Source organism: Ornithodoros turicata, chromosome 3 (assembly GCF_037126465.1).
Source record: "Ornithodoros turicata isolate Travis chromosome 3, ASM3712646v1, whole genome shotgun sequence".
Taxonomy (NCBI): Eukaryota; Metazoa; Arthropoda; class Arachnida; order Ixodida; family Argasidae; genus Ornithodoros; species Ornithodoros turicata.
Genome location: NC_088203.1, coordinates 73,523,118 through 73,595,206, shown reverse-complemented (window position 1 = coordinate 73,595,206; position 72,089 = coordinate 73,523,118). Strand labels below are relative to the sequence as shown.

General features: G+C 46.4%; 1 long non-coding RNA gene and 1 other non-coding gene across 2 annotated transcripts; both read right to left on the bottom strand.

The window, feature by feature from the left end:
• Positions 1-18,641: 18,641 nt before the first annotated feature.
• Positions 18,642-18,714, bottom strand: Trnas-gcu (transfer RNA serine (anticodon GCU)). The gene has a single exon. It is a non-coding gene; the product is annotated as a tRNA-Ser (tRNA).
• A 17,353-nt stretch (positions 18,715-36,067) lies between these two features.
• LOC135387329 (uncharacterized) lies at positions 36,068-37,685 on the bottom strand. Its single transcript, XR_010421052.1, has 3 exons — positions 36,766-37,685; positions 36,539-36,658; positions 36,068-36,212 (listed from the first exon to the last, which is right to left on the bottom strand). It is a non-coding gene; the product is annotated as an uncharacterized LOC135387329 (long non-coding RNA).
• Positions 37,686-72,089: the final 34,404 nt, after the last annotated feature.

Below are 72,089 nucleotides of genomic sequence, written 5' to 3'. Positions count from 1 at the left end.
CCTCGTACTTGCGCATTGTAGCAGACTTCTTCCTTAGCTCTTCGGCCAGAACATGGTGTTTTTCAGACAAGTACCTCCTGTAGGTCCCTACAAAAAGGAAAATATGCAGGTCAACTCATAGAAATCCTGAAGCATGAACACAAGAGCGGACTGAAAGTATCAATATACAATGGCAATTAAATCTGCCCCGAAAATCCCTTTGAAACGTAGATGAAAGCTATACAGTCTGCAGGATTTCAGAAATTTCTTCCTGAAGAGAGGCCAGTGCTTTACCGCTACCAAGGTCGGGGATTTACGTCGCGAGACAACTGTGATCATGAGTGACTCCACAGTGCTCGGGTCTGTGAATTAGTTTTGCCCACCTGAGGGTTCTTTAACGTGCGCCGAAACCCCGGCACACCACATTTAACGTCCATCGCGGTAGACGGCGTGTCTGAGCAACATGTACCCTTCAAGCAAGTTGACACCGTCCTCGGCCGGTTTCGAACCTGTGATCTTGGGATCGGCATGCGGATACGCTACCGATTGAGCCACACGCTTTGAGGTCGTAGGAATAGGTCTGTAGACCCTCGCCCAGGTGCACCACGAAGTCCCTAGGACAGAGGAGGATTGGCGACTCCCTCGCCGGGGGTGCACCTGGTATCCCCCTTCGAGTAGAGGGCCTTTGATTCCCTCACCAGGTGTACTTCCGAAGCTTCACAATGTGAAACAGGAATATTTGGTGACTCCCTCTCCTGTAGGTACCCAAAGTTCCGCTTCTCAGTAAAAGTGATATCGTTACCTCTGCCAAAATAACCACTGACAATGGCTTGAAAATTGACCGTACGTTGCTCACTACATAACATTACCTGAGGTGGTTACACACCCAGTGATACAACGTTATGGGCAATGAATCAAACCAGCTAGCCTTCAACAGACCAACATAATTAGTACGGCGCAGCATGGTCCTAGATATCTTTGCGCCAGAAAATTGCAAATCAAACTCAAAACCAATTGAGCCATCCAGGCCGAGCCACCGAGGTGGCGTAACGAATTGTGTTAGAACTTGTATGACAAGACTTTGTACTTGATTTAAAGTAAAAGTACAATTTGATACTTTGGACTGTACTATTTGAAGTGATAGTTGTAAGCGCAAGGTAAAAGGTGGAAAGCTGGGAGCTTGTTGGTACGCATGATATACAAGGTGTTTCAGTTAAATCCCCGGGCTAAATAACAGATCTCTACCTCAGAAACGTCATCATGACGTTGGTAGACAGGATGAAACGGAAGGGAAGGGGAGGGCTGGGCTGGCTTCCACGAATGGGCACTTTTTCTCTTGCCTCCTATTGAAAGAAAAGTAGGACCGAAGGTCGCGTCCCTTTCAAGGACCATCGTAATCCATTCAAGACTGTGGCTTTCGGATGCGACGTTGTTCGCCTCTAGCTTCCAGCGTAGTTCAACTCTACCAAATTGGTGGCGCTGTCGAACACTGGGAGACAGAGCCATTTATAGGGAGAGTTTGGCCATTCTCTGATGTTTTGCCGCTTTGTGGGTGGAGCCTATTTTGACGTCAGAGTCGTCGTTGCGCTGCCCAAAAAGCCTGAATCCAAGCAGAATCCGCTTATCAGCCATCTGATGCGCGCCATATTGATGCTGTCCGTCAGCTTTGTTGTCGCAATGAATGCAATCTACAGGAATAACCGGCTTATGACCCACAGCCGCCTCTGATAAGGGAGGGCTTTGTTGCCAAACTGAAAGAGTTCAAGGACGAAGGGCTTTCGAAGGACAATGTACGCACGTGTCTTCCCTCCTTGCACCATAAACAACGATCAGCATCAATATGGCGTCGGCGACCGACTGACAACGGGACAACAATAGAGCACGGCGAGGGAAGTGGCTTAGCCGTGACGTCGCATGATGCGCTTCAAGTTAGGCTCCTCCTAATGGCTATACTCTCAATATAAACGGCTATGTTGGGAGAGGTCTATTCGCGAACGGGTGCACCAATCGACAAACTTTCTTTCTTACAAGTATCTCTCCGATACTTCCTACAAACTTGGCACCGTGTGAATGTGTGGGAGGCGGTCATTATTTAAATAGAAATTCAAATGAGTTTCGTAAAAAAAACATAACTTCTAAAGCAGGGCGCTGTCGGCACTAAAATGGGTACTACCCCATTTGGCACCTTCATTAGGTTGGGAACTTGACAGGTATGAAGAGACCAGAATGAATGTTAAGACAGGAGGTAAAGAGACTGAGACCGTACATCCCCTGCACCACATTATGTATAACAGGAGCCAGTATGGGCTCATGAACACACCGGTGTAACATGAGCACAAATAAGACTGACAACATGTCGACAAGTTGCAAACAGCTGTTCCATCTTACAAATTTGTCGTGCACATCTAGGTATTTTTCGTAATTTTTAAACATTTCCACATCTTTCATATTCAACGTGCTGTACATATTAGTGTGCAAGCCCTGATATCGAATCAAAATGTGAGCCAGTATGGGCTCATGAACACACCGGTGTAACATGAGCACAAATAAGACTGACGACATGTCGACAAGTTGCAAACCGCTGGTCCATCTTACAAATTTGTCGTGCACATCTAGGTATTTTTTATATTTGTTAAACATTTCCACATCTTTCATATTCAACGTGCTGGACATGTGAGTGTGCAACCCCTGATATTGAGTCAAAATGTGAGCCAGTATGGGCTCATGAACACACCGGTGTAACATGAGCACAAATAAGGCAGAGGACATGAAGTTGCAAACCGCTGTTCCGCCTTACAAATTTGTCATGGACGTCTAGGTATTTTTGATATTTTTGAAAGTTTTTAAACATTTCCAAATCTTTTATATTCAACGTGCTGGACATCTTAGTGTGCAACCCCCGACACAATCAAAATCTGAGCCGGTATAGGCTCTTGAACACACCGCCATAACATTAGCAAAAATAAGGCTGTTCCATCTTGCACATTCGTAATGCACGTCTAGGTATTTTTTATATGAAATATTATAATCATCAATGATGATAAGGGCTTATTCGATGCAGAAGCATGGTCATTGATGCAGACATGTGGGATGGTCCTGAAAAGGGTTTTTCATAGGCCAGGGGTAATTGAAGACGTTGACGTAGATCAGCTCATCCTTGATTTTGTCATTTGCTCCAGGTATAATGACATGAATGGAAAGCCTTCACTTATCACGTTGACAACCTCCTGCCGCTTGCGGGAATGGATAGAGAGAGCAGCTTCCTTCAGAAGACTGTCCAAGTTGTGATACATATGACGAAAGGCCCAAGTCTGAAATTTTGCATAACGTACCATATGAAACACACATTTTTATATGCAAATAAAAAGCTGCGCAACGAAAACAAACCTTACAACACCTTTCAGGAGAATACAACACCATGTGTACGTGACGGATCGAAACAGGTTCCGGATTGTGCGCACAACACATCCTGGTATTGTCGAGCAGTGGCTACACACACAGCTGCAATGTTTGTACAATTTAGAATGGTGTCACGATCAGGCGGAACATATATACGCAAAAAAGTGCGCTTTTATGGATGAGTCTTACCCGTCAATCGATTCGAGATCATCCACTACTTCCACTGGCTAACCACGTTGTTGTCAAGGGCGTCAAGTCGTGACAGCCAGTAGTGAGCTGTTGAAATATGGCATCCGGTCGTAACAGCGCCCATTCAGATTTCCCCCCTCATTTTGAACAACAAAAGTACGAAAACAGGTGTCTTGGTTGTACTAGCTTATTTATGATCGCCGGCTAACGCAACTGGCTTGGTCAACTACCCAGTCGGTACGGTGATCTAGACTGACTGGTGTGACTGCCGGCCTACCCAATCCATGCGAGCGCTTGGTCGCGGCTGTGGCACATGGCCACGTGCGATTGTTTACATGGATGTGCTGACGCTCGCTGCGCACCTTGCTGAAGGATTTTGTGCGGATACGGGGAACTCTTCTGTTTCGAGTCGCACTCCCCTTCCCGTGAAATTCAGTGGTTCGCACCGCGCCGGCTGAGAAATAGAACAGTGCAGATGGGTGGCTTATCAGGGCGTCACGAGTTCTTGCTCAGTACAATGTCGTTGCTTGCTGCATGCATGACATTCTCTCTCTCTCTCTTGCAGTTGATAATTTGTTGCTTTATGTCGTGGGACAACAGTGATCATAAGCGATGCAACAGTGGTCGGTCTGTGAGAACCGCCGTATTCTCGCTCAATCCGGATCCCTGCGCTTCTAGGGACCCTTCCACGTAGCATTGGCAATGCATTGGCCGTTCGCTCGCTGCGCGAGCACCATCTATAAGCAACTTGTACCCTGCCTAAGAGCTGATAGCGTCATCAGCCGGAATCGAATTCACAACCTGACGCCAACGTTTGAGGGTTTTAGTGAGGGGGCTCGATAAATCACTGATTGTAAAGTACGAGTAGATTTGGTCAGGCGAAGTACAATGGCTGTTTCTTACAATATTTTTTTTTAAATTCCGTGTTAGCGCAGCGAAACAACTGTGGCTATGAGCGGCGTACAGACATGTACAGATTGAGAGGGGACAGCAGGAAGGAGTGGGGCACAGGGGGGTTAGTAGGCGTCCTGGGCCGACGTTTCTTGCAATCTAACTGTGCTTGTTTCCTCACGTCCGAAATCGGCTGTTGCATAAGGACTGCGTCCAGGCACACGTATGCCAGGATTGTGGGTCGAAGGTAAGGGAGAGGCCACTACAGGACTTCACAGTATGACCGACACAGCACGGTTTGAATAGAGGAATGACCAGCAAAAGTCGTTGGATATTACATTTTCTAATTTCACACAGTTTTCAGAAACCGTTTCTCTCAGTGACTCACAGGTTATAGCACAGGTCGGACTCGTGCGCAATGCAAGAATTATCGAACCTGACTTGGGGTGACTCAGGGTTTGTGATGCGTATTCTTTCGTATTGTATTGAACTGGGAAGTGCCCAGTAGGGAAGTGCACCGACTGTGCAGAGAAGCAGTTTTCGACGGTTTAGTCAGGGGTCAGGCCCATAAACCCTTGTTGCTTTGGACACTGGCCGTCTGACAAACGTATAGGATGGCGCAGTGCTTTACCAAAAGTACCGTGCTTTAAGGGATTTGCCACATCAAGTACGGCGATCATATGTACTAAACCGCAATCCATTTGATGCAATATCAATTACACCAAAGCACGCGGCAACAACAGATGAACCGTACGGCACCCTACGTTTCCTTGCCTTCCTATTCACCCTGTTCTGGACCCCTTAGTAGTAGTTAGTTAGTTAGTAGTAGGTCTGAACCCCTGGTGTACGTACAAGTGGAAAGAACTTCGGCGATAATGCGCCTGCAGTTCAGAGTCGCATCATAACTCCTGCTTATTGCTCGCTATTTTCAAGAAATGAGACTACATGTAAGAAGTGAAGGAAGTGGGTTTCTGAAACACACTACTTGCTTTGCTGTATGTGTACACCTCGCACTGGTTTTCTTCTACACATATCAGATCAGGGTAATAAAATTTATTCATATATATCTAGCTTGTTGAATGCCAGTACTCAATAACAAGCAATGGAAGAACGTCGCTAAAGTTGGAAGTAAGAACGACAAAATAAAATCTGCAATAAAATGAACCAGAGAGTCGAACCGAACCCGAACCCGTACCGAAAACCGTTATTAACCGTTATTTTTGACTGAACCGGAGCTGAACCGAACCGAAAGAGTCAACGCCATCTTGGAACTGAACCGGAACAAAACCGGTAAAAAAAGACAGGTTTTCGGTTCAAATAACGGTTCACACCGAATTAAGTGCGAAACATTGGATGTTGTGCATGAACACAAAAACTATTTTTCGTATTGTTTCTTCATTTATTATCTTCGTAGACATCCTCTTGCTTGCCGAAAAAGTCGTGCCCTGCAACAATGATTTGGATCTGCTCGAGTCACGAAATAGCAACAGATAGTAACTTAAAACTGCTAGGGCTACTAACGTCTAAGACATACACAAGAATATACAGGGTGTCCCAGAACACGTGTCATTGAATTATAATAAAAAAAACTACGCCACATAGAATCATGCGGTCAACGGCAATTGTTATGACGAGGCTTTTGCCATCTCCTGATGTGCATATCATGTAACCAAAGTTTAATTATGTAAATTTTTGCGAACTGTATTTTGGGTAAAAAAAGTGACCTTTACTTGGCAAGTTTCCGAGTTCACTTCGCAAAAAGTTACATAATTAAGCTTAGGTTACATGACATGCACATCAGGGGGTGGCAGAAACCTAGTATAGGAACAAATGCCGTCGACCACATGATTCTAGGTGGCGTAGTCTTTTTATTATAATTCAATGACACGTTTTGTGGGACACCCTGTATATAAGAATTAGGGATCAACAGGACATTAGGGACAGTTTTGGGACGCAGTCAATAAGTGACATATATTACAATAATATACTAATCAGAGTCAGCTATACACAGGGTGTCCACCCTAGCAGCAGAAATGATCGCTGGTACATAGAACCGTCAATGGGAAACTGACACTCCCCTATGAAGTTTGTGTCAGAAACAGGCGCTGCATTTCAAGATCAGTCCGTTTGTAACACAAACCTGTCAGTTTTTCTTCGTCAGCGCTATGTCTTCGATATCATCTCTACAGTTATCGCAGGCATCCTGTATATAAATGCGAATACGCGGACCAATCGACGTATATGTCGTCGGCTGCGACCTTCGGTCTCTCAAATATTTTCTCAGTTTTTATTTTTCTTCTTCTGTTCTCTTGTACGTAATGCATTGCGAAAGCAAACTACCTGAGCTCAGCTCTAGCACGTATTCGTGTGTAAAACGCTGCAGCATAATTCCCAACGTGTGCGCGTGTGAACTTACATAAGCCCCTTATACGCTAGCCACACTGCAAATTTAATGAAACGGAATGCCAGTAAGTTCACCTCCTCACCAACCATCATCTTGCGTGGCGTCGCTCTCTCCTGGGTTGTTGAAAAAACGGTGTCATTCGCGACGGTGGTCAGGAGGTGAAGTTACTGTCATTCCGTTTAATGCATTAAGGTTGTCGCGTGCCTAGGGTACTAGAAAGTAAAGCACCGGCCACACTCATGCTGGTCAGAATGAAAAGAACGTGTCAAGTTGGCTTTCTTTGTGGGTTTAAAATAAAAGAAGCAAAAACGACCATACTGACACAGTATCTAAAATCGCTAGTGGGTCTAAAATGAGTCGAACTCTCTGTTTGCACTTGCTTTGTCTTTGTTCCACAGACACTTCACTCTAACGGCGAGCACGGCGGCGGTCAGTGCTGACACAATAACGTGCCATTTAGACATAAAGTCCCCGAGCTCACGATCGCACATTCCAATACAACTACATGCCACGAAGCGTCGTTATCTGATTAACGTGTATTCGCGATTCTGACTGGTAACGAATAATTTCAATTACTTAAATGACTTAGGCCAAGGTAGCAGGCTTGGTTGACTGTTATTCCTGGTGAGATTCTGCAAAGAACCCGGTGGGTGAGTTAACCCTCGCTACCTGAGCTACGTGCGGGGATAGTCAACCCAAACCAGTAATTCATGGCTATGCTCCCCTTGTAACCGCTACTAATCTTGTCCTTCATGTCGCACAAACTCTTTCAAAATCCTGAACGACCACTGACGCCTTCCTGCCCACTTCAAGCAGGGTAACACACACACACGGAAGCTTGTTTTAACCTGTTTGTTGTGCTTCATTCGCACCCGTCGGGCCTGAACCGGTTCGGGAACCGAACCGTTTGGAAAGAACCGGTTTGAACCATTATAATTGCCTTCTGGAGCTGAACCGGAACCGAACCCTTATCGCCGAACCTAAACCCGAACCGGACCGTTAAACGTTTCGGTTCGACTCTCTGAAATGAACATTACAGCGTCCTTGTTCCCTAAATATTCACCAGCGGGGAACGCGTGAAAGTGCGGGTAGTCAGAAAAAAATAATGGTGCTCGAATTTCTGAAGAAGAAAAACTATAAATTATGGAACAGATTCGTTCTTAGCGGGCGCACAAAACTTTCCTTAAAGGAGCATTAAAGGGACTATGAAATTTCCCGAACCCCCACTTTTCTTTTTTTTTTTTTGCTGGAACCCGTTCTTCCCGCCGAGAAACTAATATGCCAGAAATTTTTCCGGGCGAAATCGCTCCACTCTGTGAGAAGCGCGCGCCTGAAGTGTCTCTTCCGCATTCCTCCTCTCCCGCGCGCATTCTCCTGTACGGACTGCTTTCCGATCCGCGTTATGTCATCGGCGTTGCGCAATGGCAAGTAATGCTCGCCATAGGCAGCAGAGCGCAGAGCGGCAGAGCTAGCCCGCTGCCGCTGGCTCCAGCCAGTCGCATCTAGAAGGTTACAAGGTCTTTGGTCGCGTCTGAGGGGTAAAGCATTACGTTTGTCTTGGTCGCAGGCGTTCTGACGTTTGGATAACACGCTATAATGAACAGCTTTTTGTGTGTGAATCGTTTACTGCACATGTGGCGGCAGGTATTACGTGTGAGCTACACTTTTTCATGGAATATAATCGTCTTCTGCTCGGCTGCCGTTCACATCAAGGAAGCCAAGCATCTCCGTGGCTAGGAGGTTTCTGCTGACGAGTTACGTGGCCTCTAGGGATTCACCTGCAGCGTTGGGTTGGTTGTATCGTCGTCACCAATGGAAAGTGTCTGGTGGATGCCTGGCGTTGCAATTATATTTACATCAGTTGCGGTTATATTTGCGTGTTGGCAATCTGACAACAAAGCAAGTGCGTTGTGGAGTGCGACTGTGATATTTGGAAGCTGGGTCTCCCTTTGTTGCTCGATTTGTTTGCACGACTTACCGTACAAGACTGGGTGGTCAAATGTTTTGTTTTACCTTGTTTCAACTCGTGTTCTTCATTACTATTATTATTCATAGCAGCTTCGCGCTTTCAAGCGATTCTGATTTACTCTGCATTTCGTGGTCTACAGACGGGACGGGCTGGTTGTATTTCCTTCCGTTGAAGGACTTGTTGTTTGTCTAACTTGTTGTTTGTTGTTGTTTCACGCAAGAACTTGTGTTTTATGAGGTATTCAATGTTGAGCACGTCGTAAATCTGAACAGTTAGCATTAACAACAACCATGCCTACAGAAACTCAACTGCAGCATATTCTGTAGGAGTATTCTGCACATCGTATTTATTTCCGAGAACTGTTTGTTGTTCAACAAATTTGTTGTCCAACCAGGTTTCTAATATTATTAATACGTCCATCACCCCGAGACTGAGGGACACAAACTAACTGCACCAGCTCGCCTGCTTTATTGCCACCTTATGCTATTGTGTTACATAGACTTAAAGTCACCAGCTGAGGTACCTGGAAAGAAGCAAAAAGCCCCAGTAGTCACGTAACATGCCCCATATTTTGCAATTAAAAAACAAGAAGAAATTGGTACTATTTCAAATAAACTGCCTTTTGGTCTTCTAGCAGAAATCTGCCTTCTTCGTAAAAGAACTGTTCAACTTGCCACCTGGAGTCCTCAGCTGTGCAGGCTCCACCGAGGATGTGGACCCACTTGTATATGTGTCAAGGATGAGGGCTCCAAGCTCAAACAGCTGAAATGTCGGCATTTAGTTCAAATAGTACCATAACTAATTGTGGTGAATGAGCCCGTTCACCTCGCGGTGAGCTGGCCTACACCTGGTGTGGGGAGCATAGTGGGAAACATCGAGACACAGGCACAACAGAGGGTTTCAAACGTGATTTTACTCCCTTGGAGGTATTGGCTGCCCGGGATGATGGAGAACCCTTGTACGGCGTGACAGTGAGGCGGCAGCTGGGATAGAGCGGGAAGTGCAGTGGAGGTTGTAGTCCGCCAAGGGTTTTCCAACGAAGCTCGTCTGCAGCCTCTCTCGAGCTGCACCAGCAAGGAACTGTCGCCAGGCCTCCACAGCTCCCCGCATTTGCGGCAGTAGAAAAATAAAATCACGTCACAGTCACGTGGTATTACATCGTCAGGCATCATGACGGATGCCCATTGGCCAAAGGAGGATGCGCGCTCCGGGACTGGTTGATAAAGTTTCGAAATATCTGACAGCTCACTTTTCGCGGGCAGTCGGCCAGGCGGGCAGCTCCAAGCAAGGTCTCTGCGGCTCGCCGATGTCGGTTGACCACAACGACCAAAGAGGAAGTGTACGCGCGGGTTTGTTCGTGAGCTATAGTGACTCTGGCCATGTACTGATCTCCGATAAAGTGTCAACCTACGGACATTCTTGCCGGGTCGGAACTGGAATGCTTGGTGAGCTGACGCCTGAGGAACACTTTCGAGCGCTGTCGCATTTTCAAATACAGTGACTAAGAAGAGAGTGTTCGTAACGACAAAAGTATTTCCCGTGACTGTGTGACCTACGGTGCATCGCCAGAATGAGAAGAAGATGCTCATCTGTGAAACACACGCACTCGTGGACTTCGCTCGCCTCCAGAAGTAGACTGTATGTGTGCTTTGCAAGTTCGAACTTTGTTTGGTTGCTGTCTATTCAAGGAACGAAACGTCCTGTACGCACGGTGAATATATGAGTCAAGCATTTGAGTTTATATGTTGCATCAATAAATATGTATTTCGCCTATCAAAAATGTCTTAGTTATTTTGGAATAACGGGCGCCATGTATGAAAACCAGTAGAAGTCAATGGCAGCCAGGGCCGGCCGAAAGCCGAGCCAAACTGAGAGGTAGCTGATTGGTTGGCTGCTAGGCATCACGACGCATTTTCATTGGTCGTATGTCCAGTGTTGCCTGAATTATCTCAAACTATGGGGAGCTGTGGGCGCCTGCTGTCGCCGCCGCTTCTCTTCGTCCTTCTTCCGCGCTCCCATGCACCAGCGCCACCACACTAATATGCATAAGACCTAATAACTGTAACATCTACATATCCCCTTCAGTGGCAAATTAATAAATATTTCACATAACATTCCTTATTGCACAGAATTAGCAGTTTATTTGTCATTATATAGCATTCGTCATTCAACGGTAAAAAAGTTATGTATGTAAAAAGTTTCATTGCGTCCACAGTTGTGGACATTGCCCCTCAAGGAACACATTTCGCGCCCCCATGCACCAGCGCCACCACACTAATATGCATAAGACCTAATAACTGTAACATCTACATATCCCCTTCAGTGGCAAATTAATAAATATTTCACATAAAATTCCTTATTGCACAAAATTAGCAGTTTATTTGTCATTATATAGCAATTCGTCATTCAACGGTAAAAAAGTTATGTATGTAAAAAGTTTCATTGCGTCCACCGTTGTGGACATTGCCCCTCAAGGAACACATTTCGCGCCCACTGATCCTTCAGCTTGAACTGGCTCCACTTCCTTATTATTTTTCTTTTTTCTTTTGTGCAACTCGTAGGAGCAGTCATTTTCTGCACTCAGGCAGAGGTACACGTCGCACTTTCGGCAGAGAATGCGGGACTTCGATGTGCAACCATTGTTCCAGCATCTCTCTGCAAACTTTGAGGTGACACATCGGCCAGTGCCCAAACCCATCATGTCTTGTCGAGTTGGTCGGCATAGGTTTGGCATTATGTGCCTTCCTGCCTGATGTCTGCGGGCTACTGCTGCTGCTTAATCTTCCTCTGGGCCTTGCCTGGCTTTTGTAGCTTGCAATCAAGCTCCGGGCAATGTCTCACTGAAATGCCAGAACGTCTTTGATTTCTTTCCTTGGTAGCCCTTCTACCTTTGCATCTCGCAGATACTCAATCCTGCTGTTGCATACAGCGAAGCCCACAAAATGAGAGATGACCCTCACCGGCCACTTCTTGTACACTTCTCGGTACGCGTTGAAAGGGGATACAGGGCCATTAGGAAGTCCAGTTTGTCAACCACGGCCATGAACTGGTTGTATTGTGTAACAACTTCCGGGCAGTCGATTTCAGTGTGCTGTTTGAGGGACTCACTCCATCTCTTCACTTTTGAGGCTGTTCCTACGCCCACAAGAGTTGACGCCATGTTCACCGCATTGTTGTCATGCCACAGAAGCACAACTACATCCCCTTCCTCCGTCACTTTGGAGTCATAGCTCCCACGACCTTCCTTTTTCAGTTCTTTTTCGCTTTTCAGTGGGAAGCCAAGAAATCTGTTTGCTCGGACTGTCCCAGTCGCTAAAATTCCAAGCTTTTTCAGCTCTCTAAAGAGAGGTACCGAAGTAAAATAATTGTCCATGTAGCAGGTTCCGTTATCATCACGAGGGAGGTGCTGCACTAACCTCATTACAACAGATCCACCAAGGCCCAGGTGAAGATGGTCGGCGCTACCACCTGTGCCCTTTCCTTGCTACAGTTCGAAATCGTGGGCCAAGCCATCGGAACTGCAGCGTACTAAGACTTTGATGCCCTCGAGGTTCGGCTTGTTACTCACGAATTGCTTTGCAACCACCCTCCCCGTGAAGGGTATCATTTGCTCGTCAATGCTGCTGTTACCGAGTGGATCCAGTCTTTGTAGTTCGTCACGGACGACGTTGTAGAGCGGAACGCTCAGCGAGAATGGTTTTGAACCTGGCTGTAGACGGATCACGTATTATTCTTTCATTTGTCCCAAGTCTGAAAAAGCTTGTCCGTTAGCGGTGCCCTGTCCGCAACGCTGTCGACGAACCGTACAACACCCAGTGCTTGGATAGCAGGGAACCCGAGAAGAGGAGGATCTTGCGACGGCATGACGTAGACTGTTTGTACCGTGCTATTGCCTTTCCGAGTTAATGTTGCTTGAAATGTCCCAAGAACCTTAGGCGGACAACGTCCTGGGCCCGTGAGCTCACCTTCAGGCCTCTGAAGTTTCCTTGGTACTCCCGGGAACGTACTTGTCACTACGGTTACTTCCGCTCCCGAGCCAATCTTGAAGTTCACGTTGTAGCCATTCACATCAACTCGAACAAACTTCGCCCGGCTATTTGACGAAATCGCATAGAGCTCGACAGAGTTCACCGCTTTTCTTTCGCAGACTTTCTCGAAGTGCCCTGTTCTGTGGCAGAAGTTGCACTTCGCTAGTCTTGCTGGACACCCTGTGTGGGGATGAACCTGCCTGCCGCAGTACCTGCAGTTTCTATCCGCGCCGACTGCGTGATGTGTGATCTTGCTCTTCCCAGAGTCCCGCAGCGGAGCTGAAGAATTACGCCGCTTCGTCCAGCGCTTATTGAGCCTTGCCCTTGCAATCAGCTGAACAGAGTCGCGTTCCTTCTTCAGAACATCGGCGCGAGCCTGGACAGCATCTTCGTGAATGCGAGCCTGAAGCCTGGCTTCTTCAAGGGAAAGCTTCGGGGCGCGATATAACTTGTCGACCAGGTTGGTATCCGAAAGGCCTACCACAAACTTGTCCCGAACCAGCCGCTCTTCAACTTCCGCAGAACCGTAGCTGCATTTCTTGACGAGCGACCGTAGCGCTGTAAAAGTCGTCCACCGATTCGCCTTCCGCTTGCACACGACGGTGAAAACGAACGCTTTCGTAAACCTCGTTGGCCGGGTGAATGAAGTGCCCAGTCAGCTTTTCCTTTACGGCCTCAAAGGAGTTCCAATCCTCCTTTGTCAGGTTCAGAATGTCGAGAACTCTGCGGGCTTCTTGCGATCCCATCGCGTACAATAGCGTCCTGACCTGAACGTCTCTTGACGCCTGGTATAGGCCCGAAGCGTATCGGTAATCGTCGAATTCGCATAGCCACGCTTGCCACAAGCTGGGACTCGAGAAGTCGAATTTCGGCGGGGGCCGAAGACCTGTTCCAGCGAAGCTTGGACTCGGCTTCGCATCTTCGTTGGCCATGGCGGGCTTATGGAACAGATCCCACTTCTGACACCATGTCGTGTGCGGGCCCAAGAAAAAAGAGATCCGAACGACGTGGCCTCCAGCACACAAGTGAAGTTTATTCCAACCAACCAAACCCTGCCAAGCCCCGGCACGCGCAGCGTGCGCGTACATTGCTGCCGCTGATCATCCGCATGAACAGCTGCTCAAACCGAAACCAAAACCATGTCCACTACACAGTTTACGTTTAGTTGTCTTTTCTGGCGTGATTGTTGCAGAGAGGCTTCAGTTTGTGGACCGAAACGAGAAGCCATGAACACCTCGGCAATCGTTCAAGCCGCTATGGAGCTAGTGGGTGTATGAAAAAATGTCCCCGGAAGAAACGTCTCCGGAAAAAATGTCCCCTACGTGTATTATTGCTGAGCGATCGCCAAGGCAGAAACATGTTACTGTTGATTACCGCGTTATCAAACAAAGAGGTAAATATTAGAATGGGATAACAAATATACCGTTCATATATTTCATTGCTATTTTATGTTTTCTTTCAAAAACTTACGCAATTGCCAGTCTCAGCCTGAGGTGGTGTCATTTCTGGCCTGCTCGCATAGTTCGGATTTTTGTGCGTTACTGCCGGCACGCCATGGAAAAACTAAAAAAAGGAAGTTGATGGCAAAGGAAGTAACACAAAACACAAGCAACATTTATATACAAATTGTACAACCGAAGATACACCGGGGAGCACTAAAACCGGATCGTCCGCCCGATTCCTCGGAGAAATTCCTCAATGTTCTTCTCCTGTCGAACGTGCTGACCGCAGAGATTTCGTAGCCTTTCTTGGGGGTGCACAGTGGCAAGCTTCACGCGTTTCTGAGGGCGGATCCCGACCGCTTCTTGCTCAAATATCGTAGACACCGCCGCTGATTCCTGGCGCAAGGCATCGATGAGCTTGTGCACCGAGGGATTGCTGTGACCAAGCACGCTTCCGAATCGTCGGTTTCATGCCTCGGAATAATTATTTGTTCGATGGCCATTCGTGACGGTAGCATTGTGGACGTTCCAGGTCTCTGGCGGGAACACAGCTATGTCGATGCGTAATTTTGCACTGAACAGAGGTAGAGTAAAAGCACTGAAATAATTTCATATCACAGAAAGTGGCTTACCTGTAGCTTCAGGCTTGGAGATGTTTGCATGCACGTCTGCCGTCTACACCTTGAACAGTACTGAACAACTGCGCTACAGTCGCCTTCTGTGCTTGTTTGGCAGTGGGTAATCGTTGGTCAAGTACCTTCCGGTCATTGACTTTCCAACTAACCAGTGGACGCTCTCTTCTCGCTCGCCGGGACCCCCGGTAGCCTTCCTGCTTGGAGAACCCTTCCCGGAGACCTACTTTCTGGAGGCATTCCCTCTGGGGACCTACTTTCCGGGGACCTCTTTTCCGCCCGGCTCTGCCAACCTCCTGTCCCCCCGGGGACATTTTTTCCGGGGACGTTCTTTCCGGATCCCGGAGCTAGTGGACTCCGGCAGCGAAGAGTACGACGAGCTAGTGACGATGATGGCGGTAAGCCTCGTAAGAAAGGACAGGAATCGGATACCGAAGTACTATGACACTGTCGTGGGTCGCTGCTTCGGCTTCGAATTCGAGCGACTTTTTTGACTCTCCAGAGATACGTTTGAATCGCTTGTTGAATCGCTCTTATTTTCCCAACGCACCTGGAGGACGCCCGCAAATCAGCGCCGAGAAAACCTGCCTCATTCTTCTAAGTTACATCGGCAGCCAATGCAGCATGTACTCTGTTGCCGACCGTTTTGACGTTTCGGAATCATCGGTGCACATGTGCGTGTACAGAGTGCTCAACTTTTTGCAAAGCATCAGCGCAGGTGTCGTCTGCTGGCCCGACCAACAAGAACGGATTAAGGCTGGCTTTCTGGCGAACAGTATGGGCAAAGGGCCACGGAAAATTGTAGGATGTGTGGACGGATGTCATATTGAAATTAACAAGCCGGCAGAAGCCTCACAGTCCTACTACAATCGTAAGAAGTGGCCCTCACTCCTTCTAAAAGGTGTGTGCGACGACAGGAAGTAATTTATTGACGTTTTCATTGGGTTCCCGGGTTCGGCACATGATGCCAGAGTGCTTCGTGAAAGCCCACTCTTTGAAAATGCTCCAGTAAAATGCAGCCATGGCTACCTCTTAGGTGACTCAGCATACCTACTCCAGCCGTGGCTGCTGACACCGTATCGTGACAATGAAGGTAGCTTCCCCATCTGGAAGAAGCGGTTTAACAAGTACCATTCACAGCAGCGAGGGGCCATAGAGAACACGTATGGCCTGTTGAAGCAACGCTTCAGGAGGTTGTATCTTGTTTACGCTGCCAGCATAAAGCGGTGCTGTTTGACCATCATGGGTGCATGTGTGTTTTGCACAACATCTGTAATCAGGAACGCGGCTTGTTTGATGAACTAGAAGTGTCCCAACACGAAGAAGTTGGAAATGACGAGGAAACCAACATCCAAGTTGATGGTGCTGTGTTGAAGTATTGTGAGAGCCTGCGCAAGTGAATAGCACAGAACCAGTGCTAGAACATACAGGAGACTCAAATCCTAATTCTGACATTTCAGTCAGTGTTTCTGTTCTACAGGGTGTCTCAGTTAAATCCACGGGCTTGAAATACAAAGATAGCACCAAGAGAAAAAACGAGCAGCACTTTTCGCTACTTTAGTAAGAAGCAGGTACAACGTCATAAGTAGAGCCCGTTTCTTACTTAAGTAACAAAAAGTGGCACTCATTTTTTCTTTCATCGCTTTCTTTGCATTTCAAGCCCGGGGATTTTACCGAGACACCCTGTATACAGGGTGTCCCAGCTAAAGTGGACCAGCGCGGTTCACAAACACAGCGACAAAAGAAAACTGGAGGCTGTATTTACAATACTTGAGTAAGAAAGAGGTACTAATTATGTAGCACCTGTTGCTTACTCCCGTAGCATAATAAGGTAGCCTCCAGTTTTCTTTCGTTGCTCACTTTGTCAAGCGCGCTGGTCTGCTTTCGCTGGAACACACTGTATGTTCTGTGCCATTCGGCTTTTGTAACATCCAATAATTGCTTTTTGCATTGTAAATCCTGATGTTATTAACTCTGTTTCGATATGTACGTAACCTACATGAATAAGCACTAAGGTAATTGTGAATCTTCCACTGTTTTTATTCTCCTTCATTGTTATTTTCGACGGCTGAGACAAGGCGTTCCAGTAGCAGCTTTTTTGCTGTCAAAGCGTTCCTTCATTCATCTATCATTTCAGCACTCTCACTGAAAAAAGCTGCGATGAAGAATTCGCACGGTTCATAGTGGTACCGACGTGAATACTACCGCGATATGGCCAACTACTTGGCATAGCAAGAAACAATGCACAACTTACCGATATGTCTGTCCTAGGTTCCGGATTTTGTGTCGAACCTCCAACGACGAACGCTCGTATCCCGCAGACTGCAAAGCTTCTGAGATTTCGTTGTATATAACGGCATTACGTTTTTGCCGCCTGAAATCGTCTAGTCGGTCCTCCCAGATGTCGATAAGGACAGATGTTTCGCGATCCGTCCACAAATTCCGTGAAGAGGATGCAGTTCTCTTTGATGCCACCCCAAACAGATCTCTTCCGGCTCGTTAAACAAAAAACAAAAAAGACAAAGAAATGCAGAACGTCCCCGTAAACAGATCGGCGCAAGCAAACAAAAACAGCGTACGGCGGCACACATGTGGTGTCGAGGGTGGTCGAGATTATATATATATATATATATATAAAGAGGGGGGGAAAGCCATTAAAAGAATAAGTAAATGATGCTAAACGTGTTTGAAATTCAAACTTACAGATTAAGATGGCTTCTATGGCTGCACGTAGAGAAACAGATACTCATTGAACGATGCGACAGCAGCAGAGGACACGTGTTTCGCCGTGTTTGCGGCTCGTCGGCCCTGGGTAGCTGCGCATCGTTCGGGATTGGCAAACCAGGGGTCACTCACTGTGAACGTCGCTCGGGTCCTCTCGGCAAGCATTTGCCACAGTGCTCTTTTCGTCCTATTTAAACACAAATGACACCAGAAAATATCAATTTCGTGGTCAGACGATCTCCGTTCATGCGGACTGCGCAATACATGCTGCACAAACTGTACTGCCTGTTCCAATATGTGACGGATAGTACCAATTTGCCCCTACTGAGATAGTGTGATACTTACCGGAATCCACCATTTTTTTCAACTAGCTCTTTGAGTTCTTTGTAGTTTCCTATCAGAAACCGGGTCTTTGGTGCTGTCCACAGCTCTGATTCTGTTGCTCTATGGGAAGGCCCTGGCTCTTCACTACTTGGAGGTGCAGCTGCAGCCTGCACAGGTACCGTCGGAGTGGACATGTGCGCAGCCTGGTTTGTGTTCGTGAAAAGGACATTGAGGACGGTCCCATCTACAGTTAGGAATAGAGAAAACGCAGTGGCTATAGGATCACAACCAGTGGTGGGGATTTAAATCCGGATTTAGCTGCATCCAAAGGCGTGTGGATTTGATCTGGGATTTGTTTAAAAAAAAACAGGATTTGAATTTAGATTGAATCACGTTTTGACAGGGGATTTACATTTTGATTGAATCATGTTTTCGACGGAGTTGCATGGCTGTGAATGCCTTCAACCTCCTCAATAGAAAGGCTTCAATTTTGAAGCCAGCGAAATTCCAAATTGCAAAGTTAGCAGTCAGTCAGGTCTGAAGCTGATCAAGAGAGAACTCATGTTCTGAGGCTGGAACAACATAGAAAGGACAAACACATACGAAGCCTCAAATTGCATAAGAAATGAACGAAGAAAGATGAAAGTCATTGAAAAGGTTTGCCAGCTGTGGGACTCGAACCCACATCTTCTGGATTAGCGGTCCAGGGCTCTACCAATTGAGCTAAGCTAACAGGCCTTCTCAGCGACTTCCAAGGGCGCGTCATCTGAAGGGACAAACCAACCACTCTCTCACTCATCCCCCTTTCACTCTTACATTTTTCTCACTCATACACACAATCATACGACGGGATTGACGCAAGCAGCAACTGTTGAACAAGAGAGAACTGATGTTCTGAGGCTGGAACAACATAGAAAGGACAAACCGCAACAGTTGCCGCTTACGTCGATCCCGTCGTATGATTGTGTGTATGATTGAGAAAAATGTAAGAGTGAAAGAGGGATGAATGAGAGAGTGGTTGGTTTGTCCCTTCAGATGACGCGCCCTTGGAAGTGGCTGAGAAGCGTGTTAGCTTAGCTCAATTGATAGAGCCCTGGACCGGTAATCCAGAAGATGTGGGTTCGAGTCCTACAGCTGGCTAACCTTTTCAGTGACTTCCATCTTTCTCTGAAGCTGATATTAACTACGTTCTTACGCGGACACACACTTTTAGATGAATGAAATGCTTGGAGAGATTGCATTTGGAGAGAATGACTGAACTGTGCACCATACAGTCGTTGTAACTTTAAATATCTGTTCGCGTTACAGTTGTTGTAACTCTAGTTACCGTTGTTAGGAAAACACTAAACATGCGACCTACACTGGCAGCCACGTCTGTGACGTACATGGCCAAACAGCACAATGCAGAGCAAGCCACGTATCCAATGAATTGCGGTCTTCCGTCTACGGCAAAACAAAAAGCTTTTCACAAACGCGTATTCGTCTATATACGCGCACTAACTGCATTGTGCTGTATTGCGATGTCTTTCCCTTCAACGTACCTGGTGCTTTGTAGGCATAGTTGTTACCGTTGCGCAGAAAGGAGCCATCGCTGTTAATAACTGGCGTGAGCGAAGTTTGTCCGCCGCCATTTTCCAGCCCCTGCACCTGCTGCACTACCTCTCGAGAAAGTGCAACAGTTCGCTGCACCAGAGGTGAACTAGGCCTGCACTTTTTTCGAAACGAACGCGACAGTGCAGGGGGCGCCTGGGTGCACTGGCGAAACGAACGGGCGAGTGCAGCACCTCCATGAACTGGTTCAGGCAGTGCAAGTGAATCGAATGGACCTCATATTTAGGGTTTCGCGTTTCGGTTTTAATCGAAAAACATACGCCGGGTAAATCTTCCCTCATTCGGTTTTAATAAAAAAATGTGGAATACAGAGAAACATTCTAGGAACCATGACAGATAAATTGCTGCACATGCACAGCTTAAGATTCCAACATGCCAAGCAGGCTTTCCTTTATTACTCTTCTTTTCTTGGTATTTGCTATGGTTGGATGACCTGCGACCACATTGAGTGTTCCAGGGTCAATCCTTTTGTCCTGGATCAGGTGCGCTGGTCAGAATCTCATTCTTCTACCATTGTAGATGCCCAACCGCGCTTGTCAACCTTTTAGGGACGTGACGTCAAGTAGAATCTCGGTCACCGGCCTTTACTTGTTTAGCGGAGAGGTTACGACAGTACATACACCCATTTTCCACCCATGGTGGTCCTGTCTTTCCGCGGCACCCGACATGGGAAGAAAAAGGAAGAGGGCCTCGGACTAAGTTTGCGAAAATCAAGATTTTGAACACTCAGGCAAGGAAGATGTTGTCGTATGGAAGTATCAATAATAATAATAATAATGTTTTATTGGTGCCCAAGAACGGTCGTGACGACTAACGGGCGTGACAGTTAATGTGGGCTGTCGGCTGTGGAAGAGGTGGGCCCGCATATCGGAGCACGTGCAATCGCGGCACCACGTGGATCTGAAGAATCCTCGTAACGAACAATCAACGAGCGCATGTCCGACAAGAACCTCGGCAAGTATGGTTGCATTTATTACAATAAGCTTTTAAGCTTATTGTAATGAATGCAAGCATACTTGTGCTTTCGTTGGTTTCGTGAATGCGCCATCACTTCGCTGTGGAGCAAAAAAGTTTCTTTTGTGAAGTCACAAAACTGGTAATTCTCACTGGTTGTTGTTGTTAAGGCTGCGTTTGACGCGCACAGCACTGAAATCACATTGTAATTGCTAGTCGCCGATAACTGTCGAGTAAACCATGTACACGCAAGGAAAAGCATCGAAAAACTCCGATTTCACGAAAATCAATAAACATCGCACAACATACGCCGAGAGCCGTCAGGCAGTCGTCTGGCAGCGCGCTAGGATCTTGGGCACAAACGCTGAATAGCAAGAGACAAACACCTGCTTACAGATGTACACTCATTGCTACGAAACTGCTGAAGTCTCAGCGTTCTACAAGCAGTACAGATCACAACTTCCGTCCTTCGTTGTGCAAGATGCCATTTCGTACATGAATGAGAAGTTGCCATGCCCGCAGCCCTTGTGCCTGGATGTGGGCTGTGGACCGGGTCAGAGCACAGAATTGTTCTGCCCGTTTTTCGAAAGAGTGGTTGGGATAGACGTCAGTGAAACTCAAATCAAGGAGGCGGAAGCGAAGAAGCAGGCACGGAATGTGTCCTACCAGTACGTACAAGAGTTCAATCTTTGTTTGTAATGTGTGTTATTCACATAATGCATGTTTAGGGTTCTTTGTTTTTGGGATCTGCCCAATTTTTCACGATAGTTCAGAAACATGGTACGCGTAAAGAAATGTGGTGAATGCCCGTGACACTTTTTGTATTAGTGATCCCAGAGAGTTCTATAGATAAACACACTCGAAATAACTGTGGTCTGCAGTAAACCTTGCAGTGCAGTCATGCACTTAACCTTCTATTGCTGTGCTGTAGCACTCAGGCCCAGTTTCACCAACGCTGGTTCACTTTGAACTAAGTTCAAGGGCTGGTAAAACTTGAAGTTGGCACTCAAATTATTTTTTTACAGACGTTAACTACTTACGTGATGAATGTTCGAGTGACAATAACCCCCGAAATTATACCCCTGACACATGGACATGTTGGAACTCCTTTCCATTAGGGGTCCTCTAAGGGATCCAGCTGCAAAGGACACCTTCGTGGAATGAGTTCATGCCGGTGACACACAGCATGGGAGAACTCCTTTTGGTGTCTTGTATGAAAAACATGCTCAGAGATGTTGCGCTAGATATTTCAATTAGAACTAGCCTGCACGTACGACGCAGTAACAGTAAACGTAACTTCAACATTTAACTTCACCCGGCGTCGGGAACGTGGCGCCCCCATCGCCCGGCAGGTCCGACCTGTCGCAGCAGCCCGCTCTCACATTATGGTTGGGTCGCCGTGGGAGTCGAGACCCCTACGTCGAACTGTACGTAGCTCACCCGTGTCCGGGGAAATGGGAGTCCTGGCGGTTGAGCCAACCCGGAGGTTGTGTTGGACCCGTAAGGGCCCCTTTGGGAAGGCAACACACCGCTTTGGCCCCTGACTTCTCGTAGTCGGGAGGTCCTGGGAGGTCCGACCAGGACTATGCAGTTCAGTCACTGCCCCTTCTCCTCTACACTTCCCTCCCTTCCTACTCCTCTTTCCTTTCTTTCTATACCCCCTTTTCTTTCCCTCTCCAAGTCTTGGCAGTGGCAAGGACCAACCTCGAGCAGCGTTTTCACCTCTCTGAGTACACTGCTCTAGGGTATAGTACTTGCCGAAATGCTGGCGCGTTGAACGCGTCCCCCGGTTGGGCTCGGTGGTGGGCGGCATAACGTGAGTACCGAATATTTCTATTCCACTTCATGGGTTCTGAAAATCACAAAAAACAAGATCGACCCCTGAAAAGGAGTCGCACCGAGGTCACGCTAAAGGTCGACAAGAAACACGTAGAACACTCACTATCAGAGCTCTCTTTCCCGAGGTTTCTGGTGGTACATTCAGCCGACGCTGAGAGGCCAATGAGCAGAATATCTCCATTCGTGATTGCAAAAGACATCGAAAAGATTGTAGGAAAGGGCTATTCAGCCAAAAAGCTTTTTTCTGGAGATCTACAAGTTGAGGTACAGACAAAGAAACAAAGTGACGCGTTGCAAGCCACCAAGCAGATCGCTGGAACGGACGTTTGTGTTACCCCACATCGTGTACTCAACACCGTGAAAGGTGTTATCTCAGATGATGATTTACTTACAAGCTCTGAAAACGAAATTCTAGAAGGTTTGTCTTCGCAAGGGGTCACCGCGGTACAGCGTATAAAAATCCGTAGGGAAGGCAAAGAAATCCTGACAAAACACATTATACTGTCGTTCTGTTTGCATTCTCTCCCACCTACAGTTAAAGCGGGGTACCTTATTGCCAAGTACGTCCATACATCCCAAATCCACGGCGATGCTTTAAATGCCAGCGCTTTGGGCATGGTTCCCAAACTTGTCGTGGCGAAGCCATCTGCCCAAAGTGTGCGGGAAAAGACCATGTACCTGAATCTTGTACTAATGCAGTTAAATGCTTAAACTGCGCAGGCGATCACCCAGTTTTTTCAAGGTCATGCCCTCGATGGCAACAGGAGAAAGAAATTCTAAAGATTAAAACAATACAAAACATATCGTATAAAGCGGCAAAATCACAGCTTGATTTCCAAAGAGTTGGATCCTTTGCGGAGGTGGTGCGAAGGGGAATGGCCCCACCCCCGACGTGCGTTGAGACTCGGACACATTCTAAGCCGGAGTCTCAACCCAACATTCCCCAAAAGACTACGCGGAGTACGCAGAGACTGCAGCCAGTCTCCGTAGCCTGCCAAACGGAGTTCAGTGAAGAAACCTCTTCGGAGGCTGTCGCCACCCCATCTTCTGGGGGGAAGTCAATGGTGGCAGTAGAGGGAAGTCAACAACCCATGGAACTTTCGGATGCAGATGACCGTGCATCGCTGAAGTCAGTGTCGAGTACATCTAGCTTCCATGGCCGAACAGAGGCTTCAAAAGGGAAACGTTCAAAGGGCAGAGGAAGAGGCACGACAACAACTTAAATAAGTTGTTGAAATTTTAAATATAGCCTAACAAAATTACTTTGCCTTGAGAAAGGCACACTTCTAATAATGAGTATTTCCATTACACAGTGGAATTGCCGAGGCTTACGGAGCAACTTGGATGACGTATATGCCATAACTGAAAGGTACAATTCAGTGGCTATATGCCTACAAGAAACTTTTCTTCCCGGAAATAACATAAACCCATTCAAATACTTTAATCTTTTCTCTAAAGCGAGGACTAACACAGCGCGCCCCTCTGGAGGCGTGGCAATACTTACAAAGAAAAATTTACCAGCAAAAGAAATTCCTCTTGTCACAGGTTTTGAGGCAGTTGCAGTGCAGATCTGCATCGATCAAGTTTTTACTCTATGCTCCTTGTACATCCCTCCAGATTTTGACTTTGATCCCCTGGAACTAGAGCGACTTCTGTTGCAACTCCCACAACCATTTGTGGTTCTCGGTGATCTTGACGCACATAACCCCTTGTGGGGTAGCAACAGATATGACATACGTGGTAAACATATTGAAAATGTAATACATGCCCATTCTTTGTGCGTACTGAACATGGGAGCATCTACTTATTATAATGCTTTACATCATACCTTCTCGTGTTTAGATGTATCGTTCTGCACAGCATCGATATTTCAACTCTTTGAATGGTCAGTGAATGACCATCCTTATGGAAGCGATCATTTCCCGACAAACTTGAAGTATGTACAACATTGTAATTCTCTTTTAACGCGGCCGCAGAGGTGGAAACTGTCCCGCACAGATTGGGAAGCTTCCCAAAAAGTATGCTTATTGGGACCGTTATCCTCTGGTATGACTGTCGACGAGGCGAATCAAAACATTGTGGAGGCAATAATACACGCTGCTGGAAAAACTATTCCAAAAACAACAACCTCCCTACCTAAACGTCCTAAACCCTGGTGGACTGATGAATGTAAAAAGTCATTTAAGGAACAGAGGAAAGCTTGGGGAAAATTTCGTAAGTTCCCAACGCTGGAAAATCTTATAGATTTCAAGAGGAAGCGTGCTGCAGCGCGGCACACTCAACGAAAAGCCAAAAGAAAATCTTGGCACGAATTTCTTACATCTCTTAATCGCAACACCCCATCTAAAGTTATATGGGATAGGCTAAACAAAATCCGAGGTAGTTATCGAGGTTTTACGATGCCTATGATTCATGTGAATGGAGTACCTTGCAAGAACCTAGACGAACAAGCAGATGCCCTGGGTGAATATTTTCAAGAGATATCTAGTTCGTCACACTACAGTCCACGTTTTTTAAAATACAAGAGCAGAGAAGAAAATAAACGTATCGTTACTAGCACATTTGATACTGAACCCTATAACACAGATTTCACGTTTGACGAATTTGAACAGGCTTTGTGCATTGCTAAGAAAACAGCCCCCGGGATGGACTCCATACACGTTGATATGATCAAACACCTCTCAGTTGAGTCACAGGCTACACTTTTAAAAATTTTCAACCAGATATGGAGGGAAGGGAAGTTACCTTCTGGATGGAGATAAGCAGTTATCGTACCCATACTCAAACCTGGAAAGGAACCGTCATTACCTAGCAGTTACAGACCGATTGCACTGACCAGTTCGGTAGCAAAAATTATGGAACGTATGGTTAACAACCGCTTAGTGTACGTATTAGAGGATAAGGGTGTTTTTAAGAAATACCAATGCGGCTTCCGCGGGGGTCGGTCGACAATAGACCACCTAGTACGTCTGGAGACACAAATTCGGGAAGCGTTCATACGAAACCAGTATTGCATCTCAGTATTCTTCGACTTGGAGAGAGCATATGATACTGTCTGGAGATATGGAATCCTACGAGATCTTAGGTCATACGGAATCTGTGGGCGTATGATCAGGTTCCTCGAAAGCTTTCTTCAAGATCGTACGTTCGTAATACGCTTGGGAACCACATACTCTCGACGCTTTATTCAAGAGAACGGAGTCCCGCAGGGATGTGTTTTAAGTGTCACGCTCTTTATAATGAAAATTAATTCTATATCTAAGGCTATACCTCAAAACATCCCATTTTCACTTTATGTGGATGACGTCCAACTGTCGTACAGCTCGGTTAACCTCCGCGGGGCGGAGAGACAATTGCAGAGTGCTATAAACAAACTTTGCAACTGGGCGGACGAAAATGGTTTTCGTTTCTCGGCTGAGAAGTCTACATGTATGGTTTTTTCGCGCAAAAGGGGAATGCTCCTAAATCCGACCCTTAAACTAAACAAGCGTGAACTCCCAATACGAACAGAGCACAAGTTTCTTGGTGTTACCTTCGACCATAAGCTGACATTCATACCACACATCAAACACATCAAACAGAAATGTAATAGAGCTCTTAATATAATGAAGATAATATCACATAAATCATGGGGAGCGGACAAAGACACAATGGTGGAAATTTACAAATCCGCTGTACGTCCAATACTTGACTATGGAGCTGCAATTTATGGGTCAGCTAGACCATCAGCATTGAAAATTCTTGACCTCCTACAAAACCAAGCTCTTCGCCTGGCGACGGGAGCATACCGTACCACTCCAGGGGAGAGTCTTTACGCAGAGTCGGGCGTTTGCAGCCTTAGAAGGCGAAGGCAATTCCTTTCTTTCATGTACGCTGCGAAAATAAGCAGTCAACCAGAAAACCCTGCACATGGATGCATTACTGAAACCCGATACTAAAGACTCTTCGAAAATAAACCAAGAGTAATTCCTCCATTAAGTATGAGATTGGAACAAAATGCCCAACAGGTGAACTTCCTGGACTTCCAGAACCCCCTCTTTGGAGCAGTTGCCAGTACAGCTCCGTGGGAGAGAAAGAGGTTCTCATGTAACCTTGCTCTAACTAAATATGATAAGAAAGCGGTCAATCCGCAGGTCATTAAACAAGAATTTCTTGCCATAAAGGACAGTTACGGGAAGCACGATGAATTTTATACTGATGGTGCGAAAGGCAAAACTGGAGTTGCGTGTGGTTTCGTTGCTAGTACATTTAAGCGATTGACGAAATTAAATAAGCTTTGTAGCATTTTTACGGCAGAACTGTATGCGATTAACATGGCGTTAGACAGCATAAAGGAACACAGTGTTAAATCGCCTGTCATATATACGGACTCCTTGAGCTCACTTTTAGCTATAACGTCCACCAAGCAAACAAATAATTATTTGGTGAAGAATATCCAAAATAGTGTGCTCACACTTTCGATGATGGGACATGCGGTGAAATTTATGTGGGTTCCAAGTCACATAGGAATTAAAGGAAATGAACTTGCAGACCATGAGGCTGCACAGGCACTTTTAGGGAATATCACGGAACAAAGAATTCTGCTGCATGACTTCAAAAGAGCAGCGCAGAAAGCTCTGCATTGTGACTGGCAGCGAAACTGGAATGAACAAGTCAGAAACAAGCTGCACATGATAAAGCCAACATTGTCATTGACAAATGTTTCTAACAGAATGGATCGCAGAAGAGAAGTGACCTTGTGCAGGCTGCGTGCAGGTCACACCTTTCTTACCCATACATATCTTCTTAAAAGAGAGGACCCGTCTCGCTGCGAATTCTGCGATGACATCCTCACAGTACTTCATTTCTTGCTGATATGCCCTGTATATGAACGGCTACGACGAAAGCATTTTAAACAGATCTACGATATGCTCATTCCACTTCATCCTGCGCTCCTGATAGGAGATGAACCGCTTGTGGAGTTTGACTCTGTACTAAACTTCCTTAAGGACATCAAGCTCCTCCAATACATCTGACATTGTTTCAACCCAGTGATCGCCCAGTAGATAAACTTCGCTCTGAACACTGAACCCGCAGGAACAGGGACGTAGGCCCTCGCCTGAGTGTGCTCCGAAGTTCATCAGAACAGAGGAATATTGGTGACTCCCTCGCCTGGAGCACCCTTGGAATCCCTTCGGGGTAGAGGGCTGGGTGATCCCCTCGCCAGGAGAACCGCCGAAGTTTCGTACGCGAAGCAGAGGAATATTGGCAACTCCCTTGCCTGGTGTTTCTCCAAAGTTCCGCAGCTCAGTACCCTTAATATACTAAGTTCGACTATCTGCATTAAATACATCACGTAGAACTACTTGTCTATACATTGGCCACCATATATACCTATAAGGCCTTAGTAGCTAATGCGCCAGAAAAACCCAAATCAAATCATATATACCTATAAGGGATCACATCCCTGTGGTTCAATGTTATGGACAATGACGTGTGACGTTATCTGACGTGACTTGTTATCTGACATTAGTATGTGTATACATTATTAAATATTGCAGGAAAACCCCACAATATCATATTTTAGTAAAACCACAAGACATCACAGTGACTACGATACACCTACATACCATTATACGGCGCAGCTTGATCTTCGATATCCTTGCGCCAGAAAACTCCAAACTCCAAACAACATACGCCGAATCCGCCCAAAAATAAACATCGAAAACGCGGAACCCTACAGTCATATTACAGCTCAACACCCCAGGATGAATACGCGTCGTAGTCTCTCGGTCGCGTTTCTTTTGACACCGGCCTGGCTGGCACGACAAACTTATTGTAGAGGGCTTACAGCAGTTTAGTATTTCAACCTTGTGGCACAAAATAATTTCCAACGTAGGACTGTTTTGTATACATAGATGTAGGTCGCATTCCAGCTTGTATTGTTTAGGGCTTCTATTTAAAAAAAAGGGGTATCGCTTTCGCTAAAACAAAGTATCGCTAGAAAAGCTTTCAGTACCTAGCCCTTTACTGTGGATTGGTACGACAAAAAAAAAAAAAAAAAAAAATACGGAGCAAAGACTGAAGGATAACATTGAAAATGCAAGAAGAATGTCATGTCATGCCGAGGATCTCTTTGCAAACGGTATGAAACCAACAACCTATGGGGACAGAGTGGGCAGGCCCTCCTATCGTAAAGCAGAACCAAGTTTGTAGCAGCCCTGGCAAGTCTAGAAAGGAACACAAAGGCATAGTGCAATGGAAATGGTCACTTTATAACCTCCTAGGCACTTCATTATTAAAACTTTATTGTTGTTTTAGGCAGAGTTTTGTATGTCGTATGTCACTTTAACGGTGTATTAACTAATAAACGTTTCGTGAAATATTAGTCTCACTGCACTTTTGTTGGTTTATTGAGCTGCTCCAAAAACGCATTTTCTCTGCTCCAATTTCTGTTCTAAAACCGCAAAGTCAAATAACACCCCTGTCTATGGGATACCTCAATGTTTGTGGTCCTTCGGGTGCAGCCACAAGGCATAATTCCTGCGCACTGACTTGACGTCTTCCCTGTTGCGATCATCATGTTGTAAAGTCATCTGATTCAAACTGTAGCAGCGCCGATTCAGCAAGCGGTCAATCGTCGACGAGCTAATTTGGATATTTGGCACACGGTCGGTGAGCGTGCACTTCCGTCGGGTTACGGTATAGTCGGGATGATCGTCAACCAACGAGGTTAATATTTAAACGACGTCCGTGCCAAATCTTTTTGAAGACCCTCCTCTTCGCTTGGGTACGTCTCTATTGGTAGATAGAACACAATAGAGCGTGCAGTTTTGATGTTGATTCCCAACATGGCGGGCAGTGAAACGGGATCGCCACCGCACCTGTGACAATCCAGCAAGTGATCTCTGTTACGGGCTCGGGTCGCAATGAATGGAAGAAACCTACTCCCGTGATCAGTGTATAGGTTGGGACCCGGCTAGTGGAGGGACTGTGGCCAATGCGGTAATGAATGAGCCCAGACTCATTTTCAACAAACAAGGAAACTTGCACTTTTACTGAACGGTTCACGACAAACAGAAAAATGAAGATATATCGCACGCTAAATCATTCCACCTCTGCGGTCCTACAAGCTTGCCTAACGGTGCTTCTCTGGAAATAACAGTCGTTACAGAGGCACCAAACCAAATGCACAAAATATATCCCGACCTCTTAAAATCACAGTCAAAACCACTACTCAGGCTGCTCGACAAAATGCACCACGCCAGTCTCATCGAAATCACTTAGCTGTATACAGGGGTGGAGAAGCCCAAAGAAACTTCGAAGAGCCTGAGACGTCTTCTTGTCGTGGCGACGTGTCTTCTTCGTTTCCCTCGACGTCACACCGTGACACACACTCTTGCACACTTCACAAAAGTCAACTACCTCCTATGCAGCAACCTGCATTCGCTACTTCAACCGATTGTCAAACCGTACCGATAGTTGAAACCGAAGATATTACCGCCGCTACTCTTCCCAAACTTCCCCGGCGGGAAAACCGCTGCTACACCGTTAGCGTTACCTTCCCTTCCAAATCGACCACCGGACTCCCCCAATTTGTGCCAACTATATCCTTATATAACCTCGTTAAACAGGGCTTCCAAGGCTCAGTCCACGGGGTATCCCTCTTTTCTTGGGCGGGAAAAAGGGTCACTACGCCCCTGTCACACAACAGACTGGCCGCTTTACAAAAAAAGAAAAAGAAAATACACGATAATATACTTGTCACTTTCCAAATGTCAGTGACCTGAAGCAATTCCCAGATCTCGGGTGCCAAAACAAAGTTAGGTACGAAAAACATGTGGTATCGGGTTACCGTAAACAGTCCGACCGACCCAAAAATGCCATGCCTGGCCTCGCCGCAGGCGGTCGAGAGCAACCCGAAATACGCACACATAGTTGCGTCGAAGTGTCCGGTTTCTTTACTCGGAATGTCCCTCCAACGCATCTTGCAGAACATCTGGAGGCAGTAAATTTTGGAATCTCCGAGCTGTCACGGCCAGCCGAACAAGTGCCCGTTCTAACTTTTGTTTAAATTAACTCGCAAAAAAGGAGACCTGAAATATGTTTAAACACAAACTCGCACAACAACTGATTGTCCTGTGACACGACCCCATCGCTAAGAATATTATAACACATTTCAAAACCCAAAAACAGGGCAGACAAAAGTTTGGTGGATGACACCTGACACAAACTCCACACTCCACAAAAAATGCACACTCGCAATGCCACGAACACTAAGAAAAAGACCTAGGAGATGTAGTACAAAGGCATCATAATCACATGCCATCTCAACTATAGTTATACGCTTGTTTACGTACACAGCGACTAAGGGGTACAAAGTAGATGCAAACGCAAATCACTGCGCGTACCAACAACAACAAGAACACTACATTTGGTTTTTTCACAGGTGTACCCGTATATTGAAAATCAGGCAAAAGCAATACCCTACTGTAACAATCAACCCTTTACATTCGGCCCAAATAGTCTGCGCCGACATTGTCTCTTCCTCTCTCATATTCTACCATTATACCGACATACACATTTTAGCGGCAAATATTCCGACTTATACCGACTTCATGTGGGCGGGACACACATATTCACCACTGTGCCTCACATGATTTCAACTTCGCCCTCATAAACACAGTACATCTCTGTGGAATTATTACAGGCGCACACACACAAACGCAAAACTTTAATCGATTCTTCCCTTTGGCTTAGGTACACGTCCGTCGAAGAGCTCATCAGGTGTTTTGTCTTCCACTTATGCACTCCACTCAGTGCAAGAAACAATACTAAGGCACCCAGAAGTGTAAAGAAAAAGTTCTAGGCGGCGCTCATCGCATAAGAGTACCAGACTTTCACAACACTACCGTGTACAATTACAACTCTACTGTAACACATAGAGTGCCACCGCACTTTGGGGCCCATTACAGAAAACTCTTTCTCAATCAATACACTGTGCTTAAATACAGTTTGCTATGGAATTCGCCGTTTCTTGCAACCCCCTCTCTTATTACTATTGTTCCGCCCGATTTCCGAACATATACGTCGACGCCACCCTACTGCCGCTGGCTCTTTGACATCGGTACGGCTTCCGTCTCCATTCGACATTCCTCCACGGTGGTATATCTGCAGGCCTTCCCTTTTGTTCTTCTCTCCATCAAAAACCATCTCTTCGCGCCTTTTTGAAGTGGTTGGCAGGAAGCAAATGTGTCTTGCTCCCACCCCGGCTATTCTTCTGTCCAGCCGCAATTGGACGATCACTGTACAGCAATGTGCACTCTTAAAGGAGTTGTGAATCCAAATCCAAATATTACACAAAATCATGTTTGAAATGTAGATTTATGGGTGCCAAACATCTCCGTCGAAACCCTTTCACGTTGCGCTCCCGCGCCACGGAGTTATGGCGCTTTGAAAATGAGGAGATCCTTTCACTCTTGGCTCGCCTCGCCCGATCTCGGTATGACGTAGTACCGAGCGCGCCCGGGAAGTGCGGAGTTCCCGTCCCCATGACGACGCCTGTAAACAGGGACGCGGCGAGCGCTGGTAGGCGACGCGGCGAAGTGAAATGAGCGGAAGGGCTATGACGTAGAGCCATAGAGCAACTGGTCACTTCCCGCCGACTTCATGGAGCTGCACGGCACCGTTTGGCGCCACGGTCGGCGGGGGCCTCTAAAATTGGAGATTTTTAAAACTCTGTAGCATACAAAATAATAGGAGGTGGGACTTTGCGTACGGAGTGCGTGGAGTAAGGCGTACAGACTCTGCCAGAGATAAAGTTCTATCCGTGTGGTTTCTCAGCCCCTTTAAAGGGACTATGAAATTTCCCGAACCCCCATACTTTTTTTCGATGGAAACTGTTCTTCCCGCAGAGAAACTAATATGCCACAAATTTTTCCGGACGAAATCGCTCCACTCTGCGAGGAGCGCGCGCTGGAAATGTCTCTTCCGCGTTCCTCCTCTCCCGCGCATATTTCCCTGCAGGTGGTGTAACTGTACGGACCGCTCTTCGGTTCCCCGTTACGTCACCGGTGTTGCACAATGGCAAGTAATGCCGCGAGCTCGCGCTGTGGCTGCCGCCACCATGGAGGTAAGAAACTAAGGAGATGCCCTAAGCGCCTCTCCCAATGCAAGCGAGCGTGCTGTGACCCGCGCATGGCATTGTGGTTAGTTGCCCACACACGTGACCCATAAACGTCACGGCAAGACGTCATAAAACATGGCGTCCTCCATGTCCGCGGCGTATCTTACCTGAATACAGAGACGAGCTGCGGCCGAATAACTTGTTTCCGCTTTCATAACATCTTAGAAGTTATCACACCCGTTGAAACACAAGATAGATCATCTCAGTGTGGAAGCAATGGATCACAAATCGCTAGAAGACGTACGTACGTCATGGTGACATTGCCTGGCTTCTCTTCTGTTTTGCTCAACTTTTGTTGTGATTTATCACGCGGCAAATGTTGAAACAACCCATAACCTTCAAAGTATTGTGCGAATGGACTCCTTGAAGGTAAGACGTTTGCTGAAGATGAGGTTTGCTAAACTTCCAATCCTCCGAGCAGACCGCCATAACGCTGAAACATGTGGGGATCACGTGACCGGGCAACTAGATGGGCGTGGTATTGCCAGGAGCGACCGCTAGAGGGGTCCCACGGCCCTCCGATCTTATAGCCCTCTCCTTAGTTTCTTACCTCCATGGCCGCCACTGCCGAAATCTGTCGATCGCGCGAAAGCTGCTGTCATGGAGATTTCCACTCCCGATGAACGCATACGCGGGATCCTACGGCGCATGCTCCTGGCGGGATTCCTCGGCTCGGCAACACGTCACGATGACGTGTTGCTGAGCCGGCCGCGGTCGCGTCAAGTTACCCGTTGTGTCTCCGCTCGGCAGCTCGTCACGGCGCGGCGCCAGCTGTCCTCCCTTCGCCGCTCCGTTTAAATTCGCTCCCGAGAAATCCGCTCGCACGACGAAAGTAAAATTTCGGTTCTAGACTCAGAAAAATGTCTTCTTTCGAACGAAACGAAGAAAAAAATCGTTTCATAGTCCCTTTAACAATAACAGGACCTCCGTACAATCGGTGGCCCCAGTAGAAAGTGCGCACGGGTTCCCGACGATGCGAGGTGCAAACATGGAGGTCAGGTTTTGACTTACATGTTTACTACTCGCATTGGGCGAACTCTTGCACACTTTCTACTGGGGCCACCGATTGTACGGAGGTCGTGTTACTGTTAAGAGTGCACAGTGTTGTACCTCTGCTGCCTGTTCTCTGGTCCTCGTGCATTCGGGACATTCCCGATTATCAAATCGTACAGTGGTGTTTGCATGCGCTTCGCCGTGAGATGCCAAATGTAAGATGGGGTACTCACGGAACTTCTCGCCTCTGGTAAATTCCTCATGGTTCCATCTGCAAGTTGCAGAGGGCTGAACTTCCCAGTCATGCCCTCTTCTTTCACCAGTGCTCTTCTTACGATGACTGTGTCACTCCCTGTATCGCGCAAGACAGTCACATCGTGCCTTCCCAACCTCCCTGTTGCCACGGGCATGCCTTTTACCTGAAACTGTGTGTCAGGGGACACACAAGCATTCACTACCGGCACCTTTACGCCGTTCCTCAGTTCCACGTACCTGCCTTTATCACACGCTTCTGCCGGGCATTTCTCTTCACACGTTGGGGCTACAATACACGATGACTGCGATAGTGTTGGCGCCTTCTCGGGGCAATCTCTTGCCCTGTGTGCCTCCTTACGGCATGCGTAGCACGTAACGTTTACTTGTCTTCCCGGGCGCGACCGGTATTCGGGCGCAATATGTCCTATTATGTTGCATAGAAAGCACCTTTTTGGACCTCGTGCTTTTTTCCGTTCTCGTGCATGTTTCGTGACCGTTCCCCGTCGAGGTTCCTCAAGTACATCCGCATCCTCGCTCCTACCATTCCCCAGGGGGTTCTGGCACTGGGCTTCTAAAAATCGGTCTGCATGTTCGGCTAGATCTGTCAAGGAGTCCGCCTTCCTTTCCCGCAGGAACATTGCTAACTTCGGTTGGCAACCCTTCGCGAACTGCTCTATGAGCAGTGGATCTCGTAGGCTGCCATAGTCGTGCTTTATTTCGGAGAGGTCCACCCACGGGTCAAACAAACTGCTCAGGCGCGCCGCAAACTGAGTACCGGTTTCTTCGTTCATGGGTTTTCCGCTGCGGAACCTCTCCCTAAACCCTTCCGTTGTCAGACGGAACCTCTGCAGAAGCGCCTTTTTGACCTTACCGTAAACGGCTGAGTCCTCCGGAGTCGGACTCCCAACACGTCTCCACTCAAGCACACGCTAAGTGCTCTCGCCCATTGGTCTTTCTGCGAACGCTGTCCTGTTGCCAATCGCTCAAAGCGCATCAAGTACGCGTCTAAATCGTCACGCCTTTCGCCGAAGGGTGCGAGCCATCGATGAGGTGCAACAGGAAATGTGTTAGTCACTTCTCGCACGACGCTGGCGGTGGATCCGGCCGATCCCTGGTTTTGTTGCTCTTGTAACTTGTAGCGCTTCCTTTTCACGTCTCTTGTTCTCTGCCAAGCGTCTGCTCTTTTAAGAGCTCTCTTTCTCGTGCTCTGCGCTCTCTTTGCTCTACCTCTATCCACTCCTTCAAAGCACCGCCCTCAAGGCCCAACTCCTTTCCGATTGCAAGTAACTCGTGCAGATCCATTACTCTAACGTGTTTCGCACACTCGACTCGCACACACTCACCTTACAAAAAAAGTTTAGCACTTTCTGTAGAAAGTCTGTGTACCTCCTATTACACGGCAGTAGAGAATATGCACATACTTTCTATATCTTTTCTATCACCCCTGTATCCTTTCTGCAGGCAATTGGTACACATTTTTCTGTAGAAAGTCTACGCTCCACTTGTGGCCCAAGGTGACAGAAAATACACAGAATTTCTACATGAATTTGTTGTTGTGGTTACAGAAAAAAAGAGACAGACTTTCTTCAGGATAAAACGTTTTATTTTATTATTACATAAATTTCTCAGTATTATTATTTCTCACTATTGTGTTTTGCATTGATTTGCTGCAGCATTGAGCTCAAGCTCCTCTTGATAGGAGCATCCGAGCAGTTGAATTTAGCACAGGTGTGTTCTGTAAAATAGAAAACACATGTAACATAAGCAATGGCAATATATTCTCAAAGCCTCAATTTCACACATTTGCTTAACACTCAAATGTATGTGCAAAATAGCTAGTACTTCACATGACACTAAACAGCACAATAAACTCTGCAGTGAAATAACAGAAATGACATGTACTGATTTAATAGCTATCGTCTAGTAGTTCTGACCAGGGATCGGAACCGGAACTGAACCCGAACCCGGCAGCAGCCGCAGTAGCCCCCTCCTGCATTCACGGTTGGGTCGCCGCAGGAGGGAGACCCCCACGTATAGCTGTGCGTGGCTTTCCCGTGTCTGGGGAAAGGGGGATCCTGGCGGTTGAGTGGACCCGGAGGTTGTTTTGGACCCTTCGGGGCCCCTCCGGGAAAGCAACACACCGCTTTGGCCCCTGCTTCCCATAGTCGAGTAGTCCTGGAAGGCCCGGCCAGGGTTATTCAGCTAGTCGCCATCTCCCTTTTCATTACTTTTTCTTTCTCCACTCCTTCACTGTCTTCCTTCTCCTCCCTTCACCTTCTTTGGCGGCAAGGGTCAACCTTGGGCAGTCTTTTCACTCTCCAGAAGCTGCACTAGGGTATAGTGCAGAGGTAGGTGTTAGCGTGCGGGGCACGTTCCCCAAGTTGGGCTCCATGGTGGGCGACACGCCTGCTGCACTGAACAATAATATCTTCTTACATGGATAACCACCACTCTAAAAAAACTGATCGGCGCCTAAAACGGAGCCGCACCGAGAGACCTGAACCGAATCTGCTTGATCTGTCTCCAGACCCTTGGTTTCCGAAGTTCCTAATAATTCAGTCTAAGGAAGAGGGAAAGCCACTTGCTAAAATTTCTCCTTTTGTTGTGGCGAAGGAACTCGAAAAAGTAATCGGTAAATCTTACAACGCAAGAAAACTGAATGCAGGGGATATCCAGGTCGAAGTACAGAACAAACATCAAAGCACGGCACTACAGACACTGTCAAACATCGGGAACATACCTGTAAATGTTAACGTACACCGCACACTGAACATAACCAAAGGTGTAATATCAGAAGATGAACTCATCGAATGCACAGAATCTGAGATTGAAGATGGACTGAGTGAGCAGGGCGTGGTCTCTGCAAAACGGATCATTATGAGGAGGGATGGTAAGGAAATCCCAACCAAGCACATTATTCTTTCTTTTCAACTACATGCGTTACCTTCTAATATAAAGGCTGGTTACCTCAGTTGCAATGTCAGACCATACATTCCAAACCCAAGACGTTGTTTCAAGTGCCAGCATTTTGGGCACAGTTCGCTTGTCTGCCGCGGACACTCCACCTGCCCAAAGTGCTCTGGCAAAGACCATTCGCCAGAGACTTGCAGCAATGAGTACCGTTGTGCCAACTGCCAGGGCAACCACCCGGTGTACTCTCGATCGTGTCCACGTTGGAAAGAAGAAAAAGAAATCATAAAGATCAAAACCGTACAAAACATTCCTTACAGAGCTGCAAAGACACAATACGAATTTCAAATGAAAGGATCTTTCTCCGAAGTGGTGCGCAGGGGAGTGGCACCACCAAGGAAATCTGTGGAAACTCAAACCTGCTCGCAGGTCTCTGAGTTCCCACCCTACACTCCCCAACAGGAGGCTGGAGACACTCAGGTGACTCCTGCAGTTACGGAGGCCAGCCGTTCAACTGGCCACAAAGAAACAGCCATGGCCTCCTCTAAGGTCGATGGCACACAATCAGTTTGGGACGGGGTCGTAAAAACCCCTTCCCAAAGAGGCACCCAAAGTATGGAGGTCGATGATGATGACTGCATGTCGCAGAAGTCATCGTCGAGCCTCCCCAGCATTCCTTCACAACGGAAGGAAAAACGAGAAAAAGGACGAGGAAGGGGTTTCAAAGGGAATGAGCAACAGAAACAACCCCCGCGAAGGGTCCAACCCCCCTAAATGGTACAAGTCCTTTCTAGTCGTTGTCACCAAGTGCTGCGCTTTCTTTTCCTCCTTTTTAGTGTGACCGTTATGAACCACTTCCTCCAGTGGAACTGCCGTGGTTTACTTTCTAACTTAGACGACATTAACGATCTCTTCGACAAGTACAATGCAGCATGTTTCTGCCTCCAAGAAACATACTTAAACACACACACACCAAATCCAATTCGTAGACACAATGTATTTCGAAGAGATCGGACAGACGCCACTCGCGCATCTGGTGGCGTGGCTGTCGTCACACGAGGAACTGTTCCGTCCAAAGAAGTCAACTTAGTTACAGACTTGGAAGCCGTAGCCGTGCAGATGTGTCTGGACAGAATTGTCACTATCTGCACGGTCTATTTGCCACCATCAGGAAGTTTTGCACAGAGGGATATAGAACACTTAATCAGCCAACTTCCAACTCCATTTATACTCTTAGGCGACTTTAACGCCCACAATCCGCTTTGGGGCAGTGCAAGAACCGACGGCCGAGGGAAAATGTTGGAAAGGGTCTTGTTATCAACCTCCATCTGTCTTTTAAATACAGGAGCACCTACGTACGTCCACTGTTCAAGTCGGTCTTTTTCGGTCTTAGATTTATCGCTTTGCAGTCCATCTCTATATCAAAATATAGAATGGAGTGTGGAAGAAAACCCACTTGGGAGTGATCACTTTCCAGTGGTCCTGAAGTATATGTGTGCAGTCAATAGTCTGACAGCATGCCGCCCTAGATGGAAGCTCCAGCATGCTGACTGGAATGCTTTCTCTAAAAAATGTGACCTGTCGTTAATCCCTGTGGAGAGGATGACGATTGAAGAGGCCAACAATGTAATTACCAACGTCATCCTCGATGCAGCAACACAATCCATTCCCCAGACTTCCGGTCGTCTACCGAAACGACCGAAGCCATGGTGGAACAGCGAGTGCAAGGAAACTCGTAAACTTCAAAATCGTGCGTGGGGTACATTTCGGAGGTACCCCACATCACAAAATCTTCTTTTGTTTAAAAAGGCGAGAGCCAAGGCCAGATGGACGCGGAAACAAGCAAAGCGGTCATCTTGGCACAACTTCGTGTCTTCCGTATCTCACAGTACCCCATCCAAAGTGGTGTGGGACAGACTTGGCAAAATCAGAGGAGAACACCGCAGTTATACAATCCCTCTTTTAGAAGTCAATGGGCAGGTGTGCGGAAACCTACAAGAACAGGCGGATGCGCTCGGACAACATTTTGAACGCATCTCTGATTCATCCCATTACAGTCCCGAATTTCTTAGAGTAAAAACAAACGCTGAGAAACGAAAAATTCCAATGAGTGGTGGCGATGAGTACGTATACAATCAGCCGTTCACGATGGTGGAGCTTCAGCGATCTCTATTCGCTGCTAAAGCCACTGCCCCGGGCCCAGACAGAGTAACCTACTCCATGCTCTGCCACTTGTCCGATGACTCAAAAAAATTGTTGCTCCTTTTCTTTAACCGCGTTTGGGCAGAGGGAACATTACCATTATTATGGAAGACTGCGACTGTCATTCCCCTTCTCAAGCCAAGAAAGGAAGCATCGAACCCAGCCAGTTACAGACCTATCGCCCTTACGAGTTGTATTGGGAAGACATTTGAGCGAATGGTCAATAACCGGCTGGTTCATCATTTGGAAGAAAATAATTACCTTTCTGAATTTCAATGTGGTTTTCGAACGGGGTGCTCCACTATGGATCACCTTGTTCGGCTAGAAACCACAATCCGTGAAGCCTTCGTCAGAAGACAACATTGCCTATCCGTTTTCTTTGATTTAGAGAAAGCGTATGACACTGCGTGGCGACACGGTATTCTGCAGGATCTTTACTTCTTTGGCGTGGAGGGCAGACTCCTTAGATGCATTTCAAACTTCCTCCAGCACAGATCCTTTAGAGTGCGATTGGGAACCACTCTATCCCGCCCCTTCGTACAAGAGAATGGTGTCCCGCAGGGATCCGTTCTCAGTGTTGTCTTATTTATTGTGAAAATCAACTCTGTGACCAATGTCATCCCACGCTCCATATCTTTCTCTTTGTACGTGGATGACATTCAAATATCTTGTTGCTCCGCGAACCTGTCAATATGCGAACGACAGATGCAGGTAGCCATCAATAATATGGCCAAGTGGTCTTCATCAAATGGATTTAAATTTTCAGCTGAGAAAACTGTGTGTGTCCATTTCTCTAGGATTAGAGGACTCTTTTCACCACCTACACTGCAGCTTAACCGACGAGATATCCTTGTTCAACCAGAAGCCGAATTTCTTGGCATCACTTTCGACTCGAAGCTGACCTTCAAGGCTCATGTCCAAAACCTAAAGACAAAGTGTGTCAAATCATTAAACATTCTAAAAATAATCTCTCACAGATCTTGGGGTGCAGACCAGGAGACACTGCACAAAGTGTATACTGCATGCATTCGCTCGAAACTTGATTATGGGTCCTTTGTCTACGGCTCTGCTCGCGAGTCGGTGTTGAAAGCCCTGGACCCTGTCCATCACCAGGGGCTCAGGCTCGTGCTTGGCGCCTTCCGAACGTCTCCAGTACAGAGTCTATACGTTGAATCAAAGGAATGCTCCTTGAAAAGACGGCGTTCTTACCTCGGTACGTCGTACGCACTTAGAATACATAGTCAACCCCAAAATCCAGCCTCGACTTGCGTCAAGCACACACGCTTTAAACAGCTGTTTATTAACAAGCCCTCTGTGGTCCCTCCATTCTCCTTGCGAATTGCATCGGAGTTTGATTGCCATGGTTTCACGTCCTGTGACCTACGGGTTGTAGAGTGTAGCAGAAAGCTCCCACCCTGGGAACCACCTCCAAGGTCTGACACCTCTTTGTCAAAATACAGGAGGCAAGACAGTGCCTCATCAGTACTTCAACAAGAGTTTGCACACTTGAAAGGCAGCTTTGATACCCATACTGAGATTTACACAGATGGGTCCAAGTCTAGTGCAGGAGTGACTTGTGCCATGATTTGTGGCGCGCACACAAGGTCTCATCGTGTAAAAACATTTGCATCAATTTTTACTGCCGAGGTTTACGCCATTATCTTGGCTCTCAACTACATCCTTCAAGATTCCATAAAGTCCTCTGTTATATATACAGACTCCTTGAGTTCCATTCACGCAATTTGTAGTCAGCACTCAACAAAGAACTTTCTTGTGCAGCGAGCAAGATCTTTAGCCAGTTTGGTAAGGACAAAGGGGTACTCCCTTATCTTGTGCTGGGTGCCCAGCCACGTAGGCATCAAAGGCAATGAGTTAGCAGACAAAGCAGCTGCAGCTGCTCTCCCAAATGACATCACACCTTTTGAGATGTCCGTGCAAGACATGAGATCGGCACTCAAGAAATCACTGCACAGAATATGGCAAGCCTTTTGGAACACACAAACAAATAACAAGCTCCACTTAATTAAACCTCACATTCAGGATACAGGAGACCGGTTGGAAAACCGCCTGTTGTGCACTTTACGAGCAAGGTTACGTATAGGCCATACGTACCTTACACACGGTTTCTTACTTCGGGGAGAGGAGCCACCTCAGTGTGCGCACTGTGGTCAGCTCCTGTCTGTTGTACACATACTCATCACATGCACACATCATGAAATCCATCGCAAACATCACTTCAAGGAATTTTATAAATACTTCTTACCTCTTCACCCAGCCCTATTGCTTGGTGAGGAGGCTCTCGTCCCTTTTACAAGCGTCTTTGATTTCCTGAGAGACGTTGGCGTTATTAGACTTTTGTAGTCGCAGAGTAATGTTTTACACGTATACGCTCATCTTTTATTAGTCATCATGTTTACTCTTAAATAACCATAACATCACCACTGTCTCAATCATACCTCAGTTTGTGGCGCATTATGATCTTTGTTGTCAATGCGCCATTAAACTCCAATCATCATCATCATCATCATGAACCCGAACCGAAAACCGGAAAAAACCGTTATTTTCTGACGAACCCGAACCGAACGGAACCCGAACAATTTTTTTTGCTTGTCCTGAGCCGAACCGGAACTGAACCGAAAAAAATTGATACGGTTACCAGTTCGGGAATCGTTTCAGAGGTGAATTAATTGTACTAGTGATCGACCTTTTTTTTGCTCACCTGAAACGGTTATCTCACACCTTTCTCTTACAACCATGTACGGTGAGCGTAAGCTTGCTCGCATGTAGCAAAATTACTGCCCGTGGACCGGTTAAACCGAGGCCGAAAAAAGTTACTGTTCCAATCCCTGTAAATGCCCCGACCGCTGACAGATTTTTTTTGTCTGTGTATGTGCGGGGGGGGGGGGGGGGTTCTCCCTGAGCCGAACCCGAACCGAACCGATATACCTGAACCGGTTCAAGCTCATAATTTCGGTTCAGCGGAGCTAAACCCGAACCGAACCAATATGCCTGAACCCGAAACCGAACCGGATCGAAAAAAATACCGGTTCCGATCTCTGGTTCTGACTGAACTTAAACACTGCTCCGACCAGCTGAACGCAAGGAGAGCTACCCTGCTGGCGCTTGAGAGAGCCTGCATGCTAGATATTATGGAGAACCAATATAGGTGTGTGCAAACAAAATGTTGATTATCCACGATATCTCCTAGCATGCATCAGGCACAATCGCAAAACACACAGAAAGGGTTATGTTGATAATGCCATCTCACTTGCGCACTCTCTAGTGTACAACAACGGACACCTCAATGACTGGATTGGAAATGCCGAAACATGCTGAAAATTCTGAAACACCCACTCCCCCCATTTCCACTAAAAGCCAACCAAGGTAGCTAATGTTCCATTCAGGCAGTCACAGTTACATACCAAGCACTGCCTTCACGCGGGTGCTGTCAAGTGCTGGCTTTGCTTCTTTATCTTTATGGCTGTTTGCCTTTTGGCCAAACAGGGACCGATCAACCATCTCTTCGTGAAGAGAACTCGCATTAGTGATCTTGCAAATTTGCAAGGGTTCCCTTTGTAGGTCTCCACCAGACGGGCAAGGGTTGTTCGACGGATGAAGACACCCCCTCCCAGTTCCACATCATATGAAAAAAAAAAAAAAGGGATATGTAGAAAACAACAAAAAAGTAGTAAAAAATAGAGGTGTTCCTGCTAATGCAACGAGGAGTAACGCAATAGCACTCGCTGCACTTCTACAAAAATGCAGGATTAATTTGATATTGTGCATAATGGTTTGCAGACATGGATCAAATGTAGAGCTCTGTACGAGCATGAGCCCCCCCCCCCCCGACGTAGGGGTGGGCTTATTTACTGTGTACTCCAGTTCGGGACGGGGCCCAGGCTGACAAATATGTATCCATGGGCCCGACCCCACCAGGTCCAAGCAATTGCCATACAATGCAAGGCTAACAGTTCATATGATCACGTGCTTGATTGCACCTCTTATTTCCCGGTAAAATGCCGTACAAACAGTTACTTTCCACCATGCTCACTCCACCTCTCCTTTCCGGTTCCGAACAATAACTCATCTGTGCATTTCACAACACCGAATAATTAAATAATTACCTCTGAGAATAGTTAACCCTAGAACCTATCCCAGCTTGTACCGATAACATGCAGAAGTAAGCTCATACGTTCCGTACAGCCTACACACACGTCCGACGTAAAACTGCTAGTTTTACGTCGGACGGTCTTGGAGCTTGTATTTCATGTATCGGGATCGTTGGCAAAAACTATCCCAAGGTCGCATCGACACTTAGTAATTTTTCGTGTAATTAATTGGGATCAGTTTACATATCTTGCGCGGACGGTGCACCAGTGTGCTTTTTGGCTCAGCTATCCAGCTGTCAATCCCGTGTTCACCTGCCTGGTGTACGAAACGGGGTGATTGAAGGTACAGAACAGTCACAAGAGACACTTTGGTATTCCTTGTCTCCCCGAATGGGTAAACAGCCCTTGGCGGTTCTGTTGTTCCTTAAAGGGGCCAAATGAAATGATTTTCGTGAATTCCGAGTACCCTGCAGGAAACCGTTCTCATGGTCCCTCACTATCGTACACACACCGACTTTAAACTGTATTCATCACAACAGGGGCTCAGTTATCAGTCAAAAATAGCAGGGCGTGACCGCTGCATATATGCCTTGGAAGCTGCTTACGTCATCGCCATCCAATTCTCGCAGCCAACTGTGAACGACGAGGAGGACACACCCCACGGGACCATGTGGGTGCATGGTTTCGGTGTGGACAACAACGACGTCGTATATCTGCCGTCGAAATGACTTGAAATATGGCGAAAGGCAAATTATCAGCAATTGAGGAAGAGATTATGCGACACACAGCGCCCACGTATCGTTCGGTACTCAGCAGCTCGTAAAATGTCACCAACGGAGGCATGTTCTTACGAAGAAGTTCAAAGAGGAAAACGTGCTACGGTAACCATGGTGCAGTCAAAGGCTATATTACATTTCTCGTAGGATTGTGTGTCAGCGGATGTGTGTGTAGAATGTGTGACATATTTCATGGCGAAGTATGCAAGCTTGTTTGCAAATTCTGCAGTTTGCTCGCAAAAGCCAGTCCACGAATCGGCAACACGTTCTGTGTATGTTGTCACAGCCAGTTTGCCTCGGAGGCCGTAGCAGCTGCCGTTCACGCCCGTGGTTAATATAAAATATCTTCGCTATTTGAACCATTTTCAACTTCGTATTTCACAGAGTGAATGCTTTAGTACAGGGGAACAAACTAAACATGATTGCGGGCTTGTCAAATATCCTTTCATGGTGCCTTTAAGTGATTGCATTCTTTTCTCATGGACCATGACATATGCACCCCAAGCGCTAGTGAGGTAAAGAAGGGACACTGAAGCGTCTCTCCCGTCTGTTCTATATCCTCCGTAACCCACATGTTTCAACCAGGCGGATGAACACAAGAATGACAGCCGTATAGCCAAGAGGGCAACCGTGCGCTGATCCGTGCAAGAAATATGTAAACTGAAGTTAGTTCATCACTGGAAATACCACTGTGCTGAAGCAGGTTTTTCCTAGAATATTTTCGCTGAAGGTCCCGATGCGCAAAACTGAGGTTCCAAAGCATCCTAGGTTAAATTTAAAAGTGAGGAATTTCAGTTAATTATTGAGGGTACGCAAATGAGTCGCTCACAGCTCATATCATAATCGATGTCCTATGGATTTTTACGAAAAACAAAGTTCTACGATAGCTTCACCTGCTCACGAATTATTCAGCTGGAGGGCCTTCGTAACCACACGGTATACCTCAAATATATAATTAGGTCAAATTAAGCACACCCTGCCTACATACAAGAAATACTGCAGCGCAAGGGTGAGGGACAGGTACATTCGTATAATCTGTGCACGTCATGGAGAGACTTTGTCCCATCTCTGCTACTGAATATCCCCTGCACTGCAGGAAAGTCTTGTGTGTAGCTGTGAGAGAGAAGCAACCTACAGGGTTCGCCAAGATAAACTTCAAGTAGATTTGTTTTAGCTTCGTTACAAACCCCGAAGTTTATCTTGGCGAACCCTGTAAGTTGCTTCTCTCTCACAGCTACACACAAGACTTTCCTGCAGTGCAGGAGTTATTCAGTAGCAGAGATGTAGTATTAATTTCTCTGCTCGGCTCACTCTCTCTGAAAACATACATTTTGAAGATATACAGGGTTCGCCAAGATAAATAGCGTCGAATAAATAAGAACAGCGTCGGGAAGCTAAAGTAGATGTTAGAGGACGTATTATGCCCTGAAATTTTATGTCAGTAATTACGCTTGGTGTGTTTCTCTATGGTAAAATTGTGACAATTAAAAAACCGTTGCTGCCTAGTCGGCTATACCAGTGTTTCAGCTTCTTCCCGTCAGATGGCGAAACGTTTGAACGCGGCGTTGCAGAGTACGAGTCTGCATTCAGTTGCACTTGGTTTCGATGTCGTCTGCAACGCCGCGCTCGACCGTTTCGCTATCTGACGGGAAGGGTCTGAAACACAGGTACAGTCGATTAGGCAGCGGCGTTTTTTTTCTCACTATTTATCCGTAGAGAAGCACACCAAGCGGAATTATCTACATAAAATTTCGGGGCATAATACGTCCTCTAACATCCAGGGTGTCGAACCGCAAACAATACGGGTTCGGTTCGGGTACGGGTTCCCGTTGCTTTAATTTCGTTCCGGTTCAGTTCCGGTTCGGCCATGCCAAAAATCGAACCGGTTCGCAAACCGGTTCTCAACCTCGAACCGGTTCACGAACCGGTTCAACGCTTCTATTTTATATGTTCCATAAAACTGCTTTTATCAGGAAATGCGTGGCTAATAGCGTACCGCTGTTGTCTGCATTGACGTTTTTAGCGGTCAGGTACTCCCTTTAGCGAGAGAAAGGAGAAATGGATGAAGCGGTCGTAGACCTGCTACTTTCTGTTCCTAAAATCTCTTTTTTCACACGCACAGTGCCAGCAAGATACACTGAAAGGAAGCCTAATAAGATGGACAGCGTTACATAGACGACGGTACTTTCCGGCAGACTGCATTCGCAGCGTGAATCGATCTGAAACCGTACGGAAGCATCTCGAAAATAAGCCTGCCAGCCTTACTCTGTCCGAGCTCCAGCAGTGTACTAGTTAATCCACAACACAAAGGCAACAGGCGACACAACTGCACTACCAATAAGCAGAACTGCATTTACTTTTCAAACGACGACCAATCAAACAGGCACTGTTCTGCGTACGCTGCTTCTCCACTTGTCACGTTTCTAACTTGTGTAATTTTTACTTCTCACGTGTAAAGGGAAATGTTGGGAGCTTACTTAATCACATATTCGTCCTATAGAGCTATATAACTGGCCTACTCCATTCCTGTTTCATTCGTCCGCTTGGCGCCTCGTCTCTGAAGAGTAGACGCCGCAGTGCGTGCGTGGGGCGCTAGACGCGGCGCTCACAAGGACAGCTGCGCTTCAGCGTGTTAAAAAGACGCTGAGAGTATACTTACTATATGTCCTCATTTGTCTGCTAGGTGATAGTTTACGAAATTCATGATGTGGACGTGTGATGATGATACCAATGTGTCTTCGTTCTGGGATTGAGAGGAACTCTTATGCTGACTTCTTTTATGTCCGAACCGTTTTGATGCGATCCGGTTACCGCTATTATTTTTTACGGTTCTGCTCCGGTTCGGGTTCAACAGTGTCATGAAAATTTCGGTTCGGGTTCGGGTACGGTTTCGGCAAAATTAACGGTTCGGGTACGGTTTTCGGTTCGGGTTCGGTTCGACACCCTGCTAACATCTACTTTTGCTTCCCGACGCTGTTCTTATTTGTTTTATCTTCATTACAAACCCCGAGGTTTATCTTGGCGAACCCTGTATATCTTCAAAATGTATGATTTCAGAGAGCGTGAGCCGAGCAGAGAAATTAATACTACGTCATCAAGTAGATTCACACAATAACCCTGCTGTAGAAAACAATGTCAAATGAGTTGAAACCTACACTTACATTCATATTCTGTTGTTGGTTATTCTGTTGGTTAACCGGTGATTGAAGTTCCCGCAGCATAGACTTCAGACGGCGGACCATTTTTGCAGACTCTGCGCACAGTGGGCAAGAACGGTATAAAACAAATGGAAGGACTCAGTGAGAGGACTCTGCATTACCCCTTCAACAACAACAACACACACACAAACACGCTATTTCATGCTTACGGTACAAGTTCTCCTGTTCGTCCAATTTTCGCTTTAGTTCCCTGTTTTCTTTATCCAAGATTCCAGCTCTTGAACGTGGTTGCAACAAGGTGAAAGCTGCTGCTACAATAAAACAATGGGTATCTTTGTAAAGAAACTGCACACGTAAACGAGTTGTTACACTTACTGACTGTGAACAGTCAAGGTTCGCCGTTACACGAGACGCAAGCTTGTTTCTTTTCCTTTCAAGCTTTGCAGGATCGCCTGTAAAATCAATACAAATCCTCAAACGTCTAGAGTACAGCAAAACAGCCCACACATAGCAGACGGACGGGTCCCAATCCCAGTTAAAATAACTAGCAACACGCTTACAACCTAACAAACTTGTGGAAGCACCATCACTTACCTGCCTGCACCAAATAAGGTTTTACTGGCTCCTCCCCTGTTTTCCACAGAATCTCGAACGTCCGTCCAATGTATGTCTCCACCAGCGTGGGGTCCTTCATTATGGCGGATGCTGTAGCTACGTCCACCATGGACCTCGTTGAATAGACATCCCATGCCTCGGCTGACACCCATCTTACAAGAATGTGCGACATTCTTGGTGCAGTGTGTTCAAAGCAGCTAGCTAAACGCAAAGCAACAGGGGGAGCGGTGGCACGAAGCCAGAAAGAAGCGAGGACGTACACCTGTCGCTGGACAACCGCAACCTGCAACCACACACCACACCACGAGGGAGAAACAAAAACTGGGTTCGCTTGACTTTTTGTTGATTAGCGAAGTCAAGAATACCAGCCCACTTTAGTGGTGGTCAACAGTTTATTGGCTCCAGGCTTCCAATCTCGAGGTCCCTGTTCCTTGGTGCCACGCACCAGACTGTCGTCTTTGCGGCTGGCGGGCCCTTTTCTTGGCTTGGTCATCTGACCGCCTCATCGTTGGAGCCCGTCATCTTCTTCACTCCTGACTCCTTCCCCCTTGCAAGTTGAGGGTGTTGAGCGTGTCGAGCGCCTCGGGATAGGAGCAAGTCCAGGACTCACACTGCACAGCAGTCACTTGCCACCAAGTTGAACCTGTGTGCTCGAGACCTTGCCTGATACATTCCACGGATGACCAGCATTTATGCACAGCACACTTCCCCCAAAACAACACCAATAACAATCCCAAGTATCCCCGGGTTAGGACAGAGAACACCCGCATTACCCCGCACTGTCAAATCAATCGTGATAACATATCAGCGACCACGTTGTTTTTGCCGTTTATGTATTCTAATTCGATGTCGTACTGCTGCAGAGCTAGAGCCCAGCGTGTCAAACGTGCACTGGAGGGAGCGGTGCGAGGTAAATATGTCAAAAGGTTGTGATCCGACCGGACCTTAACTCGTGTTCCGAAAATACACGAGTGCCCGAATGATTGCGTAAGCTTCCCGCTCAATTGTAGACCACTTCGCTTGCGTCGGGGTCAGCTTCTTACTCAAAAATGCAACAGGCTGTTCCGAACCACCGTCCTCCTGCGCTACACAGGCTGCCACCGCTGTCAAAGAGGCATCCGTTGTTAAGATAAAGGACCTGTCAACGCGGGGAACAGACAATTCCGTCACAGACGCAAGTTCAGATTTCAGTTTCTCGAAAGCTCCATCTAGGTAAATATCCCAAGATATTTTGTTCGAGCACTTCTTTTTCGTAAGCTCGGTAAACGGGAAAACTAAAGTGGCGAAGTGTGGAATATAATCCCTGTAGTACTTAAACAAGCCTAACATCCTGCGTAGCTCTGATTTAGTCTTTGGTGGCATAAAAAAGCAAGCATCGTCTGAATTCTCGTCGGGTCCGGTGCGTGACTACCCGATCCAACGATGTGTCCTAGGTATTTCACCTTATTGTGCGCAAATTCACATTTCTTAAAATTTACCTTCAAGCCCACCTGCTGAATCGTTTCGAGAACCTTTTGTAAGTGACTTAAATGATCGAGTCATGGCTACATCATCTATGTATGCCGCGGCGTACCCTTTGTGTTCTCGCAGAACTTCGTTCATGACGCGCTGAAATGTGGCGGCTGCATTGCGTTGGGTGCATAACCTCGGGTCATGTCCAACACCGTAATGAAATTTGCCTTTGCTTCTTCGAACAGAAGTTCAGTTACTGTTTGCATCGGGTAACGATCCGGTTGCGTTGCCGCGTTCAACTGGCGAAAGTCCACACACATGCGTACGGAACCAACTTTTTTCGCCACACATACAATTGGATGTGCGAACATTCCTTCAATCGGGTAAATAAAGTCCCATTGTATTAATTGCTGAATCTGTCGTTCGACCTATGGGTACCTTATAGGGCTGTTTGAAATTCAATTCTGCGTTGGGTAGTAACGTTATTTTATGCACACCGACTGTACACCTGCCCGGTGTCTCCGAAAAACATTGCTTAGTTTCGTCCAGAAGCCTTTGTAAGTCAGCCTCTTGCCGCAGGTCCAGCTGTGTATTTGAAACCTTACCAACCGAAGTGGTCTGCGTCTCCACAAAATCTTTTGTCGGGGCACTAAGTAATCGTCCAAAATCCTCATCTGTGTCAAACACTACACTGACCTGGTGTACAGTGACATAATGACGGAGGCGATTGGCATGCACACATTGCTGTTTGCCATCCTCATAGCGTACCACATAGCTGTCATTTCGTCTGCGTTCCAGCACCTTTGCTTCTTCTTGCCAACGTGCCTGCATCTTACCAGACCTATGAGAATTTAGTACCAGAACATCCTCTCCGACACTGAAATTTTTTGCTCTCGGGGCAAGGGCAATCGGGGCAATAAAATACAAGGAATATCTCGATCCCACTCTCTAGCGTTTTCTGCCATAACGTGTCGCAACATGTTTGTGAAAGACCCATTAAAACGTTCCACGGATCTGGTGTGGAGAAACGCATACAGACTCCCAGTCGCTTATGGAACACCTGTGTGAGCTGCGACGTAATTTTTTTCCCTGGTCACAGCATATGAGTTCGGGTGTACCGAACCTGCTGAAATTTTCAAGCAAAGCTTGGCAGGTTGCTTTGGCAGCTTTCAAAGGCATCACTTCCGCCCATCGTGTGCACAAATCTACGAGACATAACGCGTAGCGGTGTCCCCTCGCTGACGGAGGATCAAAAGGGCCTATACTGTCCAAGTATACAGACTGAAACGGGTACTCTGATCGAGTCAAAGGGGTAATAGGAACACGATCCGTGGTACGAGATCGCGCGAACGTTTCACTCTGACGACAACTCTGGCAATACTTCGGTAACCAATGTGTAACAAAGAACTCTTTATCCAATTTGTGAAGAGGAAACGTACAGTTGTGCAAGCGGTATGCAGAGGTTTATTTACAGAATGAGCAAGAATGAATGAGCGTGAGTTTCGTCCTCCTCTCCCTCTTCGTAACAATATCCCCCCCCCCCCGGCAGACGAAGGCCATGTCCTCATGGCGTGTAAGGCTTCAGGCGGAGGACATGAGTCAGTTGAAGGCCGGGGGTCCTTCGGTCGGGTGGTTGCGTACAAGCTTCCACTTGATAGTTTAAATCAGAGACTCGTTGCACGATGCGGTAAGGTCCGGTGTAGCGCGGTAGAAGTTTCTCGGAGCGTCCAATTCGTCGGGTAGGTGTCCACATCCATACCAGATCTCCCGGAGTGTACGAGACAGGGCGGTGCGTTGCGTTGTATCGTTGGCATTGACCGTCCTGGGAGTCCATGATGCGATAACGGGCTAGCTGTCTTGCGTCTTCCGCATTGCAGAGAGCACGAGCTGAAGTGGAATCCAGAGGGACGTCGTCCAAGGGTCGTGGAATCCAGAGGGCGGTGGCAGTAAACAGTCCAGAAGTGACACAGCTTCGCGCCCGTACAGAAGGAAAAAAGGAGAGAAGCCAGTTGTAGCTTGGCAAGCGGTATTGTACGCATATGTGATGTAGGGTAGCACGAGGTCCCAGTTACCGTGCGTAGACGAAACATACATGGACATCATTTCGCTGATGGTGCGGTTTAGACGTTCGGTTAGTCCATTCGTCTGTGGGTGGTACGGCGTGGTGGCACAGTGAATCGTATGATTGAGTTTAAGGATGTTTTGCACAGTTTCCGAAAGGAAGCACCGTCCTCGGTCGCAAATAAGGCTTTTCGGGGCACCATGTCGAAGGATAATGTTCTGTACTAGAAAGAGGGCACCAGAAGGAACTGCTTTTGTCTCTGCGTACTTCGTCAAGTAGTCGACGGATACAATTATCCACTTGTTACCTGAAGAAGACTGAGGGAATGGACCCGGCAGATCGATCCCGATCTTCTCAAACGGTATTGTAGGGGGATTGATAGGTTGCAGGAGGCCAGACGGACGCGTCGTTGGTATTTTCCGGGCGTGGCATGGTACACATGACTTGACAAATCGCTGCACAGAACGGTACATGCCCTTCCCGAAACATTTCCTCCGTAGCCGAGCATACGTCTTTAAGAAACCCAGATGGCCAGATGTTGGATCGTCATGGCAGGCGCTGACAACTGACCGCTGTAAAGCACGAGGAACGACGAGGAGCCATGCTGCACCTTCCCCTCTCATGTTCTGCTTATACAGGACCCCGTTGATGACGGCAAAGTGTCGGGCAGCGCCACAAGGATATCGCCAGTTCTGGTCGTGGAAAAATGGGGCTAGCGCGTGGTCCCTACGTTGATCTTCACCTATATGATCAAAGGAGAGTGGAGCAACAACGGAGCAACACCATCGGACTTCGATCGTTATTGTGAAGGGGCTCGTTATTTTATTTCCCCCATTCCCACCAGCAATGGGGTAGAGTATCGCCTGTGGCGATGAAACTCCCCACTCACAAAGGTAAAAAATAAAGTTGTTGTTGTTTATCCTGAAGGGACGAGCCTGTAATGGGGAGAGAACGTCTTTACTCTGACTCTGCTTGCAAACTCTGACTCGGCTTGGGCAAACCAAAGGCGGACATTATTGGGCCAGAAGTCCGGTAGTCGGCCGGGCACGGAGATGGCGGCTATGGGAGAAGCGGAGGTGTCGCCGTGATCCGAGGCAGACTGCCGTTGTGACGTAGCACTCGGGTCCATGTCCGGTGCTGTAGAGCTAGGAGTAGTGCTCTGTTCGGGTCACCAACTTGAAGGGACGAGCCTGTAAGGGGGAGAGAACGTCTTTACTGGTCAAAGGCCGAACGTAGAAGGAGGAACTGCAGTCACGCCTCTGTGGCGCAGGACGTCTTCTTCCTCTACAATCCTGATCTTAGTCTTCTTCCCTGACAAATGCCCTCCAGTGGGTCGGTCGTGCGCCAACTGTAATACCTCGTCTCTGCGTTACTGAGGCAAGAACAACTGTCTCTGCTGTTTCCCGTTAACTACTACTTCGTGGAATAACAAGCCATGTTCGATAACCATCCCGTGTGTTTGATTTTCCTCTTGCCTCCAGGAGTCTAAAAGTGATAAGTCATCTCGCTGCTCTCTAGGAAAACTGAGCACCGTCGTTCGTACTCAGGCATCTAATTCATCAGTGCCTTCCTCTTCTGCCGAATCCTTCTCTAGTTGGACTTGCTGTACCAATACCTGAGCCTCAGCACTTGTGTCAACCTGTCTTTCAATAGCCAGGACCCCATCGGCTTCCTGCCTAGCCTCCGTTGCTATTCTCTTAAAGGGGCCGTAAACAGGTACAAAAGGTGCACATTTCTTTGTGTTATATTATTGAAACTTATGCAGTGAAAACTCCTTGCAATTACTAACGCTCACAAACAAAAGGCGCTTGCATACGGATGAAATATTCACTGCACTCATTCGCATTTAAGCTCCGCCCCGCGCTTTAACTTGACGTCATTTTGACGTAGCACTTTCCTCACCAATTACGATCGAGTGTTCCACGTATGATTTTATTTCAAATGCGGAATTGGACTAGATGAACGTGAATCCTCTTCTGTTCAAAATCTAAACAGTTACAGCCTCAAACTGAAAAAGAAATGCGTTTAATTTAGGTATCATACGCGCACTACGTTTTCTGGGCAGTAGCACGCAGCACACCACGAGCGCGAATGAATATCCGGGACTACAGTTCCGGAATCTTAGGTAGGTGCGCGATGGAACATCTTCGTCATCTTCGAATGGTTCCGACAACTGGGCTGCCGTACTTTGGTTTGAGCCACGCGGCATCGCGTCACCAGCTTGCATGGTACAGTGGATAGTGTGCTGGCCATATCACGTCGTGACTGGGAGGAACCCGGGTTCGAATCGCGTCATGTGACGTTTGCGCCAGCCGGAGATGTTGAAGATGTCATGACGTTAAATTTCGGAACCACGGAGCGCAAAACGTCGTTTCACACAAACAAACTGAGTGCTCCGACTCACAGCTGATAACGAAGTATGTTTATTGGCTGGTAATTTGAAACGTCATGTGCGCAGCTCAGCCCCCCGATTGGACGGCAAAACGCTACGTAGCCATGTGACGTATGGGAGGTACCCGGGTTCGAATCCAGGAGCCGGCTGTGCTGTCTGGGGTTTTTCCTGGGTTTTCCTCAGACGCTCTCAGACATATGTCGGCACAGTTCCCTTAGAAGTCGGCCCAGGACGCACATTCCCCCAGGGCGTCAGTCGTGACGTTGCCCACATACGTGAGGCCGACAACGGCAAGCCCTTTCACCATTACCACCCACCACCACCATCACCACCCACCACGTATGCGTGGTGGAGAGAGGCTCGCTGGTTACTCATCTTTGAAAGCAGTTATATGGGTCAATGAGCTGGCACGAGCCGAACGAAATGTATATTTAGGTATTATGATCGGCGTTCTTTCATGGGGTATCATTATTTCAGAAATGTTTGGTGGCCTATTTACGGCCCCTTTAAGTTCCTTAAAGTCTTGTGGCGTAATCAACGCTCCCATATCAAACGCTGTGATAGCGCATAATAACCGTCCCGGCTGTCTGGTCTCTCCGTGATTCCCCTTAAAGCTCAGCTCCGCCGATTTTCGACTGCGACAGAATGGTGTCATGCTTGGACTGTGCGTTCGTTTCCGCACAGGGAGCATACATGTCAAAAATTTTCACCCATTTGTTTGTAGTTTTTAAGAAAACAATTTTTTAAATTTTCCTGGCACGGTGGTCCTGTGGTCGGCAAACCCTGACCAATCCCGGCTTCGTCCTGGCTTAGCCGCGCTCGTGGCTTGGCTAACGCCAAATCGTCGATGCGATGGCGGAGATCTATGGGCGAAGGTGAATGTTTTGGGTGTGTTCCGTGATAATTGCTGTCGTTAATAGCCTCAAAGATAGTTTTGCCGGTCTTCTTTAACAAGCCTTACAGGATGGCCTCGTTGTGCAACGACGGCCGTCGTGAGCGGACATTCTGGGCCCGCACTGTGCTTCATGCTACCAACAAGACCTAACACCTAACGTGTGACGTACACTTACGCATTCTCAATAGCTTTGGCAGCGCACAATGCGCGGACTTGCTGCGCGTGCAGAAAGCACCATCAAAGCTATTGAGAACGAGAACGTGCTCGAAGACGAAGTATTCCTTATAAGAAACATGACAAAACGGTGCAGTGGTCCCCGATAGCTCGTGACAGCTGTTTCAGCACGATACAGCGGCCATGACGGAGTGTAAACACAAACTGGTTGCCAGGCAGAGCTGGCTAGGTGTGGCTATCCAATCCGCGCAGTTCCAAGTATGACGTCACAAGTGGAACCGCCGCCAGGTAGTTTTTCTCAAATTTCTCACGAAGGAGTATGGAAATTTGGAAAGCAATGTGCGTTTATGAATGAAGTTGGGACCACGGTTCTGAATATCACAACGTCTTCATACTTTCGGAACAGCAGCGGAGCTGCACTTTAAGACCTGTAGCGGAGGAAGATGGTCGTGCGCGCGATGCCCATGCGCATCCCGTCAGGCCATCTTCCTCCGCTACAGACCAATCCACACATAGCACAACTCAGCTTCAACGGGCGCCCCGAAAGCTCCAGTTAACTGCACCTTCCCATCTTTTTCCAGCAAACACTCCGACGGGATATCCTCAGGACGAAGTACTGTGACGTCAGCTCCTGAATCGACCCCAGCAGCTATTACTTTGCCGCCTACCACAATGTCTACCCAGTTGGCGAGATCCTGGTTGTCCATATCCGTCGTCTGCCACACTACCTTGGCAACTAAGCTTCGCGTACCGCCGGCTGTACTACTGTCGCCCCTATGCGCACTGCGCCATTTCGGACACTCCGTATGAATGTGCCCCGTTCTTCCACATTCGAAGCACCGTCTATCCCTGCCACCCTCATGCCTAGTGTTCCTGGCAAGTATTCTCTGACCACCTCTCCCATCATCTCTTCTAGGGCATCCCCACCTAGTAGCACCCATGGGTCTACGACTTTCTTCGAAGTTCTGCGCTGCAGCAACAATATCCTTAGGTCGCAGCCACTGACTCGTTTCTCCTTGCACCAACTTTACTAACATTTCTTCATGTATAACTTCCTTCAGTTTGTCTGCCACCATTAAGTCATTAAGTCCTTACTCTGTAGATAGTAACTGAAAGGAGTTTCTACCCTGGAACTAAACTGATTCCACGTTTCATCGTTCGATTTCACTGCTGTCGCGAAGAGCCGCTTGTATGTGGTAGCCGTCAACCTCAACTCTTCTAAAATTAAAGATTTCTCCTCGGCACACGGCAATAAATCACTGGTGGTTTGCGAAGCCACAAAAGACCGCATCTGTTCAGTTAGAAAAGGTAGGATAAGCGCACCTTGAATCGTTTGGGGAATTTCAAGGGAGTCAAACAAGTGTCGACATTACGGAACCAAGCTGGCACCGTAGCATTTAGACTGGGTATCGGGGTCAACACCGCCCTTATTTCCGCTGCGAATTCCTCCATACGCTTTCGCTCCACTCCCACCGCGCTCTCGGCCGCACCCTGGGATCGCGCCTGCTCAGTTGCCGATCTTAACTTCTGCAATTCTATTTGCAACCTTAACGATTCCAGCTCGAACTCTTTGTCCCCCACACCAAGGTCCGCACCATCTGTACCGCTCTGCATAGCCAACCCCGGCGGCGTGTTCTCCTGTCCGTCCTCCAGAGACCCTCCCGCCTGTCCCGTGGGAACGGGTATTGAATCTGACCCGTCACGCTCAGAGGCCCTCTGCTCCATACCCCGCGTTCTAACCATGCTGGTCGATCCGGGAGAAAATCACACAAAGTCACCCACACCATTGGTCAACTGAAGCTGCTGTAGGTGGACACCGACCAGGACACCGGGCGAAGATGAGAGCCGTTGTGAACCTCCACCACCCAGTTCGGATCAGGGCCAATATTCGTCTTGTCCAACTCTGGGACAATGCCAGGCTGCAGAGGGAATCCTGTCGACTGCGCCAGTCAAGAATACTTGTCCAGTTTAGTGGTGGTCAACAGTTTGTTGGCTCCAGGCTTCCAATCTCGAGCTCACTGTTCCTTGGTGCCACGCACCAGACTCTCGTCTTTGCCGCTCGCGGGCCCTTTTCTTGGCTTGGTCACCTGACCGCCTCATCGCAGGAGCCCGTCATCTTCTTCACTCCTGATTAGCGACATGAGAAAATAAATTCGTAGCGTGAATTATCTCTCTCTATATGTATACATATATTTGCACAACACAAATTTACCAAACGATTGTTTAGGGTTTGCTGTACACTGCATAATATTTACAAGGTTGGAATTACGCTAATCAAAATCGGTATGAAAGAATGCGCAAGTGCGCCTCTTATGAAACCGGAATCAAGGCTGTCGGTACTGCTTCCACTATCGAAAGTGCGTTACAGCTGTTGCTATTTTACTGCTGTTACAGTGTTCTAGAAGAGCACTGTACTGCGGTTTTACCTCAAACTGCAGTCTTTTCAGTGTTTCGACCGATCGCAAATGTCGGAATGCGAAAGAGTCCTTCCGCTTAGAACCTACTGAAAAAAAAAAAAAAAAAAAAAACTCACGCTGCAATGCCGAAAAGGTACAGGGAGTGGATGCTAAAAGACGATGTTCTGAAACCACGCTCTACGAAAATCAGACATGCAAAAACCGCTGACCAAGCACAAGACGAGCATGCAAGACACACCGCCGCTTCGCCCAGTGTACACAATGCGCCCTACGTGCCGTGTGATGCGCCAAACAAGCAAGGGATTGCCAACAGGTACAGCTGTTGTGCCTCTGCGGTGGACTGCAATGACATTTCGTATGACTCCTTAAGTCATGACGACTCTCTCTCCACTGGCAATCCTCTCAGAGATATGGTAAGTACGGGAACAAATTTCACTTCTGTACCGATTACAGCGACGAAACCATTCGCCTGTTTGGCTGTTTTCACAGTTTTACCTTGTGACGCATTTATCAGTTCACATAAACGCACAGTATCGCGCTGACGTCGTGTAGCCTCCTAACAGTGGTGCCTAAATAAAGGAATAAAAGCAGCTGTTGACGTTCAATTCACAGAACAAAAAAAGAAGGCAAGTCAGCCTCGTTACTAATCAGGCGCATCCAACGCATGCGTCAAACAAAGGTGGCTGTATTTGATGCAGCCATGCCTTTCCACAGCAATTTTTCAATCTTTCACAGAGGCTGTCTCGAGCAAACCCACCAAAAATAACCGATGCCCATTTCGAGTGCCAACTATTCTTCAAAGCGAATTCCATGGAAATTGTCGGACCAAATGAAGCACGTGTCGATTTTGATATGGTTGTGGCTTTGTATAATAGCGTGGTAACGTAAAAGTAACTCGTTACTACCGAGTTACGGGAACGCGTTCCTTTTACTGCTTTGGTAATGAGTAACGTATTTAGTTCCTTTTTTTTTGGTAACGAGTAACGGTATTTAGTGCCTTTTTTTCGGTAACGTGTACAAGTATGCATGCAGGAAGTCAGGCACATTGTTGTGGTAAAGGCGGTAGCCGGGAGAAAATCTCAAGTTTGCCTGGAGACTGCACTTCCTTTTGTGGAAGGAACTTGTCAACTAGGACTCTCAGAAGTCCATGAAGACTACGACGACCACTGTCCCCAGCCAAATATGATTTCAGCTCTTTGTCTTTTGATTCAGTCCCATTTTTTGTGTAAATAGGTAGGTCAGCTCTGTACATTTTCACCGACATCCCCTTGACCGACAGCCACTTCTGTGTTACATAGGCCTGCAGTTTCTCGTTTGTTTGCAATGGGAAGACTGCGTCAAGGTGTCAAGCGCGTTTCCTAAATCCAGTTCATCAGCACTGCATGCTACTTGCCTCAGCATCTTTTTCACCGCATCCGCTTCATTTACTCCGTTTTCTTTCTTCGAAAGCCACCTGTGCCATGCCAGCTCTCTGTGAAAGCTACACAAGACTGTGCGGCTGCGCAGAAAAGAGGAAGACATTTGCATTTATTTCCGGCTGGCTATAGTCCACTATGCAAAACTTCGGGCTCGGACCTGGGTTCCAACCCTTGAAGATTTCAAGTGCTTCTTGAATGCGTTGAGGAGTTTCAAACTGAACCATGAAAGCGTGCCGACCACGGCATAGCAGGACGCAGTTTTCACAACAATCAAGAAGAGGGGAAGGGCATAATCTTTAGTTTTATACGCGGCATCGAGACATACCACAGTGTCACTGTACTTCAGAATCAAGTCCTTCATAAATTGAACCTGGATGCACAAGAGTAATGTATGTTCACACTCCTCCGCCAGAGACCCGAGAACATCACGATCAGGCGACCCAGCTTGTCGCTCATCATTCCTTGGCATGGCATCTTCCCGAGTCTTCATTTAATAAGCACGAAAAAAAAAACAAAAAAACGGCTAGTTGTAGGAGCCTTCTTCTTCAGCTCTGTCACGTACATTGCAACATTCTCCTGGTCGACAGAACTAAATCTATCTTTGCGTAGTGCCATTTGGATGTGGTTTTTTATGTCTCTTTTTGTTGGGTGGCAATCCCTGCACGTTGCAGGAGGGCTCCGCTTGTTTGCGAAAACAGCGTCCTTAACGTAGAATTTCTGGCAGGTCTTCATTGTGTGTACAGATGTCACACCTTGCTGCACCAGCTCAGTGACCTTTTTAGAGACCTGTGGGTTCATGGGCTGTGCATAGCCTGCACATTGAGCGTTGAAATCGTGATTGTAGCGGCTCTGCCGGTTAGACATGCTGATGTAGAATCGTTGTTGTCGAAGCACGGCATTACCACTAGCCTCTTCTTGGTGTTACAGCTTGAGTCGGGCCATCACCTCCTTTGTAGCCATTTCCCGCTCCCGCTTCGTACTGTGATGTGGGATGTTCACCTGAATAAAAAAAAAAACAGTTGTCATGTGAAAATTAATCAGGACCTTAGTTGCATGCAACCAGTTTTTTCGTAACTTGAAACAACGTTAACGTCAGTGGTGTAACCAGAAAAATCTTTTGGGAGGGGTCATATGGTATATTTTCATGAGCGAGGAGGATTGCCCCCTCTTCTTTCTGTCCGTGTATATTTCTGTATATTTCTGTCCGTAGATAGTGTTTCAGTGGTGGGAGAGGGGCTGAGCCCCCAAATACCCCCCTGGCAGACATGCCATTGATCAATCTGAGTCATCATTCCCAAATGCAGTACCTTGAATTCTAGGTACATCTCAAGTTGTTAAAGGTCAGCTACGCCGATTTCCCGATGTGTTGAAACGGTTGTGATATTCAGAACGAGCACATCTAACTGCCCCCGAAACGCACCTTCGTTTCTCAATTTTGTCTTCCTATTACGAAAATTAATTCATCAAAGAAACCAAAACAAGCCATGGGCGCAGCCATTTTTGTGACGTAGATGGGATAAACCTGCTCCATCTACGTAGATAGAGAATCGTGCTTCTGATTGGATGAAAGCTGAGGCTTTCTCTGACTTCCCTGGCGTCTTCTCCCGTTTGCGAGGAAATCCAGTTATGGCCGCCGGCTGCGATGAACGTTTCGTCGGTTTCGTCCGAGGTAATCCCGAGAGCTATTGAACGATGGAAACAACAACCGCGAACTCACCTCAACAACATTTTCGGCGTGAAATTGTGATTATGTGCTCGAGAACTTCGCAGTTCAACCGTTCAGCTGCCATTCACGTCAACCCGTCTGCTGCTTTTACTACAAGTGCAGGAATGGGAGCGATTGAGCAACAACGTGAGACTTGATCGTTTGAGCATATACCTGCAGAGGACTGGTCTTCAAAGAAAGAAGACCGTATTTCTGCCCATGCACATCGTGCGATTGCCAGGCTTGTTACACGAGATACATATATTGTGCAGCATCATAGCGCGACTGCAACGAACGACGTAGGAATGCATCGTGACCACTCGAACTGCACTCGTTGAACCATTGGTCGGTTATATGAAAGTGCTCATTAGAATGGCCCCGCACAAAAAGCGTTGGATGTAGCTTTGTAGTGTGTTGTTTATCTCGTAGAGCGCATCGCGGCATGTAGATCGAGAGCCCTTGTACGTATTTTTTTGCATATTTACTTGAGTGTGCGCATTGTTCTATACCACACAGGCCATATTTCATTCATAATAGTTTCGCAAATAAACACGTACGGGTCGATCTCATATTGCTTTTGAGTTAGGCAAGTAGTATATATAGGTTGAGAGACTCAAACAATGAGAAACTCAGACATTGCCACCAGGGCAGCGCTACCGTCGCGCCGACTTTTTTCGTGTATTTTTCCTCGCGCGGCGCTAGTGCGGAGGCTTGTCCGCGCGCTTATAACATGCAGAGACATGCAAAGAAGGGTCATACACAAAAAGTACGAGTGAAAATATATTTATTAATGCCAATTGTAATGTCAATCAAGTTGCCATATTTATTAATGCCAATCAAGTTGCCAATTGTAAAGCCAATTGTGCTGGGAATTGTGCCAATTGTGATGCCAATCAGGTGAAGGAGAAAAACCCAGCCGAAAAACCTTCACGACCTGTAACAGAAGAAACACAATACACATAATAAAGAATATACTTACTCATTACCAATGTCACAGCTTCCATATGGATATGACTCAATAGCATTAAAGAGATATCTCTTATCATCATAGGGCATGAGTGCAAGCTTAGTTGTTTCTACTGTATACATGCATTGGCGCTTACTACATATGGTCCTTTGGGGATGACTTACCTTCACACTATTAAACAAAACATCTTTATATACATCATGATGCAATTCCTTACGAGCAATACTTTTCTTAACACCTTTTGCTCTAGCAATTTGACTATCGTCACTCAATCGGATAGAATACATTTTTGCTTTCAGAGCAACCACCTCTTCAATTATCCTACCTCCAGTCTCATCCTTGAAGTGGAACAATGCCCCTTTATTTTTATTGCTATAGAGTGGATGATCAATGGGATAGGATGAAAGATCGAGGTGATCATCTGCAATCTTTTTGATTTCCTCTTCATACTCTGAAGTATGAAACACACCGATGATAGAATCGGTATCCGAATACATGATGGTGATGGGACAATTCAATTTTTCCAAGAGAGTGCAATAGACAAATTCATACATTATCGACTTACTATAATCTAAAATACAAAAAACCAATCTGTAATGGAAAGCTACACTTTACCTTCCTTTTCTTCATCTCATACAACACACAATTCTCTGACAAAATTTCAAATCGAATGCAGTCGTTTGAGGAGCTATATCTTTGGGCCTCTTCTTTGGTGAATGCTATCTTAATTGATCTAAATCGCCTGGGGGAAAGTAAACAACGACCGTACAAAGAGTTACAATTGATTTTATACAACTGCTTCTCAAAGTCCGTTTGCGCCGCAATGCGTCGCTGAATGTTCATTTCAATGTACGGGCCAAAGACCGTACCCTGACGAAATTTCAACACTCTATGAATTTTGCTCACGCGCATACCTAACTTACAATATAGACTCAACAAACGATAATGTACAACATACTCTGTTTTATCATTACAAGTGAGAAGTAACTTACCTTGTGCTGCAGGTTTGTAATTCAGTTGGTCTTTTAGAGTCAACTGATACTCAGACAACCAACTCTCGTCAACCTTTTGCTTCATTGGAGCTAGTGGGAAATACCTGGTCTTCTGGTGTAGCTCCGGCGGGTAGACGAGGTCGCACACGTAAATGTAGCCGTACTCTGCATCCTGAGGATGGTTAACGATGTCCAAACTCGAAAATTCGGATTCGGGCACCCACTCGAATCTTCCAATAGGCAATGGCAATGTTTGGCAACCGGCATACAGACTGTTTGCATCCCAATAGGAGATGTAACTTTGCGGTTTCTCCGGGTCAAAGTTTGCACAATATTTGTTATTGGCAGCAGCATACCTCAATCCTTGTTGGCAAATACCACCTCTAATAGAACACTCGATGGTTCGATACATATCTTCATCTGTAAGCAGCTCGATCTCGGCCTTTGTATACTTGAGAGCAGCCTGCCAACTGAATCCAGCTAGACTGACAAAGTGCAGCACTTCCAATCCATATGTCTTCATAGAAAGCTGTCTAAAATATTGCATAACATCTAAAAGGAGCAGGAGATCACATTCCAAATAGATCATTGTATAATCTTTCAATGACATGCAACCAAAATGGTCATATCTTTCCCGAGCGAAAGCATAGTAATCTTCGCTGATGTGTGTTCCATTCAAATCGTCATAAAAACCATCCATGGCCGGCTGGCATTCTTCATTGTAGACTCGAAAGCTTTTCATCCAGGAATATGGGTACACACCCTTCCTAGTTAAACGGGCAAAGTCATTACCATACACTTGCTCTAGGCACTTAAATGCCTCAATTCCTTCCGACACCTTCAAACTATCCACCAAGCAAGAAAGGGAACTATTTAAAAATTGCGTGGTGTCCATGAATATGAGATTGCCGTATTCAAAATTGCGAATCTTCTCCGAGCTCGTCGCGATGAGCTTGGGCGGGCGTTTCCACTTCAAAGCAGGGAAGCAATGCAACAAGGAGCTGATGTCGTACTGAAGGTTGTGGATGAGCACGGGAATTTTGCCATGATTGCTGCAACTGATGTTACATTCGTTACAAATGCTAGCCAAAAAGTTGCTGACACTGCTTTCACGACTGTGATCGTGATGACGCACCTTTTTCCTGGTAACACTAAATAACACACCACAATACTCACAGTGTGTTGCAGCGAAATGTTTACGAGTTTCTTCGTCTGTGAGCTTAATGGGGGCAGGGCAACGACTGATATCGACTACCTTGTTATGAAAACGTAACAGGCAGTCGACGCACCTGGAAGCGGCATCGGGGCCTAAATATTTTTCATTTGCGAGTATTTTCGAATCATAGGTTCTGATTAGAATGCAGCAGAAGGAACTCATAACATGCTTCTGCACGGCACTTTTCACGTTCGTATTAGGGTCGAGGACAGACTCTGTATCGAGTCCGATAATATATGGAAATGCGAACATGTGACCAAACTTGTCAAATTTTAGAACATTCTTACCTGGCTCAGGGAACTCCAACAAAAGCTCCTCAAAATTCCTGCACACTCTCCTATGTGACACTAGGTTTTCCTGTGTTGTAAATCCCCTCGTACACTTTTCACAAAAAAACATTTCTTTGCGACCAAACAAGGTACTGAAATTCCTTATCCCAAAAAAGTGATTATCAAATTCTAATAATTGCACTTTATCGTCAAATGCGAGACGCGGAACACGGGAAGTGTGGATACTCCCATCCTGATATGAGTACACATACACTTCAATTTGATTCTGTTCTTCAAATTCTGCAATCTCCGAATACGATACCGGTCCGTCGGGCCACCATTTGACTCGGGCCAATGGATTCGAATCGAGATCAACAAGATACTTGCGATATGTTTTCCAATCACTTGCATGCGAGTTTTGAGGATGCAATAGCGCTAAAGTATTATATTTGAAACACTCATTGTCTGGGCATTTTACATTTGCGAGTGTTCTTCTTCTTTTTTTCAATTCGACAGGAATTACAGTATTACAGAAAATCTTCTTTTTTTCAATCGCGCTTATATTCAATTCGATTTCGGATACATCCCGAGAGACGTAACCGCTACCTTCACACCTGATAATTTTCAAGGTTGCGCGCTAACTCGCTAATCATTTCATTTAGCGCAACCATTATATCCGCGAGACTATGAATTTCTCGCGACACGGCACTTAGAAAAGCAAAATGGCTACTCATCGAGTCGCCAACTTGCTTTACCATCAATACTTTTACACGCATATAAAATTTAAAAGGTATGGGATGTTGTTGTAATATGGAAACTATATCGTGCTGGTAATGTACCAGGTATTCGAACGGATCCTCGACAAAGTCATCATACGGTGACGCGAACAGGACGTAACGTCCAAGGTACCCTTCAAAGGCCGCAGCGGTTTCAAAGAACGGAAAGTATGGTACGCTAACACCAGGATGAGCCACCGAAACATGTTCCGCAAGATTGTTCACAACAGGCTCTGGGCTATCAGGATTTTGCACGGCATCTGCCGGCGTATTATCATCAAAAACTCCATCCATCAAAACCTGATCAAATTCTAATCTCCACTCTTCATCAAACAAAGCAGGATCTAAATTTGGAACGTTAGCTTCCTCCTCCATGCGACGAATTACCTCCTCAACGCAATCATACCCACAGATTCCACAGCGAGGCACTAGAAACAGACATTCCATAAATTAAAATAAGAACAATAAGCAAGAAGCAGACTTACTTTTCAAAGATCTCGGCAGCACACCAAAACAAATTTTTTGGCAAAGGAAACAAGCACTGCAACCAGGGCAACAGAACTTGGTGGAAAAAACAACCCGCCAGCCACTATTTTATAGTAAATGTGGGTGGAACCGAAAATTGCATATAGAAAATTGTTACCCAATGGCATACTAAGAAAACCAATAGGCATCCTTTCCATCTCATTCTCTCCCAAATCAACGATGGAAACAGACGAGTGCTATTCACTCTCCCTGGAGGACTGAGTTTTTTACAGCTTTTCTCCTCTCTTTCCAGTAACTTAAGGAGATTTTTTTTGTTTTAGATTACGAGTGTCTTCTGACAGGCGACTTGCCCATTGTGCAAACATTGAAGACACCGCCCAGAAGTTTCTTTATACAAAATGGTGATCATCTGAGACAATGTCGCTGCGGGGGATTGATTTCAACGAAATCATCAGACTGGCTAGATCATAACATCAGACCGTATCTCGGATGTCATCCCAACTCGGATTGAGTATGAACTCGGCTGAGAGATTTCACTTGACTATACAATGGATGATGTATAAGGACCTGATGAAATTAAACTCGTACTTGAATTGCAACGGACCTGAGAGTGACTTCACACTCATCTTGCGATGTTTACCATATCAACTCAAAACAAGACGTGGACAACTAAGGAAGAGACTACAAAAGTTTGTCGCTGTGAAATGTGACTTGTTAAGACGATACCGTGATGGTGGACAGATTTCACCGGCCATTATCAATGCCGGTTTGAGAAGACCGATCCTTCGGAATTATTACATTCAGCATTCGCACTACATCGTCCAACGAAAAGAAGACGGATCTCGCAAAATAGTGAGTCTGGAGGATTATCTTCAAAGTGCTTGTACATTGAATAAATGAGAGAATTTTTCTTAAATGAGGTATTCCTCTTCAGTCATTTTTATTACCTTGAGATCGTTGTGTACAAGGTTATTGTCAAATAATGACATAATGCTTTTGAGTAAATAATTCTTACAAAGACGGGAAGCAAATACGGAAACAAATAGGCCACAGTGGGAGCTGTAGAGACTCTGTATACACTTGTCACAATATTCGTCAACAGGTAGATCTAGCAGTTCCTCTTCAATTGGTGGTAGACCGAAGCTGTCCACATAGATGAATCTATCATTTCGATCCATCATGTACAACAACCAATGCTCTCCCGGGCCGTCGTGTGGATGCGTATTAATGACAATGAACCCTTCTTCTTGAAGTGACGAAACTCTGTCGACAGCGTAGGTTCTTCGATACATTCTCACAGTTTGAGGGTTCATTGAAAACAATAATTCAAGATCTAGAACGTCCATGATTTAATCCAAATGAACTGCAAGGTCAGCATTGACTGTCAATATCTTGGGGCTCTCACTTATAAGTATAATCGACACAGCGTGAGGCAATGGTTTTGCAAATTTAAGTTCAATTCTACAATTTCCCTTACGTATCGGATTAAAGTAGCCGCCAACGGACTCGTCTGCACTGAGGTTCCAATGCAATATGAATGAATTAGTTTTATAATTCTGATAACGCAGCTCGACGCTCCTATCATTCAGTTGAGATAGGAAATCATAATAGCTTCCTCTGCATAGGTCATTGTCCCAGTTGTATGAGAGTTGTTTTCGATGTCCGTCAATTGTTAGTGTTACCGAACTCACGTTGAAATGTTCAAAATTGAAAGGACTCAGTTTGAAGTCACCCTGATAGGCGTCGGTCCGTGTCATAACCATTGAGATCCGATCTGGAATGCGATCGGTGTATAGATTGTCGAAAATACCATCCACTGAGCCAGCAGTTATTGTCTTAATTTTGCTCTCTAAACCTCGCATAGTATAACACGCTGGATGTTTCTTAAGTATAGACTGGTGAGAGAGGAAAGTTGAGTTACTGACTTTGACTTTACGTAATGACAGTACTGCATTGTGTATCTTGATTTGATGTTGATGAGTTTCTCCTGGACCAGTCAATAAGCGATGCATGTCGCTGGCGTGCACAGCAGACACCCTAACATCCAATCCCGGTAATAATAGCTTAATTTGATCTGTCAAATCCGTATTAACACGCATGACAACTTCAAATAGTTTGCCACCACTTGTTCTAGAAATGAGTGCTTTCGCAACATTCGAATTAGGATCGTCTGCGGCATTTTCACCTGAATCATAAATATACATTCCGCAATCATCTACCGTTTTCTGAAGATGCGTGTTGGTGTGGAGCAAAGTATCAAGCATACATCGGTAGGAATTCCAACAATTTGATGATACCAATTGCTGATTGATATACACATTAATATACTTAAACATTGCAGCTCCCAAGTTATTCACTGGGAATACAACATCGTTGACTACACCATCCGCCGTTCTTGTATACGGATCACTCCCATCGCTTCTCAATATCTGCATAGTTAGTTTAATGTACATACTAGAAACATCGAGATAGAGATCAGATAAGTTGCTTATATTCCATTCAATCGTAGATTCGCCGCCTGTAATTGTTGATACAGGGTAGAATAATTGATTCTCGCATGATTCTATAGAAATTTGAGTGGGTGGGATTTGAAAAAGCTCACACTCGCCCTTCAAAACCAATTCGGACTGGGCGTGTACTACGTTGACCAGTGACATGGAAGATTGTGAAAATGAATTCTATAGCAAGTGTTATTCCTACATCAATCAAGTATTCATTGTACGTCGACGATGTTCAGATTTCTTATTGCTCCTCTAACCTATCTGTGTGCGAACGTCAGCTACAGCTAACAATAAATAAGCTGGTTAGATGGTCTCAGGAAAATGGCTTCAAGTTCTCTCCCGACAAGACAGTTTGTGTTTCCTGACTATGTGCAACCAAAGTATAAGGGTGAAACCTGAACACAAATTCCTCGGTCTCATTTTCGACGAAAAACTGTCTTTCTCTGCTCATCTGAAAACCCTCAAGAAAAAATGCGTAAAGTCTTTGAACATTTTAAAGGTACTGTCACACCGATCATGGGGCGCAGATCGCGATACATTACACCGGATCTATGTCTCCACTGTCCTTTCAAAACTTAATTACGGTTGTGTGGTGTGTGGGTCAGCACGACCGTCCACTCTGAAAATGTTGGATCCTGTACATCACCTGGGACTGCGCCTGGTCCTTGGAGCGTTCTGGACCTCGCCAGTCGAGAGCCTTTATGTAGAAGCCAATGAGTGGTCTCTCGAAAGGCGGCGGTTCTACCTGAGTACGTCATATGCATTAAGGATTCGAGGCTACCCACAAAACCCGGCGATCCCTGCTATAACAGACACACAATATAAACAACTCTTTTTGAACAGGCCTTCAGCGGTATTGCCATTTAGTACACGTATGGCGCAGGAAATTGAGCATTATGGCTTTTCGGAATATAACTCAATGATCCTTGAGTGCAGCAAAAAAATCTCACCATGGCAACCTTATCCAAAATGTGCTAAATCACTGACCAGATTTGACAAACGTGATACGCCAAGCATTGTATTGAAACAGGAATTTGAGGGAAACCTTTGGCAGCCATATTGAATTCTACACTGATGGATCAAAAACAAATACCAGGGTTTCATGTGCTGTGGTTACTGGAATAGCTACACGTTCACACCGTCCAAAGAGCACCATGTCTATTTTTACTGCTGAAGTGTATGGAATAATTTTAGCCCTCAACTACATCCTACAAAATCACATAAGATCCTCAGTAATATACACAGATTCTCTCAGTTCTCTGCAGGCTATTTGTAACATACACCCCACTAAAAACCTGGTACTTGCTCGTGCGAGGAGCCTGGCAAGCACTATAGCTAATAGGGCCTATAAGCTACTCTTCTGCTGGGTACCCAGTCATGTTGGGATACCTGTCAATGAGCGAGCTGATCATGCTGCTACGGCCGCGCTAAGAAGTGACATAACCCCTTTAGAAATTCCATATCAAGACCTCAAACTATGTCTAAAAAGATGCACCAATAACGACTGGCAGACATCTTGGGACCAGCAAACCAATAATAAATTACATAGTATCAAGCCCAATGTAGGCACCTGCTCACAAGGTATGTCCAGTCGACTATATGAAGTGCTATCCTCTCGCCTTCGTTTGGGACACACATACTTGACGCAATGGGTATCTTCTACGAGGTGAAGACCCACCGGAATGCAACCACTGTGGGGAACAGCTTTCGATCATTCACATCCTCATCACGTGTCCAGCGTACCAACATCTTCGTCAACATCATTTTGCTCCCTTTTATAGAACCTTCTTGCCCCTCCACCGAATGCTTCTGCTGGGTGATGATAGCTTTGTTCCTTTTGAGAACGTGTATATGTTTTTTAAAGATACTGGGTTGTTAAAACATCTGTGATTTTAAATACTAATGCAACAGTTACTCACATTTTAGTCCTACACATGTACTTTTTAACTAACTAGTCTTCAGTGGTATTTGGCGCATTATGGCCTTTGTAGCTGATGCGCCAATAAAACCCGAACCAAATAAAAAAAAATCAATTTGCAGGGCTGTCAAAAGTACTTCACAAAAGCAAAAGTACATCTCAATTACAGTGACAGAGAACTTATGCAATAAATTATTTAGCCATTTTGGAGTACTATGCACACCAATGGTGCATGGTTAACTTTGAACCCACATAAAGGGTTAATAATAATTGAAGTCAGCCCTCAAGACCTTCTTTACAAATGTTAGTTGGTGACGTGATAATGAATCAGTTACAAGTACTCCGTTTAGCAAAACAGAGTTAAGTGTTAAATCCCAATCTTGGTTCAAATATTAATTGACATTTGGAAACGTGGTCACTGAGAAGTATACTAAAAGGTTATGAACACAGTTCAGCTGAATGACACTGATGAAAATCATCTTACTTACTCCTCACATATACAATTGGGACATGAGTATAACCTACAAAGACATCTATGCCACAGGTTACTTAACCCTCCAGGAACAAACTAGAAATTATAATATGCTGTGACAGCAAAGAAAAAGCGATGAGAAAAACTCGCAGCAAGCACGAAATGAAAATATGCTGACATCAACATTTGTACAAGTCTGCGCACTGATGGGAAAGCATCCCTAATTGCATGCATGACGCAGATCGAGATCCAGTGGAGTACTTTCTGTTGTATTTTCTCGGAGCACCCCATATCCTTCTTGTGAATGGAAGACAGGTGGTACAACGGAATTTCCTGCAGAAATAAGGGTTTTCCGTCTAGTTTTCCGTTCAAGTAGCGTATAAAGACCATGCTCTTCAGTTTCTCGGATGTATGTAAAAGACACTTGCAGTACTTCGGTGTCAAGGCACAGTATTTCGAAATATTCGTTAGTTCTGATACAATTGTCTTTCTGCCTTCCACACGCATTCTCTACATCTCGGCAGAAAAAACCGTAGTATCCGTCGGTTTGCATTTCACACATGAACACCCGCACGACGAAAAAACAGCGCTTGTTTCGGCTTACACAAGTGCTTCTCTCTGATACATGGAAATTTCACAAAGCAGTGCATGTTCACGGCACGGTGAGCTACTGCTGAGGACGAATGTGACTCGGATTAATCTCTGGACGAGGAATCTTCTGCTACGAAGAACACACTTTCCAGCACGCTAACGCACGAACCACAGTTCTGTATGAGCGACAGTTCCCGAATGCGGAATTCCATCGCACTCATGTTCAAGAGGCTCGACATTCTCGACGTAGAAATTGGTCACAAATGCCCACTGCCATTTTCGTTTTCGCCGGATTAGCGCCCGGAAGTGCGCGTATTACATGCGTCCTCGACAGATGGCGCGGGGTCATGCAATTGTTGACAGACTGCTCGGTTTCCTACTAGGTCCCTGGACATGCAATTATGGAAAATTCGATTTCAGAAAAACTACAGCGATTTCAGCGGAGTTCTTAGATATTTGAACTTTTGAAGGTTCAAGCTTTTCGCTGAACATAAAGTTTCGATAGGTTTATATTCACTTTTCGGTCCCTTTAACATAATGGAACATGCACACAACGTGCTTATTGTGTGCACCTGCTTTTAATGTTTAGAGCAATTTTAATAATACAGTAATAGCAAGGGGTGGCACACTTCGCAAGATCGGTTCGGGTTACCTCAATCTTGCAAAAGGCGCGCCGTCATTGGTAGTACCATGAGTAAGGAAATTCCGGCATACTCGAAACGTCTATCGTCTGTCACTGATGTTGCACACAACAAAAGAAACAGACCAGTGATTCTCATGGGACTTTGGACACGTTTGATGACCAACGGTGTACAAAATGCCACCAGTTGTGGAACCGACCAGGACCAGTGTGATCATCTCTTTACCATATTTACTCGAATGGAAGTCTACCCTTTTTTCCAAAATCGACGATCCAAAGTACGGGGATTGAACGCAACCCCGTTGCTCTGCGGTGAGGGGGTGAGAGAGTCGGACATGTGACAAACGACAGCAATAAAAACAGCCAAAACGGAAGTTCCTTCTTCCGTTCTCCGCCATGGTTAACATCAGTGGTTTCTACCCGGTGTCATTGAAGCGACGTGTGATACTGTTTCGCGGAGTGAGCAAAAACGACGCGGCAGAACGAGAATTTGGCGTTTCTGAACCCGTCGTCAGAAAATGGAGAAAGCAACGTGAAGCGACCTTCAGCTGCAGCAAGACACGCCGCGGATTCACCGAAGACGGGGCGTTACTCAGCAAATGAAGGTAAGTTCAAGACATTTCCGCAAGAAAAGCTGACAGTAAACGCTTCGTAACGTGGGGCATGTTGCGAGAGGATGCCAGGTGTCTTGCAAGTGCTGCATCTCCGACGAGATCGAGGAAGCTGGACAGAAAAAGAGTCCTCCAACTCATTCTTCTACATCATCTACATCTCCGACTCGATTCATTTTCACGAATCTCGAAGTGTGTGTGTGTGGGGGGGGGGGGGAGAGGGTCGACTTACGTTCGGGCAAATACGGTAAGTAACATGTGTTGCACGATAGATAGAATGAATATAAAAGCAACTACCAAACCAGTCAGGTTCCTGGTAGGCATCTGTCTGCGGGTTAATCGGAACAGCTGCGATCTTTTGTGATTCTGAAAAGTACCCCATAGTCAGTTTTCGTTTCCGTTATCGTTACTATCTCCAATTTCGGTAATATACAGTTTCTGTTTCCGTTACCATTACCGTTACCTTACCCTGCTAAGAACTTCCAGTCCATGTTCTTAGGTCAGTCTGTTCATCAGGCATCCAAGCAGGTGATGAAACTTCTGTTCACCTACAGCAAGGACAGTTTG